Raw genomic sequence first — 72,089 nt, forward strand, 5'->3', positions numbered from 1 at the left:
TTTCTCTTAAATTCCACAAAATAATCATTAAAACAATGATAGGCAGTGCAGAAGATATAATTAATGTGATTTTGAGCTCAAGGCTATATAACTCTGGATGATGCCAACAATATTGTATATGATCAAAGATTGTTGGCCAAAGAGCTTGAGGGAAAGGCGTCAAACTAGGATTAATTGCCTTAAAATCCACAGCATCCGGACCGTCAACTAATAGAAAGAACAGTATACCAGATAGATAGAAGCAAAACTCAAGTATGCTAAAAGCTACTACACCTCCTATGAGAATATTACGTAGGTGATTTCCATTACTCATAAACTACTCTTCCTTAACTTATGTATAAATTTAAGCATTTTCGCTCGCAGATCTAGTAAATAATATCTCAGAAATGCTTCTTTTGCCCCCACCGGTTCTTTTTAGCTGAATAACAATATCAATCACATTTCTAATGTATGGTATAATTTGGTCTGGAGGAATGCCAAGATTTGCTTGCATAACCATCAATTTTATTTGCTCAAGGGCCATTGTTGGACTATCCGCATGAAGGGTTGATATTGATCCAGGGTGACCAGTATTTATCGCCCTGAGAAAACTAAAAGCTTCCGCTCCACGGAGCTCACCAACTATTATTCTGTCTGGCCTTAAACGTAAGCACGCTTCTATCAAATCTTGAGTGGTTACTTTTGCTCTGCCCTGCCCTCCTTTAGAGGCAATTAGATGGACTTTATTGGGATGATCGTTCAAAACGATTTCCCTTGCATCCTCAACAGTAATAATTCTTTCCTCAGCTGGAATAGCACGCAAAGTAGCATTAGTAAAAGTAGTCTTACCAGTGGAAGTTCCACCACTAATTATAATATTTTTCTTACTTATTACAGCGTATTCTAAAAACTCTTTTATTTTTTTTTGCCTTAACAATAAATCCAAATGACGGTCAACTTGATTATCAGTTGCTTCTGTAACAGTTTCAGAAAAAGCCCCCATTTTTTCGTAATCATCGAGTGCTAACTGCATGCTAGAAGGCTTACGAATCGACATGACTACTTTATCAGGTTCACATGCTGGCGGAAATACTATCTGTATACGATAACCATTTGGTAATGTTGCCGAAAGTAACGGCGCTTCTTCGCTAAGTTTTTGTTCTGTAGCTTGAGCAATCAGTCTGCCAAGAGATTTCAAATGGTTAAGATCGAATACTTCTAATTTTTCACACCTTATTTCACCGCGATTTTCAATCCATACTTCCTTTGGCTTATTTATTGATATTTCATTTACGCCTTCTTCTTGAAATATGCCTTGTAATGGCTCCAAATATGTATCAAGTGCAGCATAATTCATTTCATTGATTTAATATTGCCTGTGAAGGAAATACTATATCTTGGTTAACAAATACTTTCAATGCGGTGCCTTGATCAACATAAATAGTTGGTTTTTTATCTGTGTATCTGCCTACTATATCTCGCATGTCTTTAGAAAAATCATTGATTGATTTTCCGATTGCTTCATCATAAACAGACTTGCTTCTTTTCTGAGTTTGCCTCAACAGTTGACGTACATCGTCTAAAGTTATACCGATATTGTCACTAGTAATTGCATCAACTCCACTAGCTCCAGAACTTTTTATCACACTTACTATTTCTTCCTTTATTATTCTCAGTAAATCCTGATCACTTTTGGCATTCCGAATTTTTTCAATAGCCCTAAGATCCAATTTCCATTTTTCGTCTCCTACCTTCCCAACTTCAGTTTTTATAGCATCCTCCAATCTCTCAACAATAGCCCCTTTGAGAGAAGAAATATCTATTTCAGTTGCCGTAATAGACTTCACTGCATCCATGGCAGTTAGCGCATCGACAATATTAGAAGCCTTTTGCCCTATAACAGCCGAACTAATTGAAACACCAGCAAGTGCCACTGAAGAGAATAACGCACTTACTATTTTATTATCAACTATTCCCGCTATCCCTGCTCTACCAAGCTCGTCAGTACTAAGTGATGAGATGGCAACATCTATTCCATGTGGCAGAATCACTCTATTCCAGTTTATATTTACACGAGATTTAGCAACATTCGAGTCAAATGAATAATTGCCTATCAATCTTGAGCCTTTAGGTATTAAAACTGTATCACCAGTTTCTGCATAAACATCTCTACTCACCATAGCACGCAGCATTCCTTGCAGATCAGAGTTTATTGCAGTTTCAAGAACAGCATCAATAATTTTACCTTGAGTAATCATTAAACCAAGCTTTCCTACTCTGGTAGCTTTGCTCGATTGTGCTGAAGTGTCGGATAAAATAGCATCAGCAGCCTTGTTCTCTCCACTACCACCTGAAATTGTCAACATCTGTGCACTACGTCTGTCTCTAGGATAACCGCCACCCCCTATTGTAGGAAACGAGGTAGGTAAATTGCCCATAACATTACTAGAAGGAAAATTTTGCTTTGGCAAAATAGGTATATTTGACGCAGAAGTTTCTTTTGGTTTCTCTTCTTCTTTTTTAATTTGTTTTATTTCTGGTACGATTTGTGGTGTAGGAAGAGGAGGTAAGGGTGGTAAGGAATCGGTTATTATTCTTTCAGGAACCATTACATTATCTGGAACTTGTTCCAACTTTCCTTTCAATTCTTGAACGTTTTGCTTTGTTTCCTCTTTTTTAATAACTTCTGAACCCTCTTTATGAGAAGGACTAAAATAGAGATAATACACTCCACCAACCAGAAGTACTAAAATAATGACCATCAATGCCCTATGACCTTGATTAGAGCCAACTGTTACTACCTTGTTCTCTATTTCTGACTCATCTTCTGAATTGTTACGCCTTTCTTTATTCATATTGCATGTACCACAGCTAAAGTGACCTATTTATAATTTCAACTTCACCATCTTCATAACGCATAAATAGCTTTTTATGTACTCCTTTTATTATAACATAATCATCAAATAACAGCCTTTTACAAGGTTTATCCTCCCCTTCTACAAAAATCTGAGGTATTTTATTACTATCTCTAAATTTTAAATAGGTTAAATAACCATCATCAAATAACTCAATCGGAACTATACCCGCATTACCACCTTCATCAATATATGTATAATTGTACTTCGTATCATTTTCTTGTATTATTTTTTCTAGCTTGTCTGTAGTATATTGCATTTGAGTAGATAAAGAAACCTCATCTAAATCAACATCAAATTCACCTTCTTCTTGAGGATAATAAAAACGTACTACGTAAGATATATCCTTTTCAGCAGAATAATCGTGATCCACTTTCTTAGCATCAGTATCCGGGTATTTATCGTAGTTTGGCCTTGAGATTAAATCAAAAATGTAATTTCTTTTTTTAGTTGTCGTAATAATCATGTTAGTGCGACTACTAACTTCAAATGGCATGATAAGCAATTTATTGTCATAAGGATTAATTTTCCAACTTGATGCATCACCAACAGCGATATTTTTAACTTTTTCTCCTTCCGCAAATTCAATATAAGAATAGTAACCCTGACTAAAAACCACCGTAAATACTTCATTAGGGCTATACACAAAAGTCTTTATTCTACTATCTACAGAAATAGGCTCATTATAATTAATGGATGCGTTTAAATTGCCACTGACAAGTAAAGCTAAAACTAATAATATCCTATACATATTCATCATCTACTCTATATGAAATAACTTGAAATCCTAATGGGTTAATATATCTTTGCTGATCATCCATTTCAAGTGATGCATACCTATATGACATAATAACTATCTTGTTTTTTCTTGTGGAACTTCCATCTTTTCGTGTAAATTCCACAAAAAATCTCACCTGAAGAGCATCGTTACCCAATTTTTGAATTGAGCGAATTTTAAATTCACTTTTGGTATCTGAATATAAATTAAAAAGATCATCCATATTCTGCGATCCTATATAATTTCTAAATTCATTATACACATTAGGTGAGGAAAACAACCTCACCTTTGTATAATAGTTATAATTATAATGATATGGATCAAAAACCTCCCTTGCTTTTATATACTCTGAAATAAAATAATCGTTTAGCGCTTCATCTGCAGAATACTCTTTTACTGTGACAGGATCAACCAATTGCACTATTCCTGATTTCTTGTCAATTTCTATAACAAATGGCTCAATAGTGCTACTTGTGCTAATTTTAAATATGACCAATATGCTGATAGAGATCGTTGCTAATAATATTAATGCAAATAAAAGTAGAATATTCCTTTGAGCAATAACTGTGCTGTAGCGGTTTGAATTCCAATTTATATCCTTATCTAAGGATTCAGTATTTTTTTCTCGTTTAAAAAATCTTAGCATTTTAGTATTCCTCAAAATCTTAACTTATGTTAATAAACATAGCAAATTAACAAAGTAGTTACAGCAAAAAAGCTAAAAAACTCTTAATCTATGGCCTAATTTACCAAATTTTGTCTCCATATATGAATCGTTATATTTATTACGTTCCACAATAAGTGGTAGACACTTTGTAACCTCTATACCACTACTTTCCAATTCTGACAATTTCCTATCATTGTTTGTAAGTAATTGGATTTTGTTAATGTTCAATTTCTTAAGCATTTTAGCTGCAACAACAAAACTCCTTTCATCATCTTCAAAACCCAATATTCTATTTGCATCAACAGTATCAAGATTATGTCCTCTTTGCATACTGTACGCTCTTAACTTATTAGTTAAACCAATACCTCTTCCATCTTGCATCAAATACAATATAATACCACTTCCAGAGTCAGCTATCATTTGAATTGCTTGATGTAACTGACTTCTGCAATCGCATGACAAGCTATCTAACAAGTCACCCGTATAACACGAAGAATGAATTCTTACTAATGGTTCGCCATCTTTATCTGGATTGCCAATGATAATTGCATGATGTTCTCTTCCACCACTTTCGGTTCTATAAGATATGATATTTACTTCTTGAGTCTGTTTTAAAAATAATGATGTTTTGCACACTTCATATACATCCTGATTTTCTTGAAAATTATTTATGAATGACGTGTCCAGTGCAATAACGTCATTTTTCTCGCACCAATTTCGCATTTCATGATTATTCTCAAAAGTCATATCAGCCACTAACGCGTATGGCAATAATTCTGAGAACTTAAGCAAGGCAATAGCACATTCATCTATTGTCTTTGAGCATTGCAACTCTTTTATGCAATCTTCCTTTGAACAGTTTATTAAATGGAGCAGTTCATCAAAATTATTCACCAACAGACGTTTGCTGTTATGTTCTTTATTCTGAGATATGTATTTTACCTTACTTGAAGTTAAAGTAACATATACATTGCTTGATATAAGCTTGTATTGATTAAATAAATCTCTTTCTAAAGCCTCAACAGCAGCAAACAATAGGTAATTACTTTCATCATATATTACAATTGGCCGACCGCGCCTGATTTCGCTGATAGCTCTTTCTACCTTATTGCTACTCTGATTTCCTATAAACATTTTTACCCATATTAAACAGTGATAAAAACTGGTGCGGCCGAGAAGACTTGAACTTCCAAGGCCTTATGAGCCACAGCGACCTCAACGCTGCGTGTCTACCAATTCCACCACGGCCGCACTATATTCTAATTTTTATATAATTATTTTAAATTACTTAATCATTTTAGAATTTTTCATCTAGAGTGTCAATCTGATACTAGAATAATTTAGAAATTGTTTGTATAATTTGATTATGAATTTTGTGATTATAAATTTTAATCATTTAAGATAACCTTACTACTAATTTTTAACTTAGGTTTTTATACAAATGAATATAGCTAATATCTTTATTTTTTTAGCTCTCTCTCTTATAACTAGCTTTCATTTCGTCCATGCACAAATATTATACACATGGTCTCAAGTTATCCCAGAAAATAAACTAAGCATACGCGCAATTACGGATAATGACATGTGTCCCATTGTTTATGTTGATGGCGAGGAAACAGAAATGCTGAATCGCAGCTCAATTAACAATGGTGATCATAACGAAACAGTTTGTGAACTGACAGTACAAACAAGTGCCAAAAACATTAGTATTGAGGATCTACGGGTTCCTATATTACCAAAAAAGGTTAATAAAATTGCTTTCATTGGTGACACGGGCTGTAGAATAAATATGTTATTTCAGCAGGAATGTAATTCGGTAGATAGCTGGCCTTTAAAAAAAAATTTAGATTCAATCGCCCTTCATAAACCAGATTTAATTATCCATGTTGGTGATTATCATTATAGACAAACAAAATGTAGAAATACAAAAAAGTGTGGCGATATTTATGGATATAATAAAGAAGTTTGGTACGCTGATTGGTTTGAGCCTGCAAAGGATATTTTATCACAATCCCCTTTCCTTTTTGTTCGTGGAAACCATGAGAGTTGTGATAGAGCTTATGAAGGATGGTTCAGGTATCTAGATTCATACCCCTTTTCGTCTGAAAAATGTGGAAACTTCGTTTCTAGTTGGTCCTTAGATGCTGGACCGATGAAATTTTTTATCTTCGACTCTTCATCCGGTGAGGATATTTTTACAACCCAAAGCACAATTGATGCTTTTGAGAGGCAATTTGATAAATTGATACAAAATAGTTCTGACAAGCCCATGTGGTTTTTAACTCATAAACCGCTTTGGAGATCTCCAAAAAAAGAATTTTTGACATTAAAAAGCCATGGTAATCTTACACAAATCGAAACTTTTGGAGATAAATTTCCAAGCAATGTTACTACCATAGTTTCTGGCCACATTCATATAGCCCAGATTTTATTAATGGATAATGTTCCAGACCAAATTATAGTTGGAAACGGTGGTGCATCATTACACGCTCAAGATCAAGAATCTGTTTATCAAAATGTAGAATTTGACTATTCAAATGGTAAAAACTACTTAGCACACGAGGTTAGAAACTTTTTTGGCTTTGGCTTTGCAATACTAAATTTAGATGATCACGAATTTACCTTCTATAATCAACACAATAAGGAAATGTATTCTGCGAAGCTAACAGAAGATTTTAAACTTAAACGGATTAAAACTATAGTCGATTCATTTTAGGATTTGTTATTAGCTATTTTAAAAACGCTACTTAAACATTTTTTTTAATCGATTGATTTCATCAGCAAATTTTGAGTCGGTCTTTATAAAATTTTCTACTTGTTTTACTGCATGTATAACAGTAGCATGGTCTCTGCCACCAAAGTTTCTCCCAATATCTGGTAGGCTTTTTTGCGTAAATTTTTTGGCAAAATACATAGCTATTTGTCTTGGCCTTGCAAGACTGCGAAGCCTTCTATTGGATTGCATATCTGCAACCTTTATATTGAAAAATTCAGCTACTTTCTTTTGTATTTCTTCTATTGTGACTGACCTATGATTTGACCTAAGAAGATCGATTAGGGTTTCACTAGCTGATTCTACCGTCATACTTCTTCCAATTAATGAGGTATGGGTAACCTTATTTAATGCTCCTTCTAATTCTCTTATATTAGATTTTATGTTCCTTGCTAAAAACTCTAGGACATCTTTCGGAACATACATATTCATCTGCTCCACTTTTGCCTGCAATATACCAAGCCTTAATTCAAAAGTTGTTTCATTAATATCTGCCACCAACCCCCAACCGAGTCGTGATTTTATTCTTTCTTCCACTCCATCAAGATCACTAGGAGACCTATCAGCTGATATAACCAATTGTTTATTTTGGTCTATCAATGCATTGAAAGTGTGAAAAAATTCTTCTTGTGTACTATCTTTACCACTGATAAATTGCACATCATCTACCATCAATACATCTACTGATCTAAATTGCTCTTTAAATAACATAATATCTTTGCTTCGCAGCGCTGTAATATATTGGTACATGAATTTCTCTGCTGATAAATACACCACTTTTCTTTTTGCTGATGGGGAATTGACTATGTGCCAAGCTATAGCATGCATTAGATGTGTTTTACCAAGTCCCACTCCACCATATAGAAACAAAGGATTGCTGCCTAATATTGGATCTATAGATTCTGCCACACGCTTTGCCGCCGTAAATGCTAATTCATTTGGCTTTCCCACTACAAAATTATCAAAGGTGAACCTTGGATCCAGCGGCGAACCAAGATTATGATTACTTTCCTCTCTGTTTTTTAGTATAACATTAAAACTTAAATTCCTTTCCTCAATTACTTGAATATCAATAGAACGTATGCTTTTATCTTCGCTTTGCCATAATGATAATATTTTTTTCATGTAATGAACTGTAATCCACTCTTTTATAAACCTTGTTGACACGGATAAAAGAACTTCCCCATTTCTGCTACTGACAAATTTTAGTGAACTCAGCCAGCTATTATATGTTGCTTCTCCATAAAGATTATAAAGACAATTTTGGATTTTTTCCCAAGTAACATTGTGATCCGTTACTGTAATAATCTGATCAAAAAACATAGTAGAAACCTTAGGGCTAGTTAAGTTCATATACCACACCAAGAAAAAAGCAATAATTAGAAAAATATAAGATAATCAATAGCTTACTGCAAAATGAAAAGCTAATACTACTTAATACATACTAAAAATTATGGTGATTTTTTGATGGGTTGTAAAGGGTATAAAAACATTAAAATTGATCATTTTTATTTCAAAAAAATGAAAAATTTGTAAATGTCGCTTGTATCGAGGATTAGAAGCATGCTATTAAAAACAGTAATACATTATGTATAAATAAGATGTTAAATTTACTGGCAAATAAGTAAAGTATTCATATAAATATAGCTAACCTAATATAGATTTACTGAAGCAAATTTATGATTATATTAAGTAATTTGAGTTGTTATGCTGTATTCGGTATTGAACTAGAGTTTTACATTGAAGGAATAGAAAAAGAATACTTATTTCTGAATAGCATCAAAAATAAAATAGCATCTCTTGAATTTTCTTGCGAGAAGGAGAATTCTACACATCAGTATGAGATAAAAAGTGGTTGTTATACGAACTCCGACAATTTAATTAAGCATTTTGAGTTAGCAAAACAATCACTTACTGAAACAGCACAAAAACTAGGTGGGAATATTTCTTTTAAAGCAAAGCCCTATTTGGATAGAGCAGGCAGTGCATTAAATGTGCATGTTAATCTCGTGAATTCAAATAACGATAACTTATTTTATATCAATGAGCAAAAGTACAGTGACTATCTGATTCATAGTATTGGTGGATTATGTGCAATGATGAAAAAACATATGTTGTTTTTTGCTCCAAATGATGATTCATATTTAAGATTTCAGTACCCGGATATTTATACTCCAACTACGATTAGTTGGGGGGTAAATAACAGAACTGCTGCGATAAGAATTCCCTATTTTGGCAACGATTCCAAAAGATGCCGCCTAGAGCACCGTGTTCCTGGAACAGATTGTAACCTTGAAAAAGTACTCACAGCAATAATTGAAGGTATAGTTTTTGGTATAGAGAACAAAATTGCTCCGCCAAATAGAGTGTATGGCATTGCATCTGATCCTCAATATAAGATGGAGAGTTTGATATAGCAACTACCTGTTAAACCCTAACCCATTAAACTCCTTTGAGGTAATTGGCCATTCTAGCACTTTCCTCACATCATTATTTACATTCCCATACTGTAATAGCAAGTCTGCAGCAGATAGTTTCTGCGTACTTTTAGATGATCCAAGCCCTATATTGGTAAGGTTGCTCGGTGGCTGCTCAGGAAGTGGATTACCAGATACATCCATGTGTTCAGGGAGAGATTTCATCTGATTCTTTATAGAGCTAGAGTTATTTTGTGCAGGATTTCTATCATCTGACATGTCAAGAATAATTTTCTCAGGTACTACCATAGTTTTTGTATAATCAGCAGAATGACTGCCTTCAGTGTTCTTAAATTCATCAAGCATTGGTTCGCCAAACGCATTTATAGGGCCACCAAGTGATCCTTTCTCCATGCGCTCTTCTGCTCTTTTCCTTATTATTTCTTCTGCTAGCTCAGTTTCAGTTCTTTTTGGTTCTTTTACGGTACCTTTTTCTTTACCTTCATCTCCTGAAACACCAGTAATTTCAGCAGGCTGTTCTTTTTTAGTTCTTATTTTATGAATCAGCGAAAGTAATAAGTAAGTAACTGCAGCAGCAGAAACGATAATGGCTATCTTTGCGGCAATGTGGATTGCTGTTAAAAATATTAAAGCTGATAAAGCTCCAGCTAATCCAGACACAATAACTTTATTTTTGCCTTTTGTTATATTTAGAATTGCCACCATAATAACCTCTCAAATACTGTTCTAGAATTGTTATACAGAAATTTTCTTATACTTGCAATTTTGCAAAAATTTTAATTATTTGCGTAAAGTTTTAAAGCTACACAAGGATTAATTAATATGCAATGTATCTCGACTATAATATTGTACAAACGCACATATTCAGCTAACATTCAACATGCAGAGCTTACTCATAGAGCGAAACAGGGCGGTGGTATTATTACTTATAGTAATTTTTATCTTCGGTTCATACGTTTATGTAAAAATGCCAAGGGAAAGCAATCCTGATATACAGATTCCTATAATCAGCGTGTTTGTTGGACTTCCTAGGATTTCTGCTCAAGATAGTGAAAAGCTATTAGTGCTTCCTATAGAAAATGAACTAAGATCCATCGAAGGTGTAAGAGAATTGAGAGCTTTTGCAACTAATGATGGTGCTCATATGATACTCGAATTTGGAACAGAGTATGATAATAAAGAAGTGCTCGATAATGTCCGTTCAAAGCTTTCAAACATAAAATCGAAGTTACCTGTTGAAGCGGAATCTCCGATAATCAATGAAATAAACTTGAGCTTATTTCCGATACTCAATGTCGGCTTAATTGGTAATTTGCCAGAAAGAGCCTTAACTGAAATAGCACGCAAACTAAAGAAAGAAATAGAATCTCTGCCAAATGTTCTCAAAGTTGAAGTGGCAGGTATGCGTAAAGAAACAGTGGAAGTGATAGTTGAGCCCACAGTTCTAACAAAATATAACATTCAATCAAACGAAATATTCCAAGCTATATCAAGCAATAACAGACTAGTGGGAGCTGGGTCACTGGAAAATGATACCGGTAAATATTCGATTAAAATATCAGGGTTATTAAAAGATATAGAAGATATTATGAATATTCCTATTAGATCTCAAGGCGATGCAGTTTTGAGAATCAAAGATATAGCAAAAGTATACCCTAGGTTTGAGGATCACCAAGGATTTGCTCGCATTAATGGATTACCTAGTGTCGTGCTAGAAATTTCAAAACGTAACGGAAAAAACATAATAGACACAGTAAATCAAGTAAAATACTTAATGGATAAGGCAAAAGATCAATTACCTGAAAATTTAAAAGTGGTGTACTTAAACGACCAGTCAAAAAACGTCCGCGATGTGCTTGATGACTTGGAAAACGGCATAATATTTGCTGTGTTGTTAATATTGATCATAATGATGCTTTCTATGGGAACAAGGATTGCTATTCTTGTGGCACTCTCGATACCCGGTTCCTTTCTCATTGGGATAATAGCTCTTTACTTTATGGGTATAACCTTAAATATCGTTGTGCTCTTCAGTTTAATTATGGCTGTTGGCATGCTGGTTGATGATGCAATTGTGATCAGCAAATATGCCGATAGAAAGATAATCTGCGGAATGGACAAAGTAGAAGCTTTTTACACTTCAGTTCGTGATATGTTTTATCCGGTTCTATCATCAACGTTAACTAAATTAGCAGTGTTTTTTCCTCTATTATTCTGGCCTGATACTGTTGGTAAATTCATGCAGTACATACCAATTACAATAATCCTAACTTTGACTGGATCGCTCATTATGGCTTTGGTTTTTATACCAACACTTGGTGCAATATTTGGTAAGCCTTCGATAACTTCAAAAAAAGAAATAAAAAAAATGAGTGCTATAGAAAGTGGTGAAATAAAAAATGCTGGGCCTATAATAAGAGCTTACGTACGCATGCTAGAGAAGGTTTTGGATCATCCTAAAAAATTCGTATGTGCTACTGTATTCGTTTTGTTTTCATTTAGTGTGCTGTACTTTACTTTTGGTCCTGGAGTAAAGTTTTTTCCGAAAGTGGATTCAGATAATATTTAAATCAGTGTTAAAGCAAAAGAAAGCTTATCAGCCAAAGAACGAGATCTGATACTCAAAGAAGTGGAAGAACGCATTTTGAGCATTGAAAAAGAAATTCATGTTTCTTATGCTAGATCAGGAGCATTTTCAGACAACGTTATCGCCAGAATACAACTAGAACTTATGGATTGGCGCTTCAGGCGCAAAGCTAAGCACATACTAAATGATATAAGGAGCAGTGTGCAAGACATGAAAGGAATAATAATTAATGTTCAAGAGGAAAAGCCAGGACCATCGGCTGACAAGCCAATACAAATTAACCTCAGCGGGAGTGTATCCAGTTTGAATTTAGCAGCAGAGAAAATTCTAGAAATTATGAACCAACCTTCATCCGGGTTTATAAATATTCAAGATAGCAGATCAGCACCTGAAATAGAGTGGAATATGAGTGTTGATAAGAGTAAGGCTACAAGCTCTGAAGTAAGTGTTGCAACCATTGGCGATTTTATAAAGATGGTTACAAATGGAGTATTGATTGGAAAATATAGACCAAATAACACGGATGAAGAAATCGATATTGTACTCCGTTTCCCCAGAAAGGACCGCAATATGAAGACTATAGACAATCTTTTTATCAATACAGTTAATGGCCCGTATCCTATGAGCAACATAGTAAAATATGCTCCCGAAAAAAAGGTAAACAAACTAAACAGGATTGATGGATTACGCACAGTGACAATCTCTGCTGACGTTGATACTGGCTATCTTGTTGATGAAAGAGTAAAGTTCATTCAGAATTCTATTGCCCAGGATTGGGACAAGGGAGTAAAAATTGATTTTAAAGGCGACAAAGAAGATCAACAAAAATCAGGAGCATTTTTGTTAAAGGCTTTTATATTAGCGATTACACTAATGATATTGGTATTAGTGACACAGTTTAATAATGTATACCATACATTTATCGTAATGACAGCAGTGTTTTTATCCACAACATGTGTGTTTTTTGTTTTCTTTCTTATCCAACAAGTTTTCGTAGTTGTTATGTGTGGAGTGGGGATAATTGCTTTGGCAGGAATTATAGTGAATAATAACATACTATTGCTTGATGCCTTTCATCATCAAATTAAGGTACACAAAAATGACATCAAGCGATGTGTAATAAACGCTGCAATTTCTCGCGTTAGGCCAATATTGCTTACCGTTGCAACCACAGTTCTTGGTTTAATACCGATGATTACCAGGTTAAATATCAATTTTTTTACGCTACAAATCACATATGATGCTCCATCAAGCCAGTGGTGGGTTGACATTTCAACAACCATAGCAAGTGGAATATTGGCTGCAACGGTTTTAACTTTATTCTTTACTCCTGCGTTGCTTGTTATACAAAAACATGAAAAAACTTGACTTAAATTAGCAATCATTTAACATTTAAGATAGTGTTCTTTGCCCGTTGGAGCTATAATTATAACTAATTACATTGGATTTATTTATTATGATTGCTAATCGTAAAAGCAGTGTTAAGCAGAAAAGTAACAAGAATAACATAGTTGGAAGCCTTGATGTAATAAAAACAGCAGGAGAGCTTTCACTTCAAAAAGGTTTAGATTTTGATGTTGTAATAAAGGCACTAGAAAGTGCTATAGAAGCAGTGGCTCATCAAAAATATGGTAGCAAAAGTAAAATTGTAGTTGATATAGATAGAAACACAGGCAAAGTTACTTCATATAGAAAACTAAAAGTTATTGATGATGAATCAAATGAAAAAGAGAATACTGAGTGTGAATCAATTACGCTTACACAAGCTAAATTAATAAAAGGAGATGCAAAAGTTGGAGATACTGTTAGTGAATTGCTCTCTCTTAACACTGATCTTGCTTCAGCAAGAATTGCCCAGCAAAAGATTGCTCAAGTAATTAAAGATGAAGAGTCAAAAAAGCAATATGAGGAGTTTAAAGACAAAGTGGGAGAAATAAGGTATGGTATTGTTAAACAAGTAGAATATTCAGATCTTATTATAGACATAAACGGCACTAGGGCATATCTTCCATTGCGAAATTTAACTGGTGGTGAATCATTTCGTGAAGGTGATAAGGTTAAAGCTTACATACAGACTGTTAAGCGCTCTGATGATGGACGTCAAATTATTCTTTCTAGGACTCATGAAGGCTTTTTGGAGGCATTATTAAATCAAGAAATACCAGAAATTGCTGACGGATTAGTGACAATTAAAGGTATAGCTAGAGATGCTGGTTCAAGGTCTAAGGTTGCCGTTTTCTCTCCCGACAAGAACATTGATCCAGTAGGTGCTTGTGTTGGAGTTAAGGGAGATAGAATAAAAACTATTATACACGAATTAAATGGTGAAAAAATTGACGTTATAAATTACTCCTCAGATTTGGGTCAATTTGTTATTAAAGCCATTACTCCTGCAGAAGTATCGAAGGTTATTATTGATGAAAATGAAAATTGCATAGAGTTAATAGTTGCTGAAGATCAATTGAGTTTAGCGATAGGAAAAAAGGGCCAGAATGTAAGATTAGCTTCAGAGCTTGTTGGATGGAAAATTGAGATATTAAGCACTCAGCAAGAATCAGAAAGGCGAAGTAAAGAACTTAGTCAATGTTCAGCTTTATTTGCTGAAGCTTTAAACTTAGAAGAGATTATGGGTCAGCTATTGGTAACAGAAGGTTTTTCAAGTGTAGAAGACATATCTAGCGCTTCAATTAAAGAGCTTGCTTCAATAGAGGGCTTTAATGAAGATATTGCAAACGAACTTCACAATAGAGCAAATAAGTACCTGAAAGCAGAAAATGATAGAAAAATAGAAGAGCTAAAAAGTTTAGGTATGGAGGATGATGTAATCAATTTAACTTTATCAATAGACAATAAAATTGCTCTTAGTAAGCATAATATTAAGACTTTAGAGGACATAGCAGATTTATCAAGTTATGAGTTTTGCAGCATACTCTCTTCCTCATCCGATAGCAAAGAAGATCTAAAAGATACAGTAGATTCAATAATCATAGAAGCACGTAAAAAGCTTGGATTAATATAATAAAATAATATGAATAATGAAGATATCAGTGATAAAAAATTAACGCTCCAAGGTTTAAGCAAGCTTAAATTAGACCTCAATTTAAACTCTTCAGCTAGCCCAAGTACTGGAGCTACAGTAGTAAAAAAAAGAAGAAAAAAATCTCATGATGCAGAAGAACATAATTTATTTGACGAGAGTAAATTATGTTCTTTAACAGAGAAAGAACAAATTTTTCGCATTAATGCTGTGCAGAATGCTGCTTTGCTGAAAGAAAGAAATCAGAGAGAAGAAAAAGAGAAAACAGCAAAAGAAGACAGCAATAAAGAGATTGACGAGAAAAATGAAGCGGACGCTTTATCTAAGGAAATAAATAAGCAAGTTTTAAGTAATACCCACTTAGTTGAACCAAAAGAAGATAGTATTGACCATGAGGACAACGATAAAAAGTCTTTTAAAGTCAACAAAGATATATATTCTAAGCATTCTAAACTGGTAATTGCACAGGCAATAGATGAAAAAACTGAACAACCCCCTGTATTTAAGCAAAGGTTTGGTATAAGAGGTAGAAAGTCAAAGTTTACTAAGGGTAAAAATATATCAAGAGAAGTTATTATACCAGACAAAATAACTATCAGGGAGTTATCTATTCGCATGGCAGAAGATAGCAAGAGTGTGCTAAAAATGTTCAAAGAAGAAGTCGGTGAGAGTTATAGAGTAGATGATCTGGTGGATCCAGATATAGCATGTGAAATAGTGGAAAAATTTAATCATACGGCTAAACGAGTGAGCGATACCAACAGAGAAAAAGATTTATTTTTTATAGAAGGCAGAGAAAGCCTGCCTAAAAAACCTAAACCACCAATCGTCACTTTTATGGGACACGTCGATCATGGTAAAACCTCATTGCTCGATGCATTTCGTGAATCTAATGTTGCAGAAAGAGAGTCAGGTGGCATAACTCAACACATAGGTGCTTATCAAATAACGACAAAAGATAAGCAAAAAATTACCTTTATTGATACACCAGGACATGAAGCGTTCACTGCGATGCGTGCACGTGGTGCCAATATTACTAATATAGTTGTAATAGTAGTTGCAGCTGACGATGGAATCATGAAACAAACAGTTGAAGCAATAAATCATGCAAAAGCAGCAAATGTTTCTATTATAGTTGCTATTAATAAAATTGATAAATCTGAGCCTGGTGATGTAGAAAAAATAATTAATAGTTTGCCTCAATATGATCTCATTCCTGAAGAGCTTGGTGGTGATGTTATGATTATGCCAGTATCAGCAAAAAAGAAAACTAATTTAGATAAACTAGAAGAGGCGATTTTGTTAATCGCTGAATTAATGAAGCTAGAAGCAATAGAAGATTGTCGAGCGCTTGGATGGGTAATAGAATCCAAAATAGATAAAGCGAAAGGAATATCAGCCACATTGATAGTTGAGGAAGGAACGTTAAAGGTTGGTGATATATTGGTAGTTGGTACAACATACAGCAAAGTACGTAGCATGGTTAATCACCTCGGTCAAAGAGAAAAAGCAGCACTACCCTCCGCTCCAATTGAAATTACTGGTCTAAATGGTGTGCCAAATGCTGGAGATAAATTTGTTGTTATAAATTCTGAAAAGCAGGCGCGTGAAATTGTTGAATACAGGCTAGAGTTAATCAAGAAAAAGAAAGAAGATTTGGGCGACAATAATTTAGATATATTCAGTCGTAATAACAGCGAAACAGAAGAACTATCTGTAGTTTTAAAGTGCGATGTAACTGGTTCTATTGAAGCAATATCAAGTTCAATTGATAAACTCGGTAAAGACCAAGTGAAATTAAATATCCTACACAAAGCAGTAGGAGGGATAACAGATTCAGATGTACTGCTTGCAGAAGCATCAAGTGCAGTAATTTTAGCTTTTAATGTAAAAGTGGATTCAAAAATAAGGGACTTGGCAAAACAAAAAGGTGTAGAAATACATACTTATAACATAATATACGAGCTCATTGACGACATGAGAATGTATTTAACTAAAATATTAAAGCCTGTTACACGAGAGGTTCGTGTTGGCTTTGCATCTGTGAGACAAATATTTAACGTATCTAAAGCTGGTAATATCATTGGATGTTACGTAAGTGATGGAGTCATAAGAAAAGATTCTTTAATTAAGGTAATGCGTGGTGGCAAATTGGTGCATGAAGGAAAGTTAAAAGCACTACGTAGATTTAAAGATGATGTTAAAGAAGTAGGTGTAAACTTTGAATGCGGAGTATCACTAGAGGGTAATATCGATATTAAAGTTGGAGATATTTTAGAAGCTTATCAATTAGTGCAAGAAGAAAGGGTATTATAGTAGCTGGATATGAAAAAGGAAATTAGAAACTTAAAAATAGCATCGGTATTGCATAGAGCAATATCAAGAGTCCTAATGGAAGGTAAGGTGTTCAATAAAAATGTAGCGGTATCTGACGTAAAATTAAGTAAAGATTTGAAAAAAGCAGATGTATATATTGTGTTATCTTCATTGAATATTCAAGTAGCTGACTACTTAGATCCAGAAAAAAGACGCACTGGAGATCCTTCTGAGAATAATTGTGATATTAACACTGTTGTTAATGAAATGAACCAGTCCGCATGGTCAATACGTAAATCTATATTGTGTTATGTTGATTTGCGATTTATACCTGAGTTAGTTTTCAAGCCTGATTTAGCGTTCGATAATTTTGTTAATGTAAGCAAAATATTACATAATCACACTTAATTAATGTATTTCAACCATTACTTTTCATTAATGAGGTTGCACAGTTTAACAGGTTTGTGGCTTGTGCTATTTCCCAGTTTGAGCGGTATTCTTTTAGCCCCAACTTCTCTATCATATCAGGCTCTTTTTCTCCTTGTTTTGTTTACTATAGGTGCATTTTTAATGAGACCCGCAGGGTGCATAATCAATGATATCTTCGATAGAAAAATAGATGCGCACGTTGAACGAACAAAATATAGGCCACTTGCAAGTGGTGCATTAAACATAAAGCAGGCTTTGGCTTTACTTTCACTGTTACTGTCTATTGCCCTAGTAATCTTATTATTAACTAATAAAACTACACTTATACTTGGAATAATCTCAATGTGTATGATAGCTACTTACCCTTTATTAAAGCGGTATGTTTGGTGGCCACAATTGTTCTTAGGGTTTACCTTCAATATGGGATCGCTCATGGGCTCAGCAGCAATAACAAACCAGATCAGTATAGAATCCTTGCTGTTTTATATAGGATGCGTCTTCTGGACACTTAGCTATGACACCATATACGCTCATCAAGATAAAAAAGATGATGAAAAACTCGGAATGAAATCTACCGCATTATATTTTGGTGATACAACAAAATCTTGGTTGAAAAGATTTTATTTAATATCTCTTATGACGTGGCTATATGCTGGTATCTTATCATCATTAAATAACATTTTTTATATTGCTCTACTTGCTGTAGGGTTCATATTTCACCGCCAATACAAAAATTTCAATCCTGACGATCCCAGTCAATGCATGTCCATATTTAAAAATAATTCCTACGTAGGGTTGCTTCTCTTTTTTGGCATCCTTTTAGATAGAATTATCACCTAGGTCTCAAGAGTTTTGGCTCTAATGAAGTCAATAAACTCAGGTACTCGCAGAAACGAAAAACTTGCTTGACACCCTTCGCCAGCCCTCTTATCATGAAACTGAAGGTATTCAGTTATCTTCATCTGTGCAGATTAAACAGCAAGAAAACAACGTAGTTGGCGTCTTATTTTTAATTTTTTGCACTATGTGCACCTTATGTCTTCACAATATTTCTAGGTTTTTACCTACACAAGCTGAAACGCGCTTATAAGTCGTTTAAGACAGTATAGTACGCCAATTTGCAGGATTAGAGAGTGACAACTAGCTAACACGGAGTTTCTTTTGCCTTTTTTTCTGCTTAGTAAATTTCTTAAATATTTAAACTAAGGTGAGTTGCATTAAAAAGCAGCTAAATTGCAGTGTTTAAGACTTAAAAAACGCCAATACTGAAAATAGACAGTGACTAGGGCTTCTTTTGCCTTTTTTTCATTTGGTAAATTTTTTAATGTTTGTAGCTAAAGCAATTTAAGAGCCCGTGAAGGGTAGTGCTTGACACTGCCCTCCTTTGTCATCCCAGTGCCCAGACACTGGGATCCAGGATTTTGATTAGCATTAAGTTGGTGAGCATATAAAGTGTTACGTTAAAATATAACGTTTTTACGGAAAGTCTGGATCCCAGTGCTTGACACTGGGATGACACCTCTGGGCACTACCGTCATAAAGGAACCAGTGTCAGTTACTTGGATGACAGAAGAAGGTGCTGGGATGACAAGAAGAGGGCACTGCCGTCTTGGATGGGAACCAGTGTCAAGCTACTTGCATGACACCATCATAAAGTGTCACACGCTAGGATGACAAAAAAAGGGCACTGTGACGGACTTAAATCACAATTATCAGTTAATGCTAATTATGGCATTATAAAAAACGCCAAACTTTTTTCTGCTTTTATGCAAGAAGTCTAGTCCATATATTCCTCCCACTTCTCCGTGACTTTTCTTACTATTTCCTCACTCATCTCAATTTTCTTTCCCCACTCTCGTTTGGTTTCAGGCGGAATTTTGTTTGTCGCATCAAATCCCATTTTACCTCCAAGTCCACTTTCAGGGGAAGCAAAGTCTAAATAATCAATAGGTGCATTTTCTATCATGATTGTGTCACGCACAGGGTCCATCCTCGTTGACATTGCCCACATCACTTCCTTCCAATCACGTACATTTATATCATCATCAACAACGATAATAAACTTCGTGTATAAAAACTGCTTTAGAACAGAAAGTATGCCCATAACAATTCTTTTTGCCTGCCCTGGATAGGATTTTTTTATCGACACTACCGCTATTCTATATGAGCAACCTTCCGGCGGCAGATAAAAATCCACTATCTCTGGAAATTGATTAATAAGAATGGGCACGAAAATTTCATTGAGTGCTTCACCAAGAATCGACGGTTCATCAGGTGGCTTGCCAGTGAAAGTGCTGAGATAAATTGGATTTTTGCGCATAGTAATTGCAGTAATATTAAATTCAGGAAATTGCTCAACAGAATTATAGTAACCAGTGTGGTCTCCATATGGTCCTTCATCTTGATATCTATTGAGGCTCACATAGCCTTCCAGAACGATTTCCGCGTGAGCTGGCACTTGAAGTGGAATAGTCTTACAATTTACAAGCTCAAGCGGCTTCTTTCGCAGCAGTCCAGCAAATTGGTATTCTGACAATGTTTCTGGCACTGGAGTTACCGCAGCAATAATCGTTGCAGGATCACTACCGATCACAGCAGCAGCGGGAAATTTCATATCTCTGCCTTCTTCCTTCCAACGCTTATGGTGAGTTGCGCCACCTCTGTGTGCAAGCCAACGCATTAGTGTTGCTTTTTTATCTATAACCTGCATACGATATATTCCAAGATTAAAATTATCTTGCTTTTCTTTCGTGGGTCCTTTTGTTACCACAATCGGCCAGGTGATAAGTGGTGCAGGTTCATTTGGCCAGCATGTTTGAATGGGCAGTAGACTTAGGTCCACTTCATCTCCGGTTAGCACTACCTCTTGACATGGAGCCTTGCTCACGACTTTACTTCGCATCGATAACACGACTTTCAACAAAGGAAACATTTTTATAGCATCCTTAAAGTTTTTTGGCGGCTCAGGTGATTGCAAAAATGCTAAAAGTTTACCAAGATCTCTTAGTTCATCAGGATTTATGTTCAACCCCAATGCAATCCTCTTAATAGTACCAAATAAATTCACCAAAACAGGAATCGAATTTTTACCATTTTCTGTGACAACATTTTCAAAAATGATCGCTGGCCCTTTGTTTGACAAAACCCTACGGTGAATTTCTGTCATTTCAAGAACTGTTGAAACTTTCTCCTTAATCCTAATCAGATCTTTTTTTTCTTCTAAGGCTTTGATGAAGTCGTGTAAGTTGTTGTACATATTCCAGTTTTTAAAATTTTAAGTTTACATTTAGCTTTCAAGCACTTTATTGAAATTTGACCTATGCACTGTCTAGCGAGCTTTCAGTTAATTTGAGATCAAATCTTCATATTGCTTACTAAGTTTGTATTTCCTTCCTCTATTGGAAAAATCTACAATCTCGATAAACCCCATTTCCACCCACTTTTTACAAAGTTGCGCACTAGTACGAGGCTTAAAATTAAATAGTTCGCCAACCTGACTAGCTGTAATAGCGGAAAACTCCTGGAAGAGCTCAAGAGCTTTGCGTTGTTTAGGATCAAGCTTACGTATAAGATCAGTCTGATCAGTGTGGTATTCTTCTTTATTTATACGTTGTAAAACGTTTTCAAATGAATTTGCCATACCTTCTACGAAATACTCCACCCACTTAGTGATATCTGCTTCAGCTCGTCCCATGTAATAGTTGTGCGATGGACCTATACTGATTGCTTCATAATACGCTCCTAGATTCTTAGCATAATATTCTTCCAATGAATAAAGTCCTTTTAGGTCATATCCACCAAGGTGTAAAATTAATGTAGTCAACAATCTTGCAGTACGACCATTACCGTCATAGTAAGGGTGAATTGTTACAAATTGATAATGCGCAATACCTGCAATAATTGGGCAAGGTACTTGCTCACTGTCACGAATCCAATCAATCATACGGCTCATGAGCTTTGGTACATCCTTTGCTTCAGGTGGCATATAAATTATTGCACGTGTACGGCTATCACGAATAACGTTTTGACCATCACGATAAGAGGTTGGCTTCACTTTAGATTTTCCACTTGCCATTACTAGAGCATGAAGCGTTTGAATGGCTTTCTCAGTAATAGGTATTCCCCTTGCTGTCCATTGTTCAACTTGGGTTAAAGCTGCATAATATCCTTTAACCTCATTTTCATCTCTCCTATATTTTGGAAAGTGGCTTTTACCACTTAAAACCTCTTCAATCTGTTTAGGCTCAAGTCGATTTCCTTCAATCATAGTAGAATAGTGTGTGGTATAAAGCCGTGCAGTTTCACGAAGGGACGAGAGCATCGATACAGTGAGTGGCAAATGTAATACTTTTTCTTTTGCTGCTTCAATCCTCATAAGGCAATTAGCGGTTTTGGAGGTAATCGTATAATTTGGCATCGGCATAATATCTGCATTACATTACTTCTATATTATGCTGATAAAATGCAGATAATGCAACATTCACACAACGCCAACCATAAACAGCAATAAATTCGGCTGATTGAGAAAGAAGTTTGTCTTGTAGAATAGCTATTTCTTTTTCTCTGCCAATTATTGGTTCACTCATATGTTTATTCCGCGGAGTTTGTTGAAATTATACACAGCGGAATAAAATTATCAACTTTGTTTTACCACCGTATTTACAGCGCGGCGGTAAAAGATAGAGCATCTCATAATTGGCTATTCTGGAGGTAGTTTTGTCACTTGCATCACCAAGTCTTCTGATGAACTTTGTGGTAATGTGCTTGAGTTTTATTGTATATAAAGTTTGTATTTGAGGTAAAATTGGCTATAAATATACTTGCTATGAATGTTTTTATATATTAATATTAGATGCTTCTTTTAATATACAGATAAATGTGTACTAAAAGTTTTATGTTGTAGGTTTTTAAATAAATTGTATGTCTAGAATATCGTTTTTATTGATCCTTATACTGGCAGTAGCAAGTTTACCAGTAATAAATAATTGGCTCTCAAATCGCAGCCAAATGCTAAACGATGATTATATAGGTGAGAAATTAGATAATTATATAAGTAGAAATTTTGATAAGATCATAAAAACTCTCAAAGAGGAGTCGATTAAAAGTAGTTACGCTGCTCGAGATAATGTAACCAAAAGTAAAATTTCACAATACAAGGATCAAATATTTGACCTTACTTATCCTTACTCCGGAAATGAAAATAGTAGTGTTATAGCTGTAGGCTTCCTTGACTATTCTTGTGGACATTGCAAAGCTATAAAGAATGATATAAAGCAGTTAATTAACGACGGCAAAATTAAGTATATCTTTAGGGATGCTCCAATACTTGGTAACGCTTCTTTAAAGGCAGCAAAAAGTGCTTTAGCTGTCTATTTTCTCGATAAAGAAAAATATTTCGATTTTCACCATGCTGCTTTAAGTCACAAAGGAGAATTTTCAGACGAAAGCATATTGGATATAGTGAAAAACATAGGGATTGATGAGGACGATTTTAATGATTCCATAAAAGATAACGCGGACAAAACTGAGCAAATGATAAACAACAGTAGGCTTCTAGTAAGAGATTTGGGAGTAGGTGGTACACCTTTTTTAATAATTGGAGATAGCCTGTTTGTAGGAGCAACTGATTTGAATGTATTACGCAAAAAAGTAGATGAATTAAGTCACAAGCAAGGCTAGTTACAGTTTGCCATAAAATTTTATTTTTTTTGCTTGACAACTCAAATGAGCCTGAGTATAGTAATTATAAATGTGATAAGTAGCGGCATGTAGGAGCTACGCAGTAACTCAAGAAAAGCAGGTGGTGCCTATAGTCAAGCGTAACCTTAGCCTGTAAAGATTGACTAATCCATTAAAAAGTGTTAAACTTAATATATAATTACCATTCTGGAGTTATAATATGAAAGAGTATAATTATGAAAGAGAATCAATTGCTCTTTTTCGACAAATCAAAGAAAAGAAAAAATCAAGTGATTTATTGGATAATTTAAAAAATGCTTGTCCCAAAAATCTAAACATAGGAATTGCTATAAAGACAGGAGATTGCTTTTTTGACTCCGTGGCTCAAGGATTGAATGAGTTAAAACCTGGTAATCGTTTTACCGCAAAATCATTAAGGGAAGATTGTGCAGATTATGCTAAAGCAAATAAAAGATCAGATTTTTGGGTTTATAAAGCAGTAATAAAAGATGCTGGTATTGGTGGTTACTCTGTTGAGCTAGAAGGCCCATATGGTCCTATACAAGATCCAAAAACTAAAATAAATATGATAGATGAAGAGAAGACTTTTAACAAATATTTAGAGTATATTACTAATACACATACAGAAACTGAAGCACCTATATGGGGTCGCCCAGAGATTGAAGGTAGAATGATATGTGATAAGTACGAAGTGGAGCTTTGTATTTATTCAATAGAGGAGTACGGTCAAAAAGTTACAGTTACTAAAATTACAGCGAATAATGATGATCCTAAAGTTTTTATAGAAGACGAGAATCTCGATCAGTTAAAGATAGATAATAGCAAAAAAACTGTAGGAGTAGTAAATTACATGAGGCATTTTGTGCCACTTCTTAGTAGAATCTCTGAGGATATAACAAAAAGTCAACCAGTTTCTAATGAAGAAATTCTTGGCACAGATAAAAGAGTTCCTACTTCTGATCAATCAGAGAAAGAAGTACAACAAGAAATAATTAATATCAGCACTAGTGCGCCGGTTTATGCGGATAAAGCAAGTCTTTCTTCTCATCAACCAGAGCAAAAAACACGACAAGAAAGAATTAATACCAGTACTAGTGGGATTAATCCACCGGTTTTACAAGATCATACGGATAGAGGAATTCCTACTTCTGATCAATCAGAGAAAGAAGTACAACAAGAAATAATTAATACCAGCACTAGTGCACCGGTTTATACGAATAAAGGAATCCCTGCCTCTCATCGGCAAGAACAAAAAACACAACAAAAAGGAGTACAAAAAAAATTAATCAATAGTTACAGGAAAGAGGCTATTTATGGCACAGTTGCTGTGATAGCTGCTATAGTATTCACACCATCTGCTATAGCTGCTGCTTTTACTCAATCAATTCCTTTAGCATTCCTTGCTGGAATTGCTTTAGTCGTTGCATGTGTTTGTGTATATCAATTAACGCAGAGTCATAAGAACATTAATGAACTGAAGAGTGAGTTAGAAGAAAATAGTACCCTTACTTTTCTAGAAGAAACAGGATTAAAAATGCACGATCTTATTAATAAAGCAATTTCAAAAGTTTAAGATTTTTCCTACTTTATCTACATCAACTCAACTTTATTTCTACAGGAGGGTATATGTCATTCACAGAAATTAGATTTCCAGAAAATATATCTTATGGTTCCACTGGAGGACCGGAATTTTCCACTGACGTTGTAACAACTCATAACGGTTGTGAACAGCGCAACATCAATTGGTCTCATGCACGCACTAGATACAACATAGCTTACGGGGTCAGATCAAACAAGCAGCTATTAGAATTAATAACATTTTTTCATGCACGAAAAGGTAAAGCAATAGGGTTTCGTTTTAAGGATTGGTCGGATTTTATAGCCATTAATCAAGAGATTGGTATAGGAGATAACAAAAAAACGACTTTTCAGCTAATCAAAACTTATGTAAGTGGGGAAGATAAGCATATACGTATGATCAAAAAGCCAGTACATGTGACAGTAAAGATTTATTTAAATGGTAAAGAAGAGAGTGAATATTCAGTAAATTATTCAACGGGAGAAATAACATTTATGAAGCCACCAGTAAAAGATGCGATAATCACTGCGAGCTTCGAATTTGATGGGGAGTGTTAAATAAACTGTGTCAAACCGAAAAACAAAGTAATAATTGATATAAAAAAATGGAGGTTTGACATGAGTCAAAAAATAGCAAATAGAACTAACGGATTGGTAGATTACAAAGAACTAGAATCAAATATTTTATCATCTATCAGAGAAGGTAAACCGCTAACAGGAAGGGGTGGAGCATTAACACCATTGATAAAAAGGCTGTTGGAGGCAAGCTTGGAAGGTGAAATAGAAAATCACTTATCAAATGAAGATGAAGAAATGCGAAGACTTTGCGCACAAGTGCAGGGTCGTTTGAGCTTTTAACGCCAAGAGATAGAGAAGGAAGTTTTGAACCGCAAATAGTCAGAAAAAGACAAACAAGCCTACATCCAGAGCTTGAAGCAAAGGTATTAAGTACATTTGCCAGTGGTATGGGCTATAGAGATATAGCGTCACATGTCGAGGAAATTTATGATCACAAAATATCGGCAGCAGAGATATCCAGCATTACTGATAAACTGCTACCAGTAATCAATGAATGGCGCAACCGTCCGCTGTAAGCGATTTATCCAATAGTTTTTATGGATGGAATGTTCTTTAAAGTGAAAGAAGATGGACGTTGTGTAAGTAAATGTATGTACAATATATTAGGTATAGACCAGAATGGCAGAAAAGAAGTTTTGGGCTTTTATTTAGCTGAAAGCGAAGGAGCTAACTTCTGGTTAGGGGTGCTAAATGACCTCAAAGAAAGAGGGGTAGAAGATGTTCTAATTGCATGTGTTGATGGTCTAAAAAGCTTTCCTACAGCAATAAACAGCGTATTTCCTAACGCAGAGGTACAGCTATGTATCGTGCATCAAATAAGGAATTTACTAAAATATGTATCGAGCAAAGATGTAAAAGTTTTCATGAATGATTTGAAAAAAATATATCGTGCTACAAGTAGAGAAATTGCTGAGAATTACTTACTTGAGCTGGAAGAAAAATGGGGAGAAAAGTATCCATTGGTTGTAAAATCGTGGCAGAACAATTGGGAAAATTTGTCTGGTTATTTCAAGTATTCTGGCCCTGTTAGAAGCCTAATTTATACTACCAACCCAATTGAGGGGTTGCATAGACAGATCAGAAAATTCACTAAAACTAAGGGTTCATTTACCAGCACAAATGCCTTGTATAAACAGGTATATTGTGCTATAAAGAAAGCAGAGGAAAAATGGACTATGCCTGTACATGACTGGGCGTTAACCATCTCTCAGCTTGATATTTTCTTTCCTGGTAGATTGAAAATTGAGTTGAATTAAAAATGCGGTTTGACACAGTTTATTTAACACTCCCGATTGGTCTTATTTTTGAAAGTAGATTTATTGTATCTGTTCAGATGCATGGCTAATGTACAAATACTGAAACAAAAATTCCAGTGCTCCCTTTCTTGTCATCCCAGTGCTTGACACTGGGATCCAGATTGGGCACTAAGTTGGTAAACACGAAAGCGGTTAATCCTCTACAACGTTTTTGATGGAACTGTGCAAAAGGACTGGATTCCAGTGTCAAGCACTGGAATGACACCCATTTGTTCCTATAGTTGTCTTTTCTCGTCTACCTTATTTTGCCACTCTGCTGAACAGATACGATCTATTATAGATTTGATATGAGCCTTATTTTACTTTAATCGCTTATAACCTTTAGCACTACGAAATACCCATGCTCAGGTTTTGTATTGGACAATATCTCTTTTTTAATGTTTTGAGAATTTATAACATCATCGCGTACATGAATGTCCTTGTCTATGCTGCCATAACGCATAGGAGAAACACCTTCAGTATTAACTTGCAATAAAGTATCATGTATCCAATCCAGCATTGTCAGTTCTTTGGAGTAGTGATCAATCTCGTCATTTGATAACTTAATCCTTACAAGCTGTGCAATTTTAAGCATTTCTTCTTTGGTAATTGTTATTTTTCTCTTATTTGCAAATTCTATTAGTGAAGTAATAACGTCTTCTGTTGACTTAGCTGGCATCTTTACCTCCTTGGATAAAGTGAGTTAAAATATCTACGACCGAAACAACTTCTATTTTATCAGTTTTTTCAAATTTGTGAAGTATGGTATCCGTAATCACTAATTTATCTAAAGAAGAGGAAGAGATTTTCTCAACTGCACTTCCTGAAAGCACGCCATGTGTGATGCATGAAATTACGGACTTTGCTCCGTGGCCTTTTAAAGCAAGAGCTGCATTACACAATGTTCCACCAGAGTCAACTATATCATCAACAATGACACAATTTTTATTCGCAACTTCTCCTATTATGTTCATTACTTGAGATGTGCCTGCTCTCTCCCTATATTTATCTACTACAATAATCTTATCACTTAACCCTATCTTGTACTTTTCCTCTAAAGTCTTTGCAAAAGCACGTGCTCTGCCAATTGCTCCAACATCAGGTGCAACAATTGCCAAATTTTCTGTGTGTATAGAGTCAACAAATGCTTCAAAGCAGTTCAAATTAGTTATCGGTACATCAAAGAATCCTTCAATTTGACTTGAGTGCAAATCAATAACTGCAACACTACTTGCACCTGCAGTTTGAATAAGATTTGCAACTAATTTAGCACTTAAAGCAGACTGCACATTATTGTTCTTGATAATTCTATCTTGCCTGCTATATCCATAATAAGGAATAATTACTACTATCCTTTTGGCTCCTAATCTATTTACTGCATCAATTATGAGCAGAAGCTCCATAAGGTTATCATTCACAGGGGGAGAAAGAGATTGTATTATATATACTTCTTGATTATATAGATCATTTGCTACTTCTACATTTACCTCACCATCAGCAAACTCTGACACCTGAACAGAGGATGGTTGAACATCTAGCCGGTTAACTACTGATTCCCCTAATTCCTTACTAGCATTACCTATTATTATCTTCATAACGCACTAATTGAGTTTTTAAGATTATACAGAAATTGTGAAATAATTGAAATGTAAGTGTCTTTATCTAGCATTCTTGTCGGTGAATTAGGTACCTCTTGTACAATGACCTGTCATTTTCACGCGTTGTTTCAATATACAGACCCAAATTGAAACAACTATACAAAATCCTGCTTATGTTTCAAGATAAATGACTTTAATGAAATATAATTTATCTAGTCATTTGTATCTGCTAACATACTACACTTCCCATTGTAGAGCCTCTGCAACTTACTGAAATTTATAATCGCTTTATAAAAAGCTTTATACTCTTTGCTTAATTGGAGGTGCTACCTCTGCACTTTCTGCTCTGTCTAGGGTACTACTTGGTTTTTCTGCAGTAATTTTTTGAATGCTACCATCTACCTTATTCTTGATATCTGCTCCATATGATCTTAATACTTCAATAGCTTTCTCGTTTCCACTATTCAGCGCAATATCCAAAGCATCCATACCATCATTATTTTTGTGGTTGATAAAATTCTCTAACTCAAAGATTTTTATATATTGCTCAATGATGAATTCTACCACTTTTCCAGGGCAATTATTAGCGGCAGGAAAGAGTACTGCATTGTTATTATTATCTTTCTTTGTTACATCTGCTTTGATCTTGTCTATCAAATACTTGATAATTTCTATTCTGCTATCATCTTCTGCTTCAGTGCACTGCCTAGCAGCTAAAAACAGAGCTGTTCGCCCATTATTGTCCACATCTTCGATACTTTGCCCCTTATCAATTAAGGCTTGTATTATATTTTTATTCCCATACAAAGCAGCAAAGTGAAGAGGAGTATACCCTTCGGTACTTTCTCTTTCATTAATCAATGCACCATGGCTAGCTAGTAATTCTATAAATTCTGGCGTATTTGCAAAAACTGCAAAGTGCATTGGTGTTAGATCATCTTTACCATGATTTTGAGTTTTTGCATTAACGTTTGCTCCATTTTTTATCAGCAATTTTGCTATTTCTAATTGTTTGCGTCCGATGGCAATATGCAGTGGCGTACGATTGCGTTCATAATGATCATTGACGTTTGTGCCGCACTTTATTAGTAGTTCTGCAGCTTCAATATTACCTTCCTGAATTGCAACATATAAGGAAGCATATCCATCTTTTGTTTCCTCTGTCATACGAAATTGCGAACATGTTAGTTCATATATTATTAAGGATTATTATTAAGTTTTTATTAATACAATATTAATGTAGCGGGATGACGGTTTTTCAAATTATCGTAAGTCAGTTTAGCTATAGCTACAAGTTTCATTCTTCCCTTACAAATAACTTTACTGCGTCCTTTTTTCGGATTCAGAATTAGCAAGAAACGTTCTTGTAAGGTGGTCTACTAAAATTTTGCTTTATAAAACAATGTCTGAACTATGCAATTAATACATTATCAACACAACTGATTCATAAAAGCAAATATTATAACCACGAAGAGAGGAAATGTTATGCTTAGTTTAATAAGAAAGACCTTGAGAAAAAAAATGACTCATCAGGTAAACGATTCGAAATTAAAAGAGAAAGATGAAAAAAGTATTTTAAAATTAGCATCAAAAATAAAAGGCAAAAAAAGTAGCATTGCTGAAGAACTAGAAAAAATATCTAAAAAGGAAAAACAAAGGATTCTTACTACGAAAGTAAGCAAACATCGGGGTAAAGAACCAACTATTATATCACTTGCTTATGCTATACTACGTAAAGATAGTATAGCTGTTGAGAAAATGTTAAGAGTAGCTAAAGAAAACGGTATTCTGAAAGACATTCTTGACGCAACAACAACTATAAAATATCCAGGTGGTCAGGAAGAAACTTGCACACCACTTACTTATGCCATATTATGTAAAAATAGCAAAACTATTGAAGAAACTTTAAAAGTCTCTAAAGAAAACGGTATTCTGAAAGATATTCTTAACGCAACAACAACTATAAAATATCCAGATGGTCGGAGAGCAACTGTTACACCACTTGATTATGCTATACTATGTGGAGATAGTATAGCTATTAAAGAAATTTTAAAAGTCTCTAAGGAGAACGGTATTCTGAAAGATATTCTTAACACAACAGCAACTATAAAATATCCAGGTAGCCGGGAAGTGACTTACACACCACTTGCTCATGCTATGTTCTGGAAGGGTAGCAAAGCTATTAAAGAAATTCTAGTAGCAGCTGAAGAGAACAGTATTCTGAAAGATATTCTTAACACAACAACAACTATGAAATATCTAGACCGGGAAGTGACTTACACACCACTTGCTTATGTTATACTACGTAGAGATAGTATAGCTGTTGAGAAAGTGTTAAGAGTAGCTAAAGAAAACGGTATTCTGAGAGATATTCTTGACACAACAATAACTATAAAACATTTAGATAGCCGGGAAGTGACTTACACACCACTTGCTTTTGCTATGTTCCGGAAGGATAGCAAAATTATTAAAGAAATTCTAGTAGCAGCTGAAGAGAACAGTATTCTGAAAGATATTCTTAACGCAACAACAACTATAAAATATCTAGATGGTCAAGAAGAAATTTACACACCGCTTACTTACGCCATATCATGTAAAAATAGCAAAACTATTGAAGAAATTTTAAAAGTCTCTAAAGAAAACGATATTCTGAAAGATATTCTTGACGCAACAACAACTATAAAATATCTAGATGGTCAGGAAGAAATTTACATACCGCTTACTTACGCCATATCATGTAAAAATAGCAAAACTATTGAAGAAATTTTAAAAGTCTCTAAAGAAAACGGTATTCTGAAAGATATTCTTGATGCAACAACAACTATAAAATGTCCAGATGGTCATGAAGAAACTTGCGCACCGCTTACTTATGCTATACTACGTAAAGATAGTATAGCTGTTGAGAAAATGTTAAGAGTAGCTAAAGAAAACGGTATTCTGAAAGACATTCTTAACACAACAATAACCATAAAACATCAAAATAATCAAAAAGTAACTGATAAGTTACTTGCCGCATTACATGATCGCAAAGTTATTCAAGAAATTTTAGACATAGCTAGAGAAAACGATATTCTGAAAGACATTCTTAATGCAACAATAACTATAAAATATCCAGATAGTGAAGAAAAAATCTACACACCACTTACTTATACAATATCATGTAAAAGCAACGAAGCTTTTAATACAACAAGAGCTATAAATCAAGATGGTCAGGAAAAAACTCACATCCCATTTCCTACCCTTGATAAAAGAGAAACTGAATTAAAATTAAAAGAAAGAAGACAAAGTAGAAGAGATGAGGGATTAAATTTTAACAATGGTAGTAGTGACAAAAATGTTGAAATAAAAGTTAATGGGGATATCTTGTTGCAGCATAGTAGTGGAATTGAAAATGAAATAAATCATACTGCTGTACGTAATGATGTAGGGGGGGTAAAGCCTCTAATAGAAAGTAGAGTAAATGTTAAAGTACAGAATATAAATGCAGTGATTGCAACTTCTGTGACACTTGAGTTGGTAGCTAGTAAAATAACGTGTGTACTGTCAAAACCCACCACTAAATTGGAAGAAGTAGCTATAACATATTTTCAAGGTTTAGCACTATATTTGTGAAACTTAATTTATATGTGCTAAACAAGATGCTGATTAGTTTTATAGCTAACCCAAGAAAGGTTTCCCTACGTTATACCGCCGCGGTATCTCTAGATCCCGCTAACACGTAGCGGGATGATGGTTGTCGTTTAGCTATAAATATTAAAAAATTTACCAAGCGAAAAAAAAGGCAAAAGAAGCCCCGTGGTGGTTGGCTATTTACTATGTACTAAAATATCGGCGTTTTTCTTATTCTAAAACGCTTGATTAAGAGCGATTTAGCTGCCTTTAACTTGCAACTAACCTACACCGCAAGTGTTTAAGAAATTTACTAAGCAGGAAAAAAGGCAAAGAAACCCCGTAGTAGCTAGCATTCAAATTCTCCCTTGTCAATTTGACGTTTTTTGCTGTCTTAAACGCTTTGTAAGCGCGTTTCGGCTTATATAGGTAAAAACCTAAAAATTTTTAAAGACATGCGATGCACGTAGTGCGAAAAATTAAACATGAGACGCCAAATACCCTAAGTTTTTTGTCATTAACCTGCACAGATTGCGAAGATAAATAAATAGCTTCAGTTTCATGATAAGGGGACTGGCGAAGGGTGTCAAGCAAGTTTTTCGTTTCTGTAAACCACCTGCTAACCGACAGCTAACATTAACTACCGATATCGTATCTGAAGAAGCCCCCTGGCCATTCTAAAAAATTTAATGCTGAGTACACCTTACTTTTGGCTTCCTCTATAGTGCTCCCTTCTGCTACTATATTTAGCACTCTTCCGCCATCGGAAACTAAGTTACCACTTTCATCCAATTTAGTACCAGCATGAAACACCAACACACCAGGAATGCTTTCAATCTTATCTAATCCTTTAATTACTTCTCCCTTTTGATAATCACCCGGATAGCCTTTACTTGCAACAACTACACAAACTGTAGATTTGTTGTTAAGTTCCACCATTTTGACATTTAACTTTCCTTCTGCAACTGACAACATCAATTTTAACAAATCGCAATTTGAATCAAATCTAGGTAATATAGATTGCGTTTCTGGATCACCGAATCTAACGTTATACTCGAGAAGTTTTGGGCTATCTTTGCAAATCATTAAACCAGCAAAGAGTACTCCTTTATAAGGCGTACCCATGTTAACCAATGCTTGAGCTGTAGGGTATATTATTTTTTGGATAATTTTTTGCTCCATGTCCTTACTTATAATTGAAGGTGATGAGTACGACCCCATACCTCCAGTATTTTGGCTTTCATTACTTTCATCAACTCTCTTATAATCTTTTGCACACCCAAGAGTTACTACTTTCAACCCATCAATAAGAGCAAAAAAACTTACCTCTTCTCCAACTAAAAACTCTTCTATGATTATTTCTTCACCTGATTCACCAAATTTTTTCTCCACTAGCATTGAATCTATTGCTGAAAAAGCTTCATTTTCTGCGCAACATATCATCACGCCTTTCCCTGCTGCAAGTCCATTTGCTTTAACTACAAGCGGAAATTTTATTTTATTGCTACGTACAAAATTTTTAGCTAACCCCTCATCAATAAAACGCTCGTACTTGGCGGTTGGTATACCATATTGTTTACATAATTCTTTGGTGAAAGACTTTGATGCCTCAAGTTTTGCAGCTGCTTGACTTGGAGCAAAAACATTTATTCCCTCTGCAGCTAAATCATCGGCAAGTCCATTGATTATTGGTTGTTCTGGACCAACAACAACTAACTCTATACTTTCTCTCTTGCAAAATTGTGTAACATCTATTGAATTTTGAATATTTATATCCACAAGAATTCCCAAATTTTCCATGGCCGAGCGACCAGGAGTTACATATAACTCAGTCAAGATAGGAGATTTTTTTAGAGCCCAAAGTAGAGCGTGCTCACGCCCACCAGAACCTATAACCAGAACCTTCATCTTTATTTCCTCGCTTTTCTATATGTCAAAATTATTATTTGCTTATAACAGTATCATTACTCATGTATTTTTGCAACACGTTTGGTATTGCAATCGACCCGTCAGAATTTTGATAATTCTCCATTATGGCAATAATCGTTCTTCCTATAGCTAAAGCTGAGCCGTTTAAAGTGTGAACATATTTTTTTATCTTTTTATCAGTTTCTGAAGAGTATTTAGCGTTCATCCTTCTTGCTTGAAATGCACCACAATTTGAGCAGCTTGATATTTCTCTATATTTATTTTGCCCAGGTAACCATACCTCTATGTCATAAGTCCTTTGTGCAGCAAAACCCATATCGCCACTGCAAAGCAGCATTACTCTGTATGGCAATTCTAATTTTTTTAATATCTCTTCAGCAACACTCGTCATACGCTCAAGCTCATCATTTGATTGGTCTTCAGTTGTGATGCTTACCAACTCCACTTTACCAAATTGGTGTTGCCTTATCATGCCCCTGGTATCGCGACCTGCACTACCTGCTTCTTTACGAAAGCACTCCGAATATGCAGTAAAGCGAATAGGCAGTTCTTTTTCTTCCATTATTTTGTCAGCAACTAAATTTGTTAAAAACACTTCACTTGTGGGAATCAACCTCAATTCGTCGGTAGTTAAATACGAATCGTCAGAAAATTTCGGTAGCTGACCAACATTATACATAGCCTCGTTTTTCACCAAAGTCGGGTGGTACACCTCAGTATAGCCAAATTCATTAACATGCATTTCAAGCATAAAATTTATTAGCGCTCGTCCAAGCTTAGCTAACTGTCCTTTTAATATCGTAAATCTTGATCCGGAAATTCTCGCCGCTTGTTCGAAGTCCATTAAACCTAATTTTTCTCCGAGTTCATAATGAGATTCTGGTACAAAATCAAACTGTCTTTTTCCTCCATATCTTCTCACCTCTAAATTAGAGTTCTCATCTGCGCCTATTGGCACATCTTGCGCAGGAATATTCGGCAAGTTAGATAAAACATTCACTAACTTATCCTTTTCTGCTTGTTCTTTTAAGCTGATTGCCTCTATCTCATTTGTGATGCTTTTTGACAACTCTATTTGCTCTTCACAGGGGCTCTTGCTCATTTTAAGCTTTTTTATTTCCTCTGTGATTTCATTGCGCTGCCTATTCAAATCCTGCAGTTTAGTGGTTAATGATCTTTTTTCGTAATCGATTTCCAATATCTCTTTCGCAGTAAATTCTCTAATTCCCCTGCTTTTTATTACCTTCTCAAATTCTTCAAAGTTCTTACGTATATATTCTATATCGTGCATATATTGTGCTATTACTAACATTGTTACTGTACTCCAAAAGCTCTTAATATTCAATATATTCTCATACTACTAAAATTATTATGGTTGATTTTTTTGTTAGAATTTGTTAAAATTTAATTAACTTAGCGTTCATAGGGTGTAGTATGTTGGGCATTACAAAAAATAATCAGAAAGAGAGCACTTACTTTGCTGGTGAGGAATTCGTTATCTACGCTACTTGTGTATGCCTAGCAGCCACATTCGCTGCTGGCTGTTTAGGAGCGGTAATAGGATCCCCTCTATTGACCTTTCCACTTGCTATGCTCATCTCTAACCCCGTAGTTTGGGTTTTAATGGGAATAATTCTTACAGTAGCATACAAAATGGTTGTTGAACCTTTATTTTACTTAGCGAAGAACTATATTAATGGAAAAAGAGCTTCAAAGGGGGAAAAGAGTGAAGAAAAAGATACAGAACTACAAGATTTGCAAGGCAAGACTCCAGAAAAGCAAGCAAGACCGAAAACTCCTGATAGGGATAGTGGTATTTTTGACTGCAAAGAAAATAAGGATTCTTTTGTATATAAGACAAATAAAAAAGAAGATTATAAATTTTGGTTAAGTAATTTTGATATTGCAGAGATTGCAAAAAGTTACTATGGATGGACGCCATATCGTAAAAAAGGTCACAGGGAATTTTCCAAAGGAGTGTTCTTTTCTTGCCTCGATAATCTTACATCTTTTCTGGGGAACCGATTGCAAGAATATAAAGATAAAGTAAAAGGGGATAACAATTTAGTATTATCTTCAATTCTTAACTTAAATAACAATCATTGGGTAACATTGGTTATTTCTCATGATGAAAAGAGTAAAAAGTTTAGAGCATATTATTGCGATTCATTTGGTGAACCATTACCAGAAGAGGTATCAAGTGCGCTACAGAAAACTCTAGGAATAGACAATAGTAGTATTAGAAACTCAAAAGCTAAACAACAAGATGATAAGTATAATTGTGGAATATTTGCCTTAGAGAATGCTAAGAAAATTACAGATATGCTGAAAGCAGGCAAATCGTTTGATGAAATTGATGATCAGCTAAAATATGAACTTAGTTCAGAGCAATTAATAGAGAAGAGAAAAGAATTTGCAAAAGCGTTGAAAAAGGATGAACAAAGCAGGGCTGGCACGCCAAGCCCTGTATTAGGTGGTCCAGGAAATATAAGTCGTAAAGATAGCGGAGTAAGTTTAGATTCAGTAGAAAGTAAGCAAACAAAAATTGTTCAATATAATACTACAGGTGATGGCAACTGCTTTTTCCATGCGGTATTTGGTGATAATAGCTCTGGTCAATATAAAGCTGAAAAAGCACAAGATATGAGAATGGAATGGCACAAATTTTTAAGTCAATTTAACTCTTTGAATGATCCAAGGATGCCTGAGTTATTGAAGGGACAGATGCAGAAAGTTTTTGGTGCATTCTTAGAAAATCCAAATCATTTGATTGGTATGTCGGACTCAATAAAAGATTTGGTTCAGCATACAAACAGACGGGTAGAGAAGATCAAAAAAAAGACTAATAAATTAATAAAAAAGTTATGTTGTCTTACGACATTAAAAGAAAATGAAGTTATAGGTGATTTAAGAAGCATTAGTGCTAGTAATCTCAATATTAGTGAAAGAAAATATGATAGAAATTATAATAGTGATACTGCAGCAAATTCTTTTCTCAATGGCAAATCCATTTATAGATCTTATCTAGAGGCAATCAGCAGCCAAAGTTACCATGTTTTCATAGAAGAAATTCCTATCTTAGCTTCGCTGGCTAATATTGAAATTGACGTCTACTATAAAAATAATGGTAATGATGTAAATACATTGTTTCTGCCAAATGCGGGAATGATAAATGAAGGTTATCAGCAGAACAACGAGCTATGGGGAAATAAAGAACAAGAAACGGTATACTTGGCACCTGGTCATTATGAGAGAGCTGAGATAGTAGAGGTAGATCCTTCTCTTATGGAGAAAGTAAGTTCGGCTATACAAAGTGTTGTAACAGTATGTGTAAATGCGCTAGGTTTGAACACATAGAATATATGTCCCTACAAGTAGGAAATTTGACAATTGATTCTCCAGTTATTTTAGCTCCAATGTCTGGAGTGACTGATTATCCGTTTAGAAGTATTGTGAAGAAACTTGGTGCAAGTTTGTTAGTTTCAGAAATGATTGCAAGCAGAGCTATGATTATGCAAACTCGTCAGAGTCTGCAAAAAGCAAAAGTCGATGCATTAACTGCTGTGCAGCTTGCTGGGTGTGAGCCAGATGTTATGGCGGAGGCTGCAAAATTAAACGAGGACATGGGAGCAAAAATTATAGACATAAACTTTGGTTGCCCTGTTAAAAAAGTTGTAAACGGTTATGCAGGATCAGCGCTAATGCGTGATGAGAAAAAAGCCGCTGAGATAATTGAAGCTGTGGTCAAGGCAGTGAATGTGTCAGTTACAGTGAAAATGCGCACCGGGTGGAACGATGAAAATCGCAATGCACCGAGACTTGCGAAAATTGCCGAAGACTTAGGAGCAAAGATGATTACTGTACATGGAAGAACAAGGGCACAGCTTTATAACGGTCAAGCAGATTGGAAATTCGTTAGAAATGTTAAAGAGCAAGTAAAAATCCCAGTTATAGTAAATGGCGATATTAAAAATTTAAATGATATTCAGAATGCTCTCAAAGAATCTGGAGCAGACGGAGTGATGATAGGTCGTGGTGCCTACGGTAAACCTTGGCTGATTAATCAAGCAATGAACTTTCTCAGTGGAAGTGAAACTTCTGAGCCAACAGCTTCAGAGAGATTAAGCATCATACTCGAGCATTACGACAATATTCTTGAGTACTATGGAAATGACACAGGAATAAAGATGGCCCGCAAACACATAGGTTGGTACAGTAGCGGGCTTCAAGGCTCATCTGAATTTCGTGTGAGAGTAAATAACATGACAGATAGCACAGAAGTGAAAGAAAATATTATTGGCTTTTTTGGTCAAGAGACACACTAGCTGTACTCAATTCGACTGATCGTATGCCACTACGCTCTCTTCCTCACCAGAGTGTAAATGACAACCATTATCCATCAACCATTCCTCGTCATAAGTTTCAATATCAAAATATTTTTCATATTTATCCACATTATCACAAAGTGAAAGTGCTCTGATCTTATTCATAATCAAACCTGTACCAGCAGGAATTAATCTTCCTACTATAACATTTTCTTTTAATCCACTTAAAGGATCACTCTTCCCGCAGAATGCTGCTTCTGTAAGTACTTTTGTTGTCTCTTGGAAAGAGGCAGCAGAAATAAAGGAGCTAGTTTCAAGACTTGCCCTAGTAATCCCCTGCAGAATAGGAAGATAATGAGTAGGCCGTTTGCCAGAGTTACTCATAGCATCATTTTCCCTATCAACTTCCAGCTTGTCAATGCTTTCGCCAACCAAGTACATAGTATCACCAGGATCAGTAATTTCCACTTTTTGTAGCATTTGTTTTAAGATCACCTCTAAATGCTTATTGTCTATACGAACACCCTGCAATCTATAAACTTGCTGTATTTCAGAAATCATATAGTGCGCTAAAGCTTCTAACCCAAGTACACGTAAAATATCATGGAGATCAGGGTCACCATCCATCAATAGATCACCTTTACGTACAAAATCACCTTCATTGACTATTACATGCTTACTTCTTGATACCAAATATTCAACTGGAGAAATTTGTTCATCTACAGGTTTAATTAATATACTGCGTTTTCCTCTACGGTCTTTTTCAGAAAACGCTACATAGCCATCTATCTCACTAACAATAGCATGCTCTTTAGGACGACGTGCTTCAAATAACTCTATAACTCTCGGTAAACCACCAGTAATATCACGAGTTTTAACTGACTCTCTTGGTGTTCTTGTAATAACATCACCTGCATGAACCTTCTGGCCATCTTGTACATTGAGCACTGCACCGATTGGTATAAAATAACATGCTTCAACGCCACTTGCGAGTGTCATTACTTTACCATTATCGTCAAGCAGCACAATACGAGGACGTAAATTAGCTCCACCAGAATGCAATTTCCAGTCTTTTACTACTTTGCTTGATATTCCTGTAGATTCATCCATCACTTCAGTGATCGAAATTCCATCTTTTAAGTCCTGATAAGACACTGTACCAGTCTTCTCCGTGATAATAGGCAATGTATAAGGATCCCATTCCGCAACTTTATCGCCAATTTTTACTGACCCACTCTCATCTACATAAAGCTTAGCGCCGTAAGGTACACTGTGCTTCAATTTCTCACTACCAAGGCTATCAATCAACACGACTTCACAGGAACGGCTTATCACAATTTTATTTCCGTTTCTATCTATAATTATATTACTATTGTTTAACTTTATTTTAGCATTAATAGAAGCTATAATATTCGAGGATTCAACGCCTCTAGTCATTACTCCACCTATATGAAAAGTACGCATCGTTAACTGAGTACCTGGCTCTCCAACAGATTGAGCAGCTATAATACCAACTGCTTCACCTATTGAAACAATTTTACCAGTTGCAAGGTCTCTTCCATAACATAAAGAACATACACCAGGACTTATTTCACAAGTTAAAGGCGATCTAATTTTTACAACATCAAGACCTGCAATGCTGATTTGCTTTACTTTATCCTCATCAATTAATTCCCCTGCTTTTACTAATAATTCTTTTGTCACTGGGTTATATATATCATTTGCAGCTGTTCTACCCAGCACAACACTCTCTAGAGATGCAACTATAGTACTTCCTTCAACTGTAGCTCTCACAACAAGACCATTTTTTGTTTTACAGTCATGCTTTGTAACTATGCAATTTTGAGATACATCAACTAAACGACGAGTTAAGTATCCAGAGTTTGCAGTTTTAAGTGCAGTGTCAGCTAAACCTTTACGCGCACCGTGAGTAGAATTAAAGTATTCAAATACGTTCAATCCTTCACGGAAATTAGAAATTATAGGTGTTTCTATAATCTCACCAGAAGGTTTGGTCATGAGCCCTCGCATTCCTGCTAGCTGTTTCATCTGTGAAGTAGAACCCCTTGCACCAGAGTTAACCATCATATACACTGAGTTGTACTTACTATTTCCATCATATATAGATATTGCTTTTAACATATCATTAGCTATCATATCCGTACACTTAGACCATTCATCTATAACCTTGTTATACCTCTCACTTCTAGTTATTAGCCCATCTTGATATTGCATAGAGAATTTCTTAATTTCACCCCTCGCGTGATCAACATGTGTAGCTTTAGTTTCAGGTATAACCATATCACAACGACCAAAAGAGACACCAGAAAATGTGGCATACTCAAAGCCAAGTACCATTAATTTATCAGAAAATGCCACTGTAGCACTTTGACCACAGTTACGATATACCAAATCAACTATACCAGTTATTTCCTTGACTGTTAATATCTGATTTATTAGATCGAAGCCTAGATTCTCATGCTTAGGAAAAATTTGCCATAATATTAAACGGCCAGGAGTTGTACAAACAGTTTTATAGTGAGTTTCACCGCTGCTATTAATATACTCCATCCTATACTTTATACTAGAATGAATATGTAAAGTACCATCACTCAAGGAATGCTCAACTTCACAAAAAGCACCAAAAGATGGTAAATTATCTTCCTTAGGTTCTTGTAAAGTCAGATAATATATACCAAGCACTATATCTTTACTAGGAACTATAATCGGTCTGCCATTAGAAGGACTTAAAACGTTATTAGTGGACATCATCAACACCCTAGCTTCAAGCTGAGCTTCCAATGAAATTGGCACATGCACTGCCATTTGATCACCATCAAAATCAGCATTAAACGCCGTACAGACAAGCGGATGAAGCTGTATTGCTTTGCCTTCAATAAGGATTGGCTCAAAAGCCTGAATACCAAGTCTATGTAGCGTAGGCGCTCTATTCAACAAAACAGGATGCTCTTTTATTACCTCTTCAAGCATATCCCAAACTTCTGGTTTTTCTGCTCTTATCAACTTACTAGCAAACTTAATAGTTGGAGCCATACCATACATCTTAAGCTTTGAGTAAACAAAAGGTTTGAATAGTTCAAGAGCCATTCTTTTTGGTAATCCACACTGATTTAGTTTCAAAGTTGGACCAACAACTATTACAGAACGTCCAGAGTAGTCTACCCTTTTTCCTAAGAGGTTCTGGCGAAAACGACCCTGTTTTCCTTTTAACATATCACTAATGGACTTTTTATATCCAACAGCACCAGCTTTATTTACCAAAGTATTACGACGACTATTATCAAAAAGAGAATCAACTGCTTCTTGTAACATCCTTTTTTCATTACGAATCATAATCTCAGGAGGATTTAAGCTCAACAATTTCCTCAACCTGTTATTTCTATTAATAATAGTCCTATAATGATGATTCAGATCAGAAACTGCAGGACGACCACTCTCAAGCGATACCAAAGGACGCAAATCAGGTGGTAAAATAGGTATAGTTGTAAGTATCATCCACTCAGGCCTATTTCCAGATTTAATGAAGTTTTCAACAATACGCAATCTCTTTATAATTTTCTTTCTTCTTATCTCAGAAGCAACAGATTCTAATTCTAGTCTTAAATCCTTCCTAATTTCATGTAAATCAAGGCGCGTTAGCAACTCTCTTATAGCTTCAACACCTTGCATAGCTACAAAACTATCGATCCCATAGCTATCTTTAGCTTCATTATAAGCTTTTTCACTAATAATCTCACCTTTTTCAAAAGGCGAAACAAGAGGATCTATTACGATATAATTATCGCTATATAAAATATTCTCAATATCTCTGAGAGACATATCCAATAATGCTCCAATTCTTGAAGGAAGCGATTTCAAAAACCATATATGAGCAACAGGAGATGCAAGCTCTATATGACCCATCCTTTCTCTTCTTACTTTAGAAGATGTAACTTCTACTCCGCATTTTTCGCATATGCGACCTCTGTGTCTTCTTTTTTTGTATTTTCCACATAAACATTCATCGTCATTGACAGGGCCAAAAACCTTAGGACAAAATAATCCACCTTTCTCAACTTTGAACGTACGATAATTTGCAGTTGAAACATCTTCTATCTCACCACAAGATATACGCTTAATACTTTCAGGGCTAGCAATCGATATGCTAACCTCATTAAAAGGTTGTGCAATGTTAGTGTGAGATATATCTTCAATCACTACATCATTTTGCTTTAAATCTACATTTAAACATAAAGAACGTAGTTCTTTTATCATCACATTAAAGGATTCAGGAATTCCACATTCAAAATTACTGTCACCTTTTATTATCGATTCATAAATCTTAACTCTACCATTAATATCATCAGACTTCACAGTTAACATTTCCTGCAAAGTATAAGCAGCACCATAGGCTTGTAATGCCCAACATTCCATTTCACCAAAACGCTGACCACCAAAATGAGATTTTCCTCCAAGAGGTTGTTGAGTAACCAAACTATAAGGCCCTACTGAACGCGCATGAATTTTACCATCAACCAAGTGGTGCAACTTAAGTATGTACATGTAACCAACTGTAACCTTGCGGTCGAATTTTTCACCACTGCAACCGTCATATAATACAGCTTGTCCAGAGTTATCTAAACCAGCAAGTTCAAATAATTTTGCTATTTGTTCATCTTTTGGACCCTCAAATACAGGTGCAGCAACAGGAACGCCATCACGTAATTTGCGTGCAAATTCAATGAGATTATTATCACTAATATTACGAATATCATTACAGATAGATACGTTACTGCCATAGCTATAAACCTCAATCAGGAAGTTACGTAAATTGCTGTATGAACTTTTACAAGAGTTCAAATAGTTCTCTACTAACTCATTCAACTCGTCATTTAGTGCATTCTTATTAGGTGTATTTAAAACAGAAGCCGTTATTTCATCATCATCAATATTTTCAATTTTTTTATTATCAAGGTATGCTACTGCAAATTGTGTAAAATTATCATCGTTAAGGGACCTAATTCCCTTGCAAAAAGCACTTTTGATCTTATTGATCTCATCGAGAATATTACTTACCTTTTCCCCTAATTTTCTACAAGCCCAACCTACATGCGTTTCCAGTATTTGCCCTACATTCATTCGTGAAGGAACACCAAGAGGGTTAAGAATAATATCAACAGGAGTACCATCTTCCAAATAAGGCATATCTTCCACTGGCACAACTCGAGAAATCACACCTTTATTTCCATGTCTACCAGCCATTTTATCCCCTGGTTGCAGACTATGTTTCACAGCAATGAAAACTTTTACTGACATCGACACACCTTGAGGCAAGTCATAACCTTCATGTAATTTTTCTACTTTTCGCTTAAACTGTGCTATTGCATGTGATACTTTTTCATCAAAATCTTTTTTTAAGCTCTTAACTTGCTCAGAAATGGATTGGTTTTTTAATCCTATACCCCACCATTGCTCACGTTCAATAGAGTCAAATTTTTCTCGATCTTGAGAACCAGAATTAATAAGAAGTTTCTTTAGTTCATCATAGAAATATTCACTAGTAACATTGATTATATAATCTCGCTCTTCCTCAAAGTCATTTATCTCTTTTTGTTTGATGAGTAATGCCCTTTCATTTTCTTCAACCCCCCTGCGTGTAAAGACTTGTACATCAATTACTGTCCCTTCAACATCTGGAGATGTATATAAAGAGGAATCCGCACAATCGAATGACTTTTCACCAAAAATTGTCATTAATAACTTCGTTTCAGGAGGCAATGAAAGAGAAGGTTTAGGTGTAACTTTACCTACCAGAATATAGCCTGGACCAACTCTTGTACCAATTTTCACTATACCACTATCATCCAAGTGATATAGATTTTCTTCATTAACACCAGGTATAGCACGAGTTATTTTTTCTGATCCTAAAGGGGTATCATGTACAACACAGTCAAATTCTTCTATATGAATAGAAGTAAAGAGATCTTTTTTAACAACTTCACTAGAAATAATAATAGAGTCTTCAAAATTATAACCTTGCCAAGACATAAAAGCGACTAGCAAATTTTTACCAAGCGCCAACTCACCACTGTTAATTGCAGGACCATCAGCTATTACATCACCCTTTTTAACATAATCACCTACGCACACTAGCGGTCTTTGATTAATACAAGTATTATGGTTAGAACGCTGAAATTTCCTTAGATGATAAATATCTACGTCCAAGTAGTTAACCCTTTCTTTATCAAAAGCACGTATAACTATAGAGTTACTATCAGAACTATCAACTATGCCATCGCGTTTTGCTAAAACTACAGCACCAGAGCCAGAAGCTACAAAAGACTCCATACCAGTAGCAACCAGAGGAGCGGTAGGCTTCAATAAAGGTACGGCCTGACGTTGCATATTTGAGCCCATTAATGCTCTATTAGCATCATCATTTTCTAAAAATGGAATCAAGGAAGCTGCAACTGATATTACCTGCTTAGGAGATACGTCAATGTAACTAACTTGGTCGCTACTTACCATGACGAAGCTACCAGCATATCTACAGTATAGCATATCATCAACAAAGCAATTATTTTCATCAAGCTTTACGCTAGTGTCAGCTATATGATGTGAGCCTTCGTCTATAGCAGAAAGATACTCAATTTGATCAGTAACAACCCTATTGACTACTTTTCTATAAGGACTTTCAATGAAACCATATTTATTAATACGCGCGTATATAGCTAAGCTGTTGATTAACCCTATATTTTGCCCTTCAGGAGTCTCAATAGGGCAAATTCTTCCATAATGAGTTGGATGAACATCACGCACCTCAAATCCTGCCCGTTCTCTTGTTAAACCACCAGGACCTAACGCGGATAACCTTCTTTTATGTGTTATTTCAGATAACGGATTAGTCTGATCCATAAATTGAGATAATTGAGAAGAATTGAAGAAATCTCTTAAGACATTAGTTAACACTTTTGGATTAATAAAATCAGATGGAGAAACTTTATCTAAACTAGAAGTGGACATAGAATCAACTATTGCGCGTTCCAATTTCAACAACCCAGTTCTAAATTGATTTTCTATAAACTCTCCAACTGATCTTACTCTTCTGTTTCCTAAATGATCAATATCATCTACAGATCCTTGACCGTCACGTAACAATACTATTTTTTTCACAATTTCTATAATATCTTCATGCGTTAAAACAGTTAAATCCTCATCATAATTTAATCCAAGGTAAGAGTTAAGCTTCAACCTACCAATGTTAGACAAATCATAATATTCCGGACTGAAGAAAAGATTACGGAAAAACTCTTCTACTATCTCTAAAACAGGAACTTCACCAGGACGCAAAACTCTATATATTTCATATAGTGCATCCTGATAAGACATGTTTTCATCTAAGAAAAGCGTATTTAATATATAAGGTCCAACAAACAAATTATCTATGTTCAACACTGATATTTCATCTACAGATAATAACTCAAGCTTCTTTATGTCTTCCAGCTTTATAGATTCACCAGCAGATAAAATTTTCGTAGAGCTAGCACTATCCATTAAATCTTCTGCGAGGAATAAACCACACATAGAATTAAAAGGAACCAGATACTCTTTCAATTCATTATCATATAGCTTTTTAGCTAGTCTTGAGGTAATACGAACGTTAGCTTTAAGCAGCACATTACCTTCAATATCCATTAAGTCGAAAGGCAGCCTCACTCCTTTAAATTTATCAGGAACAAAAGGCACTTTCCAACCATCTTTATGTTTTACATACTTTATTTTCTCATAAAATCTATCGAGTATATCATTATTTGATAGACCCAACGCCTTTAATAAAACTGAAATTGGCAATTTTCTTTTTCTATCAACACGAAAATACAAATGGTCTTTAACATCAAATTCAATATCAAGCCAAGAACCCCTATAAGGAATAATTCTAGCAGAATAGATCAATTTACCAGAATTGTAAGTTTTTCCCTTATCGCTATCAAAAAATACACCAGGAGACCTATGCATTTGTGAGACGATAACTTTTTCCACACCATTAATGATGAAAGTGCCCTTATCAGTCATCATAGGCAACCCACAAAAGTGGACTTTCTGCTCTTCTATAGATTTTACAACGGTTGCAAGTTTAGAATGATCTCCACTCTCTTTAATCGATTTATATTCATCAAGAGAAATACCATCCTGCATAACAACAAGACGTATAGAAGCAATAACCTGAGCAGAAAAAGTTACACCACGCTTTATACACTCAGATTCATCATACTTAGGATCATCTACCCTACAACTTATAAACTCAATAGTAGCCCTACGCAAAGGATCATTTATTGGAAAGATTGTATGAAAGATAACTTCAAGTCTTTCATTACCCTTATTCTTAGGAGTAAAAGAATCATATGATTCTTTTTGAACCTTAACCAAATCCAATAAAGAATCTTTTAAATCAATCGACCTAGAATAAGAAACTCTAGGAACAAAAGCACCAGAAGCGTACATATAAGAAGAATCAACCATTAAAATACCCCAAACTAATTAAAAGAGCTATATCAATATAAAATTAATACATTAAATATTATTCAAGCTCCACTTTAGTTGCTCCTGCTTCAATAAGTTTTTGCTTGATTTTTTCTGCTTCGTCTTTAGAAACATTAGCAGTCAAATCTTTAGGTAAAGATTCAACCAACTCTTTTGCTTCTTTTAAACCCAATGTAGAATTAACCTCTCTCACAGCTTTAATAACTCCTATTTTTTTACTCGCATCAATTTCTTTAATCACAACTTTATACTCAGCTTTTTCTTGAGCAGCAGGAGCAACAGCATTATCACCAATAGGCGCCCCAGCACCAACAGCTCCACCAAGAAAAGAACCAGCAGGCAACCCTATTTTCTCTTCTAAAACTTTTACAAGTTCAGAAGCCTCTAATAGGTTTAAAGATAATATTTTATCAACCAAATCACTTGTTACATTACTCATAATTACCACCTTACTTAACAACAAATTTATTTTTTAGAACTATAATAATCCAAAACTCTCATAAGCCTCATAGAAGATGAATTAATAGACAACGCTAACCGAGCAGGAATATCATAAGATATTAAACGCATAATTTTAACACGCAATTCATCCAGAGAAGGCAACTTAGCCAGTTTATTAACATCTTCCACTGTTAACAATTCATTTAAATGAGCTGCGCAAATCACAGACATTTTTTCTTTGTTAGCATTAGTAAAATCAACTATTAATTTTGCAGCTTCTACTATGCCACTAGAGTATATAATAGCAACAGGACCGGAAAATTTGCCTGATAAATAAGAGAATTTACCAGTCCTTTCCAAAGCCAAGCGCGCTAGAGTGTTTTTAACTACTAATACCCCACCTGCTATAGACTTCAGACTATTCCTCAGAGTTAATGAATCATTAGCATTTATAGATTTAAAATTTACTAATATCAAGAAATCATTATTTACAAATACGTTTATTGTGCTCTGTATAAATTCATCCTTATCTTTACGCTTCACGGTATCACTCCCTTAAATTATATCTTCCACTTTGCCTATCTTATAAGCTTTACCCATAGTTGAATTTAAAAAAACACCCTTAAAGTAAATTCCTTTCGCAGAAATAGGTTTATTATCTTTAATTACTTTAAGAAAGGCTTTTAAATTTTCTAGCAAGTCATCAATATCAAATTTAATATTTCCTAATTTACCATGAATAACACCATTTTTATCTGTTCTAAATTTTACCTGACCAGACTTAATGGTTTTAATAGCTTCTGCAATGTTAGAAGTCACAGTGCCAAATTTAGGGTTAGGCATCAGCCCTTTAGCACCCAATACTTTTGCAATAGGAGTGATTTTTGCCATAAAATCAGGAGTAGTAATGCACCAATCAACATCTAACTTTCTACCTTTTTTTATTTCTTCAACTAAATCCTCTCCTCCTGCAATATCAGCACCAGCTTTTTCAGCTTCTAATAAATGTTTATCTTGAGCGAAAACAGCTACTTTAATATTCTTCCCGATACCTTTAGGCAAAACTACTGTACCACGCACCTGCTCTTCAGATTTACGCGAATCTACGCCTAAATTGACCGCAATATCAACTGATTCATTAAATTTTGCTGAAGCAGACTCAACAATCTTCTTCAAACACTGCTTAGGATTATCATTATATGTATTCATTTACCTAACCTTCCACAACTTCTATACCCATAGATTTTGCAGTGCCTACAACCATTTTCACTGCTGAATCTTCATTATCCACTTTCATATCAACCATCTTGCACTTTGCTACTTTAATTATAGCAGACATAGGTAATTTAGCCACTAATTCTTTACCAGAATTACCAGAACTTTTACTTAATTTAGCCTCCTGCTTAAGTAAATAAGCCACAGGCGGACCGCTGACAGTAAAATCATGAGAGCGATCATCCTTTATGGAAATTCGCACTGTTACTGAATCGCCTACTTTATAATTAGCGTTAGCAGCACTAGTAACTTTATTAAAAGCTTCACAAAACTTAGGAACAGGTATACCACGTGGACCAAGTACTGAAGCAATTTTCGGTCCTGGAACTGCTTTCCCAGCTTCCATAAGTAAGTTAATCTTAGCAATTATAACACTCATAATTAATCCTCTATTTTCTCTACTTGAGCCAGATCAAGCTCTATTATTGTCGGCTTACCTAAAATCGATACTTCCACATTAATAATTTTTTTCTCATCGTTTACCATATTTACCTTACCAGTAAAATTTTGAAAAAGACCATCATTAATTTTCACTTTTTCACCTTTTTCATAACCATAACCTAACTTCTTTGTCTCTTGAGCATTATAAAGTGCATTACACATTGAGTGAATCTCATCATCCAAAATCACCTTTGGAATATTACCGTTTTTCAAAAATCCATAAACCTTAAGAGATTTTGGTATATTATTGATAAAATTCAATACTTCATCGCATAAATTCACGTATAAAAAGACATAACCAGGAAAGCATTTCCTTCGTGTAGCAATTTTCTTAGATTTCAACTCTACTTCACTTAGCTCTTCATATGGAATAAAAACTTCCTTAAAGTAATCATTAACACCCAATCTCATAGAATTTTCCAATATATGTTGGCGCACTTTCTCTTCACAATTAGAAGCAACTCTCAAGATATACCATTTATACCTATTAAATTCTTTACACTTTAAACTTATCTCATCATCTAAAATCATCTCAAAATTACCAGATTCGCCACTGCAGAATCCAGGCGTTTGATTCAAAATATTTTTGCTTTCATCACACAGATGCATATATACATACACTTCACATAATTCTTTTATATCAGACTTTGAATTACATACCGTTTGATAAGGAATAAACACTTCCTTAAAATAAACAGCATTACTTACCAATTCGCGTATACCTTGCTCATATCCATAATCAACTTTAATGATATACCATTTATATTCACATTCCATAAATAATTCCAAATAAAGCCTTAATTACGTAAAGAGACATAAAATCCACAAAACAGAAGAAAATCGAAAAGCATAATATAACAATCATTACAACAAATAGAGATGACAACATCTCCTGTTTCTTTACCCAAGCAATTCTTCGTATTTCTTGCTTTATATCACAGAAAAAAGCACACAAACTTTTTAACATTTCCACCACAACATTAATGCAGGAGCGATAGGAATTGAACCTACAACCTCTGGTTTTGGAGACCAGCGCTCTACCAATTGAGCTACACTCCTATAACTCAAACTCTCACTCCAAAATTTCAGAAACAACACCAGAACCAACAGTTCTACCGCCTTCTCTTATCGCAAAACGCAATCCCTTATCCATTGCTATCGGTACTTGCAATTCTACTTCTACACTCACATTATCTCCTGGCATTACCATCTCCTTCCCATCTAGCAATTTTATGCTCCCAGTTACATCCGTTGTCCTTAAATAAAACTGTGGCTGGTAATTCGCAAAAAATGGTGTATGCCTTCCTCCTTCCTCTTTCTTTAATATATAAACCTCCGCCTTAAACTTTCTATGCGGTGTTATCGTCCCCGGTTTCGCTAATACTTGCCCTCTCTCCACTTCTTCTCTTTTTGTTCCTCTTAACAATATTCCTACATTGAGTCCTGCACTTCCCTTATCCAGCAACTTCTTAAACATTTCTACACCTGTGCATATCGTCTTTTGCGTTCCCTTCAGACCTATTATCTCTATCTCTTCTCCCGTCTTTATCTCTCCCTTCTCTATCCTTCCTGTTACCACCGTTCCTCGCCCCGATATCGAAAACACATCTTCGATTGGCAATAAAAATGGTAAATCCACAGGCCTTGGTGGAACCGCTACATATTCATCTAACTTTTCCATCAATTTGTCTATTGATTTCTTTCCATATTCGCTGCTGTCATCCTCCAGCGCCTTGAGTGCTGAACCAACCACCACAGGCACTTCATCCCCTGGAAATCTGTATTTACTCAGTAATTCCCTCACTTCCATTTCTACTAAATCTATCATATCAGCATCAGCAACATCAGCTTTATTTATATACACCACGATATATCCAACACCCACCTGCTTCGCCAGCAATATATGCTCTCTCGTTTGTGGCATTGGCCCATCAACCCCTGACACTACCAATATCGCCGCATCCATCTGTGCTGCACCTACTATCATGTTCTTTACATAGTCAGCATGTCCAGGACAATCAACGTGTGCATAATGCCTTTTTTCCGTCTGATACTCAACATGCGCTGTTGCTATCGTTATCCCCCTCTTCCTTTCTTCTGGCGCTTTATCTATCTGATCGTACGCTACAAAATTTCCATAATGCTTCGTTATCGCCGCTGTTAACGTCGTCTTCCCATGATCCACATGTCCTATTGTTCCCACATTTACATGCGGCTTTCCAAATGCTTCCACTACTGCTGTCATAATTATTACCCTTAATTATACTCTAACTTTAACTCATCAACCACATATTGTGGCACTTGCTCATAACAAGAAAAATGCATACTATACTGCGCCCTTCCCTGAGACATAGAACGCAAAACGTTGATATAACCAAACATATTTGCAAGAGGTACCGAAGCAGTAATTATTTTACTATTATTACCTAAATCGAGCATATCAGCAACATTTCCTCTTCTACTATTTATATCACCCATAACATCACCCATATATTCTTCAGGAGTAATGATTTCAACTTTCATTATAGGCTCCAGCATTTTTGGACCAGCTTTATTTGCCATCTCTTTAAAAGCACCTTTAGCAGCAAGTTCAAAAGCTAAAGGACTAGAATCAACCTCATGAAAAGCACCATCAAGAAGGGTAGCCTTAAAATCAATCAACGGAAATCCCGAGATTATACCACCTTCTTTTATCAACTCCAAGCCATTTTCTACCCCAGGAATATACTCTTTTGGAATAGCACCACCTACAATTTTACTTTCAAATTGAAACCCAGAACCAGGCTCAAGAGGTTCAAATTTTATTTTAACCTTAGCAAACTGACCAGCTCCACCAGATTGTTTTTTATGAGTGTAATCAATTTCAACAGATTTAGTGATAGTTTCACGATATGCAACCTGAGGAGCACCGACGTTAGCCTCAACGTTAAATTCGCGCTTCATTCTATCAACAATAATCTCAAGATGGAGCTCACCCATGCCTTTCAATATAGTCTGGCCACTTTCCGCATTTACTGACATTCTCAAAGAAGGATCTTCTGCAACCAACCTATTTAGAGCAATACCTAATTTTTCCTGATCTGAAGTGGTTTTAGGTTCCACAGCAATTTCAATAACAGGCTCAGGAAATTCCATACGCTCCAATAATATAGGAAAATCAACAGAACATAAGGTATCTCCGGTGGTTGTTTTCTTTAGCCCAACTAAAGCAACTATATCTCCAGCCCTAGCCTCAGTTATATCTTCTCGGTTATTTGCATGCATAAGTAACATTCTGCCAATCCCTTCAGTTTCGTTTTTTAACGCATTTGAAACGGTAGATTTAGACTTTAATTTACCAGAATAAATACGGATAAACGTCAAGCTGCCTACAAATTTATCCGTCATCACTTTAAATGCAAGAGCAACAAATTTCTCTTTTTCTGAAGGTTTGACCTCTTTCTTTTCTGAATCTTTAGGATCAATTCCAACAATTACATCAACATCAATAGGAGAAGGTAAAAAGTCAACCACACCATCTAAAAGTGGTTGTACGCCTTTATTTTTAAAAGCTGATCCACATAACACAGGAACAAATTTTCCTTTAATGGTCCCATTTCTCACGCATTTTTTCAGTAAATCCACTGGCAGATCATTAGACTCAAAGTAAGTATTCATCGCTTCATCATCCATCTCAGCTGCAGCATCTAATAAAAGATTTCGATATTCTTGAGCCTTATCAAGCAAATCAGAAGGAATATCTTCATAAGAAAATTTAGCGCCCAACGTTTCTTCTTGCCATATAATGGCTTTCATAGAAATAAGGTCAATTATACCTTTGAAATCTTTCTCACTCCCTATTGGTAAATGAATAACTAAAGGTGCTGCACCAAGCTTCGTCTTTATCATATCAACACATCGATAAAAATTTGCCCCTATTCTATCCATCTTATTAACAAAGCAGATACGAGGAACGCTATATTTATCAGCTTGACGCCACACTGTCTCAGATTGAGGTTCAACTCCAGCAACTCCATCAAATACAGCAACTGCACCATCCAAAACCCTTAAAGATCTCTCAACTTCAATAGTGAAATCAACGTGACCAGGAGTGTCTATTATATTGACCCTATGATCATTCCAAAAACATGTTGTTGCAGCAGATGTGATTGTAATACCACGCTCTTTTTCCTGCTCCATCCAATCCATAGAAGCTGCACCATCGTGCACTTCACCAATTCTATTTTGCTTACCAGTATAAAATAAAATACGCTCTGTTGTGGTAGTCTTACCAGCATCTATGTGAGCCATTATCCCTATATTTCTGTATTTAGATATTCCAATTTCCATATCACAATTAATTAGCTAACATTAAAAACGAAGATGAGAAAATGCCTTATTAGCTTCAGCCATTTTATATTTTTCTTCGCACATCTTAAACGCACCACCGCGTTTATTATAAGCATCCAGTATTTCAGATTGCAAACAATCAACAGTGGTTTTTCCACTCTTTTTTCGAGCAGCAGAAGTTGCTTTAGCAATCCACCTTAACGCTAAAGAAACCGCCCTATCTTGTCGAACTTCAACAGGTACTTGATAAGTTGCACCACCAATGCGTCGAGAACGCACTTCTATAGAAGGAGTAACATTTCCTACTGCTGTCTCAAAAATTGATAACCCACCTTCGCCTATTTTCTTTTTAGCTAAAGACAAAGCGTCATAGATAATCTTTTCTGCAGTAGATTTTTTACCACATTTCATGATTGTATTAATGAAACGCATCAGCAAAACACTGCCGTAACGCGAATCAGGACTTATTTCTCTTTTTTTTGCTTTATTCCGACGAGCCATAAACTTTAACCAGATTTCTTTACACCATATTTTGAACGAGCTTTCTTTCGATTTTGCACACCACGCAGATCAAGGGCACCTCTTATTATGTGATAACGCACACCTGGCAAATCTTTAACCCGCCCACCACGTATCAAAACAACAGAGTGTTCTTGTAAATTATGACCTTCACCAGGTATATAAGCCGTCACTTCACAATACCCACTAATTTTTACTCTGGCTACTTTACGGAGTGCTGAGTTAGGCTTTCTAGGAGTTGTAGTATACACCTTAGTGCAAATACCTCTCCTTTGAGGGTTGTTTTCTCCCAAAGCTGGTACCTTTTTCTTATGGGTCAATCCTAATCTACCCTTACGTATTAATTGATTTATCGTAGGCATATGTTATAAACTCAAGCTCATTAAAATAACTAAGTTTTTAGTTATAAAATAATAAACCTCAATAGTCAATATAAAAATAAACATTACTACTCTAATAATTAAGCTCAACTGCCTTGAAAGCCATCAGTAGACTTCTTGCACTACCTCCCAAGCCACAACTGTCATTCAGTAGAAACGAAAAAACTTACTTGACACCCTTCGCCAGCCCCATTATCATGGTACTGAAGGTATTCATTTATCTTCAATCTGTGCAGATTAAATGACAACAGTATTACGTAATTGGCGTCTTATTTTTAATTTTTTGCACTATGCACACTTTACTTCTTCACAACATTTCTGGGTTTTTACCTATATAAGCTGAAACACGCTTATAAAGCGTTTAAGACAGTATAGTGCGCCAATTTGCAGGATTAGAGAGTGACAACTAGCTAATACGGGATATCTTTTGCCTTTTTTTCTGCTTAGTAAATTTCTTAAACATTTAAACTAAGGTGAGTTGCATTTAAAAGCAGCTAAATTGCAGTGTTTTAGACTTAAAAAACGCCAATACTGAAAATAGACAATGACTAGGGCTTCTTTTGCCTTTTTTTTCATTTGGTAAATTTCTTAATATTTATGGCAACATGAACTGGGCAGGAAGGTGTCATTCCAGTGCTTGACACTGGAATCCAGTTTTCCATATAATCTCATCGAAAATGTTGTAACCACTTTCTGTGCTAGTTTGCTTGCTTACAAGCAAACTTTTCTGGATCCCAGTGTCTGTACAACTAGTACAACATAGCATAATTCTATTATGCCTATTTTGATCAAAATTTGCAAGACTTTTTATGCGAAATACTATGTATAAGTGATTGTGGTTGATTTCAATTTGATGAATTAACATTCTAATAATATTTTGCTTAGTCTGCCAATCCACTTGATCAAGCTTTGACTCAACACTTGAGGAAAAGTTTTTCAAGCTATCTGTAACAAGGCTCAATTCTTGTTGTAACTTCTTTTGATCGAGTGTTCTTTCTTTCTCTTCTTCAATTTCTTTCAAATGTTGTTTCATTGTTGTAATTCTTGGCTCAAATTCTTCTTGGCTTATAAACCCTTTGGCATAGCTATCAATAAATTTTTTGATACTTAATCTTAACTTATTTTCTTGCTTTTCACGTGTTTGATTATGTAGAGGTTTTTTGTTCTCTGACAATCTACGTTGATATTCATTTGCAATCCTATCTGGCTCTTTTAATATACTCTTAACTTCTTCCCATATAACTGTATCGAGTACATCAGTACGTATTGATTTATTGTCACATACTCTGTTGCCATTAAACCTGGAGCCAGAACAACGGTAGTAAGAATAACATTGATTTCTACTATATGCACCACAATAAGTATATTGGCAGCGCTGACATACTGTTAAACTCCGCAACAAAAACGTTTCTTTTCTTTCCCGTACTCTTGCTCTTTGTCTATTTTCAGTTAATTGTACTTGCACTGAATCAAATAAATTCTCATTGATTATTTTTGGCACTGGAATATAAGTCCAGTTCTCTTTATCACTATTAAAGCGACCACTTTTAAGCTTGCCACAAGTTCCTTTTTTTGATTTCCTTACTTGTGGCTTCGAGCATGCCTTAGTTTTACCATAAGCTGCTTGTCCTATATAAGCAGGATTTCTTAACATTTTCCAGATAGTACTTCTTTTCCAACGTTCTTTTCCTGTTTGTGTTATTACCGGTATCTCGCTAAGTCTACGTATAACTTCATTGATGCTTATTCTTTCTTGACCAACCCAATTAAATATTTTGTGCACTACATCTGCTTCTTCTTGGTTAATCTCAAACTGAGCACTTCCTTCACCTACATGTTTTGCTATGTAGCGATAACCATAAGGTGCATTACTCATTACACTTATACGGCCAGTTTTAGCTGCATGAAGTTTTCCTCTGCGATTACGTTCCATAATCTTTGCACGTTCATACTCTGCTACTAATCCTTGAATTCCTAAAAACATATTAGATTCTGGGTTATCCTCAAATTTATGATTTAAGAAAATAACCTCTGATCCTGCTTTTCTAAATTCTTCGAGTAAGAGCGCTTGGTATGCAGATTTACGTGATAACCGATCAGGTGAATGAATATATATCTTATCAATCTTACCTTCTGCCACTCTATCACGTAAACTCTCTAAGCCAGGACGTTCTAAGTTTGATCCACTGTAGCCATTATCAACAAACCTGTGCTCATCTAATAACTCATGTCCATCACTACTAATGCGGCGCTCCAGTTCTGCAATCTGACTCTCTATCGTATTCTCCTGTGCCTGTTGTCTTGATGAAACTCTTGCATACAAGCTTACCATTGTCATTTTCTTCTACCTCCTTTGTTTTACATTTCAATAATTGTTCATAAGCATCTGCCAAATATGTATCTGTCAACCGATTAGGCTTATAACCCCAATAAATAGCCAACTCTCCCTTTTGCATGTTTTTCTTCCTATAAATTTTCTAGGAGACTTCTATTGCCATAGCTAAAAGAAAACGTTTACCATTTTAAACTAAACACCTTATTTAAAAAAGCTGTCTAGTTCGCGCAAACAAGAAATTCTCCCTAATAAATATACAAGATTTGAAAAAATTATGTCCAAAAAATCTTTGCTTAAATTATCATATTATGTATAGTATAGCTTATTTAAAGTGTCATGAATGTTCATCCAAGTTACGAATTCTGGGAGAGTGATTTAGAAGTTCCCGTTAATCTTTTACTAGATCGCTTTCAAAATTTAGAATCACGTAAACTATGGCTTGATTCCCTTTCTGGTAAACAACTGAGCATCATTTTTCAGCATTGCTTTAAAAATCATTTAAATGGGCAGCTTTTTCAAGATGGAAACTACGATGATAGATCCACTCAACAAAAACGTAAGATACTTGCCAGTTACTCTGACTCTCTTTTTAACTATTATCTCATTAGCCACTTTGATCGTACAAAACTTGAGGCTACAGTTAGTGAAGTAGCAAGATTTGCCCTTACTCAAGAGTTAATGAGATCATACCTGATAAAAAATAATACTAAGTATGATAAAAGATCCTTGTTATTTTTACTGTTTCACATAAATTGTGAACTTCTAAAATCTGTCTATCACTTTGATAAAGTACAAAAGAAAGGTTTCGTATCATTTGCTCTACAGAAATCACCAAGACAAATAAATACTTCATTTAAGGAATTTATGTCACAAGAAGCCGTAGAGCAGATACTTAAGGATGATGATCAGTTGCAGGGTTTTTTCCATCATCAAGATCGAATATATATGTTTGTACGTCGAGGAAGTGACATGGATTTACTGCTTAATTCAAACAAAGTTGTTCATGGTCATAAACCTGAGTGGATGATTTTAGATTTTTCCCTCGATGGTACACAGGTTAATCTCTGTGCTAAAAATACTAATAAAGCTGTGGAAATAGCAAATAGCATTGTAAGTGGGTATTTTGACTGCGAATGTACTTTTGTAAATGTACAAGATAAGAACTTTCCACTACAAGTGCACAAATTTCTTCAAGCATGTATAGAGGGTTCTGATTCTAATATTTGTATATTTGAGTTAAATTTTAAGTCATATTATTTTAAAAATAGTAATACATATCTTACTTTGAGTGTAAAGCCATATGATCCTATTGCACCAGAGTTACATATTTTAAAGCCAGCTATTGGCAACATACTACAATCTATTCAATCAGCTAAAGTAATGTTCCAAAACAAAAAGGTAACATTTTCTTTCAAAATAAGTGGGGAAATTTATTATTCAGAGCATCCGCTCAATAAAAAAGAAAGAGAGGAGCTAAAGAAACATATGGAACAATCCTATGGCCTTAAAATTCTTTCACGAGCAAATTGCTGATCTTTTAAGTTCAAATGGTTCTTGGGTTAATCCAAGTCAAAATCACATTAAAGCAGCAAGATACTTATTCGATCTTGGATTGATAAAAATGCAAGAAAGGTACTATATTGTTTGCTCTCGTGAGGAAGATTATCTTGATTGGCCAAATGTAGTTGATCCAAGTTGTAGTAATGAGATTTTTATTGATTCAGACTTTGATGAAGCATGTGATGATGCTATTTGTGAAAACTGTTCTCGTCATATTTTACCTAACACTTATCAAAAACAGAGATTTCATCTCTTATCCATATACTTAAATACAGAAAAGATCATAGACTGGTTTGAAACTAAGTTGAATGATTCAAGACTTATGTGGGGAAAAGTGGAAAAAGGAGTTTATTATATTTGTAATCAAGGTCATATTGTAAATCTAATAATCCTTGATTTTTGTACTGATGCAATATTTCTAACTATAGATAAACTTAGAGTCCATCCGACAGTTCTCATTATTCTAAAAAAAGATATACCGAATCTATTATTAAACCTATATGTGGTACGAATGGTAGAACTGTTTTGTCAGCTTAAGACTTTAACTGAGATATTTCAAGAAGCAGCTAAAAGAGGAGTACCAGAGGTAGTAGAAAATACTTCTTTGCAAGTTTTACCAGCTTCGTATATTTCGCTTAAACGTGTTGAACCAATTATACCAACAAAGCTTCTGGAGTTACAGGTAGTTAAAGGTATGGTATATGTTAATAGTATTGAAGTTATAAATAAAAGAGCTGTATCGTGTCTTAATATTTTTCGAATATTATTTAGGCAATTTTTACATGACTGTGAGAAAGAGTTACCACCTGAAAAACATGCACTTATCAATATTAATCAGTTAGAAAAACTCTTGGGACTTAGTTTAGAAGCAGGTTTAGAACAACAAATCAGAAAACCATTAAATAAAATGCAAAGAACAATCAAATCTACACTTGCTGAGAAATTAGGATTAAGTATTGAACGTGATGATGTAATACAAACACTTGGTTGGCAAAGATTATCACATGGTTATCGTATTAACCCTTTTACTTTGACTATAAAAAAATAGAGTTTTTTTTTATCAAAAATAGCTTTTTTCAGCTCCATGAATAAATTTTCCCACCCCACGTGCAAATGGTCCTGTTTTTACATCAAGCCATTTATCCTCTTTTGAGCCATTAGCCATTCCTTTAACTATTTGCTTTGTTTGTAAAAGCTCTTGTACTATACGCTCTAATCTATCCCTTCCCATACTATGAAAAATCTCAGGCAGTCTATGTCGTTGTTTATGTATTCCTGCACTTCCTGTATGAGTAAATGGATGTCCTGAACTAGCAGCTCGCGCAATTGAATCAATAAGATATATTTTAAGATCTTTATCGCTAATATTTTGAGCTTTTAATTGTTCAGTGATGTCTTCTAATAGCCCTGTTTCTTCATTTCTTAGATAAGTGCGTATGGTACGATCAGCCAGGCCATTTGCTTTAACAACAGCTCCATGAAATAGTGCATTTTGTCTTGGGATTTTTCCAATTGACCTAAAAATCATTGGTTTAGTTATATCCTCAACAGGCCAAAAAGCAAAAGAACACCTGACTCCATTTACGAGAGCAGAAGTGCCTCGAATAGCATCTCGTGCTTGCTCTACGGTTGATATAGGTTTTTCTCCCTTTAATTTCCTCATATGATGGGCAGTAATTATTGAAGCTCCAGTGCTACATGCTAAATCAGATAATAAACACATGAGATAATCCCCTACTGCTGGGTCAGCATTTAAATCTGCATGAATGAAAGAAGCGAGGGGATCAAATATAATGAGCTTTAAATCCTTTATTCTGCTCAGCTGCTTCATTACCGACTCAAATTCTGGAGATATTTCTACAACTTTACCGCGAACATTCTTAAGTATGGTAAATGATCCTCCTATATTTGGCAGTGGTACAATAAATAGCCTATCTTTAGATTTTAATCTTTCACATTTTGGATCAAGTCGTTCTAAGCGACGATGTATTTCATTTGTATCATCTTCTGCAGAAAATACCACAACAGATCCATGTTCAGTAACAAGTGGACCAAATCCGCATACCTGATCTATGCTACCTGCAACCTTGAGGGCTAGGTCAAGAAGTAGCATACCTTTACCAGTATCACCCATTGCAGCCAAAATAGATGTTACACCCAAAGGAAATAACCCTTCAACAAGAAATCTTTGCTTTGGTACTGGACCTATAAAACGCTCCACACTCCAACTGAAAATATCAAGTGGTGGTTTAATAATTATTTTTCTTGAGTTTTTTTTCAATAAATTCCGAAACATTTATTCCCTCTAACACACAATCAGCAGCATCCCAACTCTTTGGTTTATTCGGTGGAATCTTAAGCGTAGCAAGTGATGCAACACCAAGTTCTAAAAGTTTCTTTTCAGCGTTTTTGGCATATTTATTACCTGCTTCATCATTGTCCGGCCAAATGATAATATGTTTACCTTTTAGCGGAGTCCAATCTGTTTTATCAAGGGTAGCATTTGCTCCAAACATTGCTGTTGTTGCAGTTATTCCTTTCTCTATAAGTGCTTCTGCGCATTTTTCTCCTTCAACCAGAATAACCTTATCGGACTTTAAAATACCTGGAATATTATAGAGAGGTCTTATCTCTGGCTCTTTGAATCTTTGTTTTTTAACATCAAATGGTTTAAACTGTTTTTTCTCTAAAGGAGGATCATAACGATAGACTATTACAATCAATTGGTTATTTTCATCGTAGTAATTCCAACTACAAGTCAGATATTGTTCTAGATTTCTGATATTGTTTTGTTTCTTAAGACCAAGCCATTCACTTATTGAAGCCATTACTTCAGGAAATTCTATTTTGGCATTTTTCCCATGTACCGTTGCCCAAAGGTCAATAATGTCACCACCTTCTCCTGTTGCAAAATCTTTCCATAATCCGGCTCTTTCGCCTGTTAATTCTATTACAGTACTTTTGCCTTTGTTACCCTGTACATCACCTACATAAAACTTATCACCATGAAATGTCCCTCTTGGTAGTAGATGAAAAAGACAAGATCTGATGTTTTGTAGAAGCTGAGTTTTCACGTTTTTGTGGACAAATTAAGCCGTAGCTATAACTTTAGAATTCTGCCAACGCCCATTTACCCTGCTAATGAATTTTGCTGGTATTGATTTACCGTTTCTTAGCTCATATACTACCTGCAAGACATTTGCACGTTTACTTGGTTGAAACATTACAATACCAGATGTATAAAAGCTTCTTAAAGCATTAGCACCAATTAAAGCTTGAAAAGGACTTTTTGCGAGTGTAGCTGTCGATACTTTTCTGGTATGACGTGTGATAATTATTCCAGCCATAGGATTAATTATAGAACGTAGTTTTTCTATTCTGCTTTGCAGGCCGAAAAATATATTTTCATAGTCAAGGGAATCCAAAACGATAAGGTCTATCATTTTGATATCACACTTTTCTTTTATAATATCTTTTATTTTCTCTATACCTTCATCATTTAAAATTAATCTCATCTTTGTAGTAACAATCAAGTTTTCTTCTGCTAGATTTGGCAGCCTTTGATTAGTTATGATTTGTTGTATGCGTTCCCTGATATAATTGTACTCCATCTCATTTTGCAGATAGACTATTTTTAGTGGCCTTGCTGACTTCATCTTAAGAAACGACACTCCTGCTGCAAGATGTGCAAGCAAAGAGAGAAGAAAATAACTTTTGCCAACCTTTGGAGTACCACCAATGACTAAAAGACCACCTGGAGTGAGAATTCGTGGAGCTATTATGTCTTCTGGTATTGGTGATTGATCACTCAAGTACTGCTTTACAGAAAATATTTTTTCTTCTCTTTTCCCCCCTTTTTTTTCTCCACTCTTTGATTTTTTATTGAGCCACTTTCTAGCAGAATATATATCACCCTTAATTAAAATCCAAAGATCAATAATATCACCACCAGTTCCTTCAGTAAAATTACGCCAATCACCAGCTTCCTTACCTACTATTTTAACTGTAATTGTATTTCCATTTAAGTCTCCAATATAAGTTTTATCTCGGTAAAACTCACCATTTGGAAGTAGGTAAGAAACACACTCCTTGATATTATCAATTAATAATGCTTTTATCTTTTCTTGCTTTTTAGACATAAAATTCCCATACATATTTTTCATACGTTTAAAGTTGAGATTAGCTAGCTCACAAACAGTTTCAAAAGACTTTGAATTCAGCCAATTAATTGCTTCTTTTTTTAGCTTTTGGTTTTTTCCTATTGCATCCTGAATAGCTCTAGTAATGACAGCAGACCAAAGCTTTTCCTCGTCGTACTTCAAAATGGTACTCTGTCAATTTCATAATTTTTACGGTATTCTGGAGTAATTACCGAGGCAATTTTGTTCTTCTCTCCATATTCATCAGTTATAACACCCACCTTTACTATAAATTCCAAACCATTTAACTCTGCAACTGAATTTAGCTTACGAGCAAGGATTGCACTTTCTGAATTGTCATGTGGATGAATGTCGCGTGCCGATTCCAAGATACTGCGAAGCATAGAGCGACCCATTTCTCCCCAAGTATCTTCTGCTTTATTACTTTTAATACCAATTATTTGGTAAATCTTGTGCTTTTCATATAGACCTTCAATAACGGTAAATTCTGTATTTAAATAAATGCTACCGGTAGTGGGGCTTTTAGTAAACCAATGCTCATAACCTCCAGGCTTGATTGTCATTTTTACCTTTACTATTGTACCTTTTGGTATCAATCTACTTTGCGGTTTTACAGTGTTAAAATCAGTTAATAGGTTTTGTAACATATATCACTCTCCATGTTTAAATTTTAAAACTTGCTTTTAATCTTTGTAAGCAGCTTGCCTAAATGCGGTTCTTCAACCATACTCAGGCGTCCACTGCGGTCTTTAGCTGGGTATCCCCAAGGGTTTAAAGTGTGGCAAACAAAAGAGCGCTTCTCCGTTCCATCATCTTTCTTGATTCCAACCATACTGATTACTTCGTCAACTATCCCAGGAATTTCACTAGCAGTTTTAGCCCCTTCGCATTGAGGTAGCCAGTTTGGACGATTAAAATCGTCTAAATACTGACCTAAAGTACCAACTATGATGATGTCTTTGTCTCTGATATGTTGAAATTGATTGAGCCAAGCCATCATTTCTTGAGCAAGTAATCCATAGGCAGCTCTCATATCCTGTTTTCCTGATCTCTCAGAAAAAGCTTCAGGTTGCATTTTTGCCCATAACAGACATAAACGTGAAGCAACGGTTATGCTATCTACAAAGATGCATCGGTATTTAGAAAACTCAGAGGAAAAATCTTCGTACTTACTAGATACATGTTCATAGTGTCTTTGGCTGTATGCTTGATCAGACTTCAATGCAGGATTAGGTCCCCCTATAAGACAAGCAATATCTCTAGCTTCATTCCAAGTGCGAAGACTAATTGAATCTCCCTGCCAATCTTGAACGGCAAGAAGCCCTGCTTCAAAATCAAGACAAAGTGTTGGTTCATCTATAGTCTTTAGTAGACTTGTTTTACCAATACCATAAGGACCAAAGATGACCATCTTTACACTTGATATTGTTTGCAATCTTTCATTATTATTCAAAATTTTAAGAATCATTATTTATCCATGCTGCAATGTATATATACAAGAAAGGCAAAAATTTTGTTCAATTTTTCTTTTTGCCTGCGTAGTAAATAGGAAAAAGTTTGGCACGTATCTTCTTGATAATATTGTTTAAAGTGGTTCTTGAAACGTTGTTCATCTTGGCAACTTCATGTAAGTTAAAAAATTTAAGTTGCTCACATATATTTTGCCATTCCTTTGGTAAAACCGAGATCATATAGTCTACATCAATGCGTTTTGTTATTTCACCCTCAAATAGCTCTGTTACATCAATACTAATGTAATTGTTGATATCACGTTTTGCACATCGCTGTTTCTTTAACAAGTTAATAGCTTTATTTTCAGTTAATCTTGCTACAAAGGTATTAAAGCTACTTTTGTCTTCATCATACTGATCAAGATATGGCCAAATTTCACAGAAGAGTTCTTGCTCAAGATCTTCGTGAGCTTCATTAATAAAGCACTTAGCAAGTTTCAGTCTATAAGCTTGATATTTTACATTTTTAATAACTATATGGTAGTTTTGTAATTTCATAACTTTCCTTAAAAACAAATTGATGCTTTTAAGGATGAGAGTTATTAATGCTGTTATGTAGGACAGGAGCAAAAATAAATAATACTGATGCGATTTTTAATCTATTGATATTCTGTTATTTTTTTTTGAGAATAATACTGATGCAATTTAAAATAATACAGTTTAGGTTTTTGGAACCTATTTTAAATGGATTTCAAAAAAATGGGTAGCTCAGACTTCCTAAGGTTATATTAAAAATATATAAGAATTTCATATTTTGAAATTCAATATCACCTAAAGAGCTAAAAATGTAGATTTCGCTATTAAAAGAATAGCTTAAATTTTTAAGAGGAAAATAGTTGAAAAGTATGCTCTCTATAACCTTAAGTTCCGTTCCTAATTACTGGCTTCCTAAATCAGGAATTAGGAATCAGGAATCTAGAACTAGCCTGTATGGCGGATTTTCACCATGCGTTCCTAAAACCGTTCCTAGGAACGGCATATCTGAAGTCCGCCAATATGGAGGATTCTAGCTTCCTGAAACCCTTATATATAATATATATATATAATACATATATAAAAATATACACATATATAAAAACATATAAAATATAAAAGTAGAATAATAAAAAACCTCTAGAAGTAGAAAAATCATGTTTAGGATAAGTAAGGTTTTCAAATTCAAGAATTATAAAAAATTTTCAAAAATTGAAGATTTTTTGGACGAAAATTTTCCAAATCTTGTATATATATGTACTCGACAATTGAAAGACTTGGTAAACAAACTGGCTGTAAAAGAGTTTTCATGTTAGTTTTTAGTTGTTAAATTTCGAAAATTAAAGATTTTTTGGACGTAATTTTTTCGAATCTTGTATATATATGTACTCGGCAATTGAAAGGAAATGCTCACCCTAGATCTTGGTAAACAAACTGGCTGGACTATTTTAAATGATGGAATAGTGCAAAGTGGAAGTAAGAGTTTTCATGTTAGCAGGTTTAGTGGTGGTGGAATGCAGTTTTTAAATTTTCGTAATTGGCTTAATGCACTTAAGTATAAATTTCCAGGTATTGAAGTTGTGTACTTTGAAGAAGTGAGAAGACATCTAGGAACTGATGCTGCACATATCTATGGAGGGTTTTTAGCACACCTTTCTGCTTGGTGCGAGGAAAGCAATATTCCCTATCAAGGTGTTTCGGTTAAGACTATTAAACGTTTTATAACTGGCAAGGGAAATGCAAGTAAAGCTGATGTTATTGAAGCAGTACAAGAAAAGGGTTTTTGTCCAACAGATGATAATGAAGCAGATTCTTTAGCTTTAATGTTCTATGTTATGAATTTCAGTAAAGATCTTAATACATTAAGAGTATCATAAAAAGTGGGTCCTTTTGGCCAGGCTGGCGGGTTTGGTGGTCCTAACCTCGGGCCTTCTTTAGCGTTAGACATATTTCAAATGTTAACTACTTACGAAATTATAGCTGAGCAGTGCTAAAATAAGGAGAAAAAAAAGGTGAGAATTACGCAAGCAGAATGGGCAAGGGAAAAAGGGTTTTCGAGGCAATATGTCTGTTCTTTAGTAAAAAAAGGAATAGTTGAGCTGGAAGATGGACTTATTGACCGAGAACAAGCAAATGAAGCGGTAGCAGCAATAAGAGATCCAAGTCAACCACTGAGGAGAAAAGAGCGCGGAGAAACACTTTCAACGATATTGCTAAAAACGCGAATAAAAAATGAAACCGAGCGTGGTAAACTTTTGGAAGCTAAAGTGAAAGCTGAAATAGGCAAATTTGTGTCAATTGAAGAGGTAAAAACTGAAGCATTTAACGTAGCAAGAGTTGTTCGTAATAATTTGCTTAATATTCCAAATAGAGTTTCAGCACTGCTTGCATCACTCAGTGACACTGAAAAGATTCATATGGCGCTAACCGAAGAGATTACAAACTCACTTGAAGAATTATCTAACACTAAACTTCAAATATAAAAAGATTTTGAATATAAAATGGCTGATAACTTAAGTTTGGAGTTAATAAAGTGTCTCATTAATCAACCTGGATTAGATGTTAATGTCAGAGGATTAAATGGAAAGACACCACTACATTGCGCTATAGAGTTTGATGAATTAAGCATGGTGGATCTGCTACTCACAAAAAAGAATATCAATCCTTTCGTAGAAGATAATGATGGTAAAACATCTCTTGACTATGCTAAAGAAGGAAAAAAAGCAGAAATATTACAAGCACTAATTAATAACAAATACGGGTCAGAACAAGATAGCTTACTTCATTTAGCTGCAATGATAGGTGAAGTTAATGCAGTTAGATATTTGATAGGAAAAGGTATTGACGTTAATGTACGAAATGCTTTGCATCATACGCCATTACATCTAGCAGCAGGCATAGGACATGCAAATGTTGTCAAAATTTTAGTGGAAGAAGGAAACGCTGAAATTGATGTCTTTGATGGACGAAACCAGGCACCAATGCACTATGCAGTTAATAACAAAAAGTTGGAGATAGTAAAGTTACTGCTAAAGCTTGGAGCAGATGTAAATAGCGCGCGCATGGGACAAAACTCAATGAAATTGTCACCTGTTCATATAGCCGTAAGTAATACTAATTACGATGAAAGAGACTTATGTCTTGATATCCTCAAATGCTTAATAAGGGAGCCTAATACTCAAGTCAATTTGCAAGACTATGAAAATAAAACGCCACTACATTACGCTGAAAGACTTAAAACAATAGAAGTTTTACTAACGCGAGAAGATATAGATCCATTGGTAAAAGACGATAGCGGCAAGACACCATTTGATTACGCTAAAAATAGACCTGAGATAAAGAAGGTTTTGATGAGTAATAAGTACGGTTCTGAAAAGAATAGTCTACTCCATTTAGCTGTACAAACGGGAGAAATTGAGCTTGTAGATGCAATTTTAAAGGAAGAAATCGATATTAATATCTTAAATAACAAAGGTCACTCTCCGATTTATCTTGCTGCAGAAAAAGGGCATTTACATGTAGTAAAGTTATTGCTGAAAAAAGGAGCAAATTATACACCTGTTTTGCACTTAGCAATCAAATCAAACAATTTAGAATTACTTAAAGTTTTGTTTACTGAAAAAAATGGGGCATTGCTTTGCAGAGATACCGTTGTTAATTTTCCAACCCTTCATAATAAATATATAGCACAGAAAGAAATAGCAGATAAAAGGATGAAAAAACATAATAATATTATCTGCATCTGTATTACAGTTAGCGCAGTAGCAATGGCAGCATATATAGGTTTAACAGCAGCAACAATAAGCAGTGCAATCATTTTTGCAACAATAACAGGGATATTTGCGCTTGTTATAGCAATAATGATAAGTGAGATGAGCAAAAGATGTATAGAAAACGAATTTCAGAAAAAGATGTTTATGGAATTGGAGGAGTGTAGTTCTACTGTTAATGGTGTCGAGATAGAACCAATTATGAGTAGATGCAGACAATGATATACGCAACATCTTTTTCTGAAGGTTTAAAACCAGATCCAGAGCTTAAAGTATCAGAGTGGGCGAATGAGTATCGAGTTTTAGCCCCAACTGCAGCATCAGAGCCAGGAAAATGGAGAACGGAAAGAACTCCTTATTTAAAAGAAATCATGGATTCACTATCTCCGTCTTCAAATGCAGAAAAAGTAGTATTCATGAAAGGAGCGCAGATTGGGGGAACAGAAGCTGGTAACAATTGGATTGGCTATATTATCGATCAAACACCAGGTCCAATGTTAGTTGTGCAGCCAACAGTTGAAATGGGAAAGCGTTGGTCGAAGGGAAGATTTGCGCCGTTAATAGAGAGTACACCATGTTTAAAAAGTAAAGTAAAAGACCCAAGATCAAGAGATTCAGGGAATACTGTACAAAGTAAGGAATTTCCAGGTGGAATAGTAGTAATAACTGGAGCAAACAGCAGTGTAGGACTGAGATCTATGCCAGTAAAGTATCTCTTTCTTGATGAGATTGATGCGTATCCAGGAGATTCAGGAGGAGAAGGAGATCCAGTACTGCTTAGTATTGCTCGAACTAATACATTTGCACGGCGAAAGATTTTTTTAGTATCAACACCAACGATTCATGGAATAAGCAGAATTGAGAAAGAATTTGAAGCAACAGATAAGCAGTACTTTTTTGTACCATGTCCGAATTGTAATTACTATCAAGTTCTAAAATGGTCACAAATAAAATGGGAAGATAAAAATCCAAATACAGCACACTATATATGTATAGAATGTGGTAAAAAGATAGAAAATCATCAAAAGACAGAGATGCTGGAACGTGGAGAATGGAGAGCTACTAATCCAATAAAAGGGGAGAAAAAAGGATTTCATCTTTCAAGTCTTTATAGTCCAGTTGGCTGGTATAGTTGGACTCAAGCAGTAGAAGATTTTCTGCATGCAAAAGAAAGTGAACAATTACTAAAAGTTTGGATAAATACTACGCTTGGAGAAACTTGGGTAGATAAAGGAGAAGTACCGGACTGGAAGCAATTATTTAACAGAAGAGAATCTTTTCCCGTAGGCACAGTACCAAAAGGCGAAGTAATCCTCACAGCAGGGGTAGATGTCCAAAAAGATCGTTTAGAAGTAGAAGTTGTCGCATGGGGAAAAAGCCGTGAAAGTTGGTCAATAGACTACCGAGTATTTGAAGGAGATACTGGAAGTGGAGAAGTATGGGGAAAACTTTCGGAGCTCCTCAATCATCATTTTATCGGTGAAAATGGTCTTGAGTATATGATAAGCATGATGGCAGTAGATGCTGGATATGCAACACAAGAAGTATACAATTGGGTAAGAAGTCATCAGGGGTCTGGGAAAGTAATGGCAGTGAAAGGTGTAAATAAAGCACTAGTGCCGCTGAGTAGCCCAAGTAGAGTAGATATAACAGTTGGTGGTCAAAAGCTGAAAAGAGGAATAAAGCTATGGCCAGTAGGAGTATCGATATTAAAGTCAGAGCTTTTTCAATTACTTAATATTTTAAAAGAAGGTGAAGAAACACCTCCAGGGTACTGCCATTTTCCGGAGTATGCACCTGAATATTTTAAGCAGCTAACGGCAGAGCAATTAGTCAGCAAGGTAGTGAAAGGATATACCAAACAAGAGTGGCAAAAGGTAAGAGAAAGAAATGAAGTACTAGATTGCCGAATTTACGCGAGAGCAGCATCGATAGCACTGGGAATAGACAGATGGCCAGAGAGTAAATGGAATAGTTTGAGTGGAAAAATGGAAAGTAAAAAGCCTAAAAAAGTAAGACAGAGTAAGTGGCTTGGTAATCAAAATGTACAGTGAAGAATATTTAACTCAAGTTGAGAAAGCAATTCAAAAACTGCAAAGCGGAGAAAGAGTTGTCTCAATTGCATATGGTGACCATGTTGTACGGTACGGGGAAGTTCAAATAAAGGATTTATTGGAGCTCAGGCAACGAATAAAAGCGGGGTTAAAAGTTGCAGGCATGAGGCCAAAGAGGAAAATTGTTTTTTCAACGAGCAAGGGGATCATATAATGATGAAAATCGTTGAAAGGAATCGTATGACAAAAATTATAGCAAAAGAATATACAGAATTTTTAGAGCAGCTCAAAGAACAGATTGCTACTAGTCGTTATAAAGCAGCAAGGACAGTAAATAAAGAGCTACTACTACTTTATCATTATATTGGAACGCAGATTCTAGAAAAACAAAAGAATCAAGGTTGGGGATCCAAAGTAATTGAGCAATTAAGTAGAGACTTAAAAGCTGAGTTTCCAGAAATGAAAGGTTTTAGCACAAGAAATCTAAAATATATGCAGCAATTTGCAGGAGAATATCAAGATATTGAATTTGTGCAACAACTTGTTGCCCAATTGCCATGGGGACATAATGTATTTCTGATGGATTTAGTTAGGGACAAAGAAGCTAGGCTATTCTACATAAAAGAAGCTATAGAACATGGCCGGTCAAGAAACATCATGGTAATGCAGATAGAACTTGGACTACATAAACGTCAAGGAAAGGCTATCACTAATTTTAAAGAGAAGTTACCTTCACCTCAATCAGATCTAGCGCATTACACGTTAAAAGATCCATATATTTTTGATTTTTTAAGTATAGGAAAGGATGCTCATGAAAGAGAAGTAGAAAAAGGACTCGTAGGGCATATGGAAAAATTTCTGTTAGAACTTGGTGAAGGATTTGCATTTGTTGGTAGACAATTTCATTTAGATGTTGGCGATGACGATTTCTACATAGATTTATTGTTAGTGCGACCCGAAAATCTTGTTTATGAATATCAGGAACAAGAGAAGTCGCGATTTTCGTGGCGGTTAAATTCCGTCTCTCTAGACATTGGAGTAACAGTGTGGCCCACATTTTGGAGAGTTGGCAATTCTTTAAAATGCAAGCATGGGACAGAAGGGGATAATTCTAAACTTAATAGAAGATCTCTCCAAACAAAGCTGAATATGGTTACGCAAGAAACCTGTGTTCGAACCGTCGTAAGGTCTGAATATGCGAAAGGAGTTGATACGCATAAACCAAAATGGTACGAGACAAAGGAGGAATCAGAGGTGAATAGGTCTGGTTTAAATGTTCTCAGTCTCCGGCGGAAAGCAGGAACCTACGTTCAGCGTGAAACGAAATCGTGGAACGGGATAACTATTATAGATGCTCTCAGTAGATTGAGTAGGTGGCCAGCCGTATGCTCTATAATGGAAGGATTGTCTCAAAAGCTAATGCCCAAGGTAATGTTTGGGATATGCTGACAGAGACACGATAGCTTGGAAGATAAAGTTGTGAATAACGGTTAATATGTTATGAACCAATTAAAAATTAGGTATAGATGGAATGAAATTCCCTGGCGTCAGTTAGAGAAGTCTTCATTTAAGCTGCAAAAACGAATTTATCGAGCTTCGCAAAATAATGATATCAAGTCAGTGCACAGGCTTCAAAAGTTACTACTCAGATCAAAGAGCGGAAAGTTCATGTCTGTTAGGAGGGTAACACAGGATAACCAAGGTCGAAAGACAGCTGGTATAGACGGAATCAGTGATCTTAATCAAGAGCAAAGATTAGACTTAGTTGAGTCTTTGTCATTGAATGAGAAAAGCAAACCCGTTAGGCGTATTTGGATTTCCAAACGTGGAAAAACAGAAAAGCGTCCGTTAGGAATACCTACAATAGCAGATAGAGCGAAACAAGCTCTTATGAAAATGGCACTAGAACCAGAATGGGAGGCAAAATTTGAGCCAAATAGTTATGGTTTTAGACCTGGTAGATCTTGTCATGATGTCTACGAGGCTATCTTCGAAGCATTGAAGAGAAAAACAGCATTTGTTTTAGATGCAGATATTTCAGGATGTTTTGATAATATCAACCACAGTGTATTACTAAAAAAGCTAAATACTACACCTACAATACAACGTATTATAAAGGGGTGGCTAAAGGCAGGTATGATGGAGAATAGTTTGTTTTATGCGACAGAAAGAGGAACGCCTCAAGGGGGAATCATTTCACCTTTATTAGCTAACGTTGCTCTTCATGGGTTAGAATACGACACAAAACAAGCTTTATCGAAAGACCTT

The 72,089-nt window shown here is 35.2% G+C and overlaps 7 protein-coding genes and 1 non-coding gene across 8 annotated transcripts; 1 reads left to right on the plus strand and 7 right to left on the minus strand.

Moving 5' to 3' along the window:
* The first annotated feature begins 5,780 nt into the window (after positions 1-5,780).
* LOC136412389 (uncharacterized) lies at positions 5,781-7,055 on the plus strand. Its single transcript, XM_066395448.1, has one exon. It carries the CDS (start codon positions 5,781-5,783, stop codon positions 7,053-7,055), a length of 1,275 nt encoding a protein of 424 aa, XP_066251545.1.
* Positions 7,056-19,696: 12,641 nt separating this feature from the next.
* LOC136412390 (uncharacterized protein RP821-like) lies at positions 19,697-21,175 on the minus strand. Its single transcript, XM_066395449.1, has one exon. The coding sequence runs from the start codon at positions 21,173-21,175 to the stop codon at positions 19,697-19,699; it is 1,479 nt and encodes a 492-aa protein (XP_066251546.1).
* Positions 21,176-21,262: 87 nt separating this feature from the next.
* On the minus strand, positions 21,263-22,186 carry LOC136412391 (uncharacterized protein NMB0459-like). Its single transcript, XM_066395450.1, has one exon. It carries the CDS (start codon positions 22,184-22,186, stop codon positions 21,263-21,265), a length of 924 nt encoding a protein of 307 aa, XP_066251547.1.
* Positions 22,187-27,396: 5,210 nt separating this feature from the next.
* Positions 27,397-28,666, minus strand: LOC136412392 (ribose-phosphate pyrophosphokinase-like). Its single transcript, XM_066395451.1, has 2 exons — positions 27,757-28,666; positions 27,397-27,707 (listed from the first exon to the last, which is right to left on the minus strand). The coding sequence occupies exons 1-2, from the start codon at positions 28,664-28,666 to the stop codon at positions 27,397-27,399; spliced, it is 1,221 nt and encodes a 406-aa protein (XP_066251548.1).
* A 303-nt stretch (positions 28,667-28,969) lies between these two features.
* On the minus strand, positions 28,970-29,836 carry LOC136412393 (putative ankyrin repeat protein RF_0381). Its single transcript, XM_066395452.1, has one exon. It carries the CDS (start codon positions 29,834-29,836, stop codon positions 28,970-28,972), a length of 867 nt encoding a protein of 288 aa, XP_066251549.1.
* Positions 29,837-32,914: 3,078 nt separating this feature from the next.
* LOC136412394 (uncharacterized) lies at positions 32,915-34,186 on the minus strand. The gene has a single exon (XM_066395453.1). It carries the CDS (start codon positions 34,184-34,186, stop codon positions 32,915-32,917), a length of 1,272 nt encoding a protein of 423 aa, XP_066251550.1.
* A 16,030-nt stretch (positions 34,187-50,216) lies between these two features.
* On the minus strand, positions 50,217-50,289 carry TRNAW-CCA (transfer RNA tryptophan (anticodon CCA)). Its single transcript has one exon. It is a non-coding gene; the product is annotated as a tRNA-Trp (tRNA).
* A 4,794-nt stretch (positions 50,290-55,083) lies between these two features.
* Positions 55,084-56,790, minus strand: LOC136412395 (putative DNA recombinase). Its single transcript, XM_066395454.1, has 2 exons — positions 56,589-56,790; positions 55,084-56,432 (listed from the first exon to the last, which is right to left on the minus strand). The coding sequence occupies exons 1-2, from the start codon at positions 56,788-56,790 to the stop codon at positions 55,084-55,086; spliced, it is 1,551 nt and encodes a 516-aa protein (XP_066251551.1).
* Between the last annotated feature and the right edge of the window lie 15,299 nt (positions 56,791-72,089).

This window comes from Euwallacea similis, chromosome 12, assembly GCF_039881205.1.
Source record: "Euwallacea similis isolate ESF13 chromosome 12, ESF131.1, whole genome shotgun sequence".
NCBI classification, from domain to species: Eukaryota; Metazoa; Arthropoda; class Insecta; order Coleoptera; family Curculionidae; genus Euwallacea; species Euwallacea similis.

Excerpts from the sequence above, each read along its gene's own strand:
- LOC136412389 (XM_066395448.1), top strand. The coding sequence starts at position 5,781 with ATGAATATAGCTAATATCTTTATTTTTTTAGCTCTCTCTCTTATAACT.
- LOC136412390 (XM_066395449.1), bottom strand. The coding sequence starts at position 21,175 with ATGTACAACAACTTACACGACTTCATCAAAGCCTTAGAAGAAAAAAAA.
- LOC136412391 (XM_066395450.1), bottom strand. The coding sequence starts at position 22,186 with ATGATTGAAGGAAATCGACTTGAGCCTAAACAGATTGAAGAGGTTTTA.
- LOC136412392 (XM_066395451.1), bottom strand. The coding sequence starts at position 28,666 with ATGAAGATAATAATAGGTAATGCTAGTAAGGAATTAGGGGAATCAGTA. Across the intron at positions 27,708-27,756 it reads AACTCACTTTATCCAAGGAG|AATTTGCAAATAAGAGAAAA; the intron begins GTAAAGATGCCA and ends CTTCACTAATAG.
- LOC136412393 (XM_066395452.1), bottom strand. The coding sequence starts at position 29,836 with ATGACAGAGGAAACAAAAGATGGATATGCTTCCTTATATGTTGCAATT.
- LOC136412394 (XM_066395453.1), bottom strand. The coding sequence starts at position 34,186 with ATGAAGGTTCTGGTTATAGGTTCTGGTGGGCGTGAGCACGCTCTACTT.
- LOC136412395 (XM_066395454.1), bottom strand. The coding sequence starts at position 56,790 with ATGGTAAGCTTGTATGCAAGAGTTTCATCAAGACAACAGGCACAGGAG. Across the intron at positions 56,433-56,588 it reads ACGTGATAGAGTGGCAGAAG|GAATTCAAGGATTAGTAGCA; the intron begins GTAAGATTGATA and ends ATATGTTTTTAG.